Source organism: Triticum aestivum, chromosome 1D (genome assembly GCF_018294505.1).
Source record: "Triticum aestivum cultivar Chinese Spring chromosome 1D, IWGSC CS RefSeq v2.1, whole genome shotgun sequence".
Taxonomy (NCBI): domain Eukaryota; kingdom Viridiplantae; phylum Streptophyta; class Magnoliopsida; order Poales; family Poaceae; genus Triticum; species Triticum aestivum.
Genome location: NC_057796.1, coordinates 481,463,575 through 481,535,663, shown reverse-complemented (window position 1 = coordinate 481,535,663; position 72,089 = coordinate 481,463,575). Strand labels below are relative to the sequence as shown.

General features: G+C 44.0%; 2 protein-coding genes and 1 pseudogene across 2 annotated transcripts; all 3 read left to right on the top strand.

Annotated features, from left to right (window-relative positions):
- Positions 1–7,143: 7,143 nt before the first annotated feature.
- On the top strand, positions 7,144–12,931 carry LOC123177537 (uncharacterized). The gene is made up of 13 exons (XM_044591230.1): positions 7,144–7,409; positions 7,790–7,934; positions 8,168–8,208; positions 8,318–8,371; positions 8,469–8,552; positions 8,765–8,850; positions 9,746–9,879; positions 10,396–10,437; positions 11,176–11,249; positions 11,329–11,419; positions 11,693–11,774; positions 12,429–12,572; positions 12,665–12,931. Exons 1-12 carry the CDS (start codon positions 7,237–7,239, stop codon positions 12,521–12,523), a joined length of 1,101 nt encoding a protein of 366 aa, XP_044447165.1. The 5' UTR covers positions 7,144–7,236; the 3' UTR covers positions 12,524–12,572; positions 12,665–12,931.
- A 19,180-nt stretch (positions 12,932–32,111) lies between these two features.
- On the top strand, positions 32,112–36,414 carry LOC123177525 (uncharacterized). The gene is made up of 14 exons (XM_044591224.1): positions 32,112–32,292; positions 32,421–32,565; positions 32,772–32,815; positions 32,932–32,985; positions 33,115–33,198; positions 33,410–33,495; positions 33,730–33,810; positions 34,202–34,332; positions 34,765–34,806; positions 35,000–35,070; positions 35,153–35,243; positions 35,561–35,642; positions 35,984–36,056; positions 36,165–36,414. Exons 1-13 carry the CDS (start codon positions 32,237–32,239, stop codon positions 36,046–36,048), a joined length of 1,032 nt encoding a protein of 343 aa, XP_044447159.1. The 5' UTR covers positions 32,112–32,236; the 3' UTR covers positions 36,049–36,056; positions 36,165–36,414.
- Positions 36,415–55,960: 19,546 nt separating this feature from the next.
- Positions 55,961–64,911, top strand: LOC123161196 (uncharacterized; annotated as a pseudogene).
- The last annotated feature ends 7,178 nt before the right edge of the window (positions 64,912–72,089 follow it).

Below are 72,089 nucleotides of genomic sequence, written 5' to 3'. Positions count from 1 at the left end.
GAAGAAAGCAATATCAATAAAACTTAATGATCATTATGCTAAGCTAACGGATGGGTCTTGTTCATCACATAATTCTTCTAATGATGTGACCCCGTTCATCAAATGACAACACATGTCTATGGTCAGGAAACTTAACCATCTTTGATTAACGAGCTAGTCTAGTAGAGGCATACTAGGGACACTGTGTTTAATGTTCACAAATTTCAGTAAGTATCATGAAATAAAATTTGAGAAAATAAAATAAATAAATAAGAAAAGGATAAATAAACTAAACAACAAATGCCCTTACGGGCGGGGCCCCCAACGACCCCACAACCCCCGAAGCACCAGGACGCTTCAGGTCAAGGGAGCTTAGTATCTCTATAGATAGATATACATGGACCTTGGTTTGTCACCACAGGTTACACTCTGAGTGTTCTGGTATTGAAAAATAGAAAACCTATAGAGGTTAGAGTTTGTGCAATGTAAATGCTAATGATCATGTTATGTAAGAAGTTTCCGTGTCATGAATCTGTAGAGATCCCTTTTCTTCTTTAAACAAAAAAGGTAAGATAGTGTGTACAAGAACAAGAATTATGTGTGTGTCAATAGTACATTCTAAGGCAAACCAAAACCTGAGATTCTGGTTCAGTTTTAGCTTTTGTCTCCCAACCAATTGAGCCTGGCATTCTTAGTTAGCAGTTGCATGATCAAAGTACTGAATTCGTAGATCGTTTATTCCTAGCAAGATCTCTGTCAGGAGCAAGTGCCATGGCATCCTTAGTTAGTAGCTACTAATAAACCATCTACTAATTAACTAATTAACTAGAAGCATCTCCAATAGAAGATGCAAATTTGGAGATGTAAAACAGGAGATGTAAAATTTACATGTCCAAAAACTGCTTTTTGCATCTCCAAAAAAGGGCCAACTCCAACAAACGGTGCAGAGCAAAGATGTAAAAACAACTACTCCAATAGAAGATGCAAATGGAGATGTAAAAACTATATTTCAACTAGTACTTCATTTGAGAGGGCGGCGAGATCGGGCGGCGGCGACGGGGCGGACGACGCGTGGGCGGCGAGGTCGGAGTGGCGGCGTGTGGAGGTGGGTGGCGAAAAGGTGCCGACAAGGCGGATGATGCGGAGGCAATGAGGTCGAGCGTTGGTGACGGGGCGGATGACGCGGCGGCAACGAGGTCGGGCGGCGGCGACGGGGCGGACGGCGCAGGGGTGGCGAGGTCGGGCAGCGGCGACAGGGCGGACGGCGCGGGGGCGGCGAGGTTCTTGGGCGAGGTTGGAGCGGCGTCGTTGGGCGGCGGGGTGGGGGCGGGCGACTCAAGTGACGGCCGAGGGAGGGCTGGCGGAGGAGCGGCAGCCGGGCCGAATCGGGCGGTGACTGGCGGAGGAAATTAGTGGCGGCCGATGGCGGAGGAACTTTGGTGCCGGCGAGGCAGGCCGCGGGAGACGCGGGGGTGGGGGTGAAGTCGCGGCGGGACTGGCGGCCGTCGGTCGGGCGGCGGCGGCGATTTGGTGCGATTCGGACAGCGGCGGAGTGAGGCGGGCGGTGGCTGGTCGCACGGAAGAGAATGGAACGACAGTTGGGCAGTTGGCGGGCGGTCGCGTTTTTACATCTTTTGTAGGCGGAGATGCAAATTTGCACCGCTAGGTGTTGTAGTTTACATCTTTGGAAGGCAGAGATGTAATTTTTTTTTGCATCTACACCATCTGTTGGAAAGGTGTTTTTGGCCCTCGAAAATACAAAAGTTAGTTTTAGAGTGAAGTGCATCCTAGGTCCTCAAACTATTTCGATGGTGTCACATAAGTCGTCAAACTATGAAAAGTGTCATCTAGTCCTCGAAAATCCTTTTAAGTGCAATAAGTGTGTATATGTGACACCTCTGAAATAGTTCAAGACCTACGTGACACCTTTGAAATAGTTTGAGGACTAGGATAACACACATATTGCACTTTGAGGACCTTGATGATGATTTTCATAGTTCGAGGACCTACGTGACACCTCTGAAATAATTCGAAGACTTATGATGCACTTCACTCTTATTTTTACATATACATCTTCTATTGAAGATGCTCTAAGGATGCCTTAGTTAGCAGTGCTGGCAAATTAGAGAAGGGGAGCAAACCAACTAACCGAGAAGCAAATTAGAGAAGGGGAGCAAACCAACTAACCGAGAAGACAGTGATGGCTTCTTCTTCGGCTTTAGCTATTAAGCTCCTACAGGAGCGAGTGTACCAACAATGACATGGCGGCCACAACCTTTAATTTGAGCCTGGAAGAGGAGCTGCGGCGACAACTAAAGGCAGCGCCGGCAACAAATCCGGTCACTGTATCAAGACCGCATCATATGTGTGTGTATGGTCCATCGGTTTCATAGCTTATTTGGTTCTCTTTGAAGATCTCCCAAAAAACAGTAGACATGCCTTGTCTAGCAGATTGCAAGGAAGGACTGTACACGTGCACGCGTGCTTAATGTCTGTTTCTTGAGTGTTTCCGCCTTGTTTCTGGATTCACGCGGAGCGATTAGGAGAACAATTTAGTTGTGAGTGCACTGGATGCAAACTGCATCGGAAATACTTCACAGACGATAAAGCGCTGAACGACTCTCGGACGATGGCTAATCCAGCCGTTAGCTGCTGCTTCAGCTTTGCCCATGGATGGCGTGATATGCATGTCGTGCATGTATTGTCTGGAAATGTCGTTCATGTAGCAGTGCTCAAACTGTATTCCTATGGCTGTAGGAGTGATGGATGTTGCATTGTTGTATATTGACTGAATTGTAGGTGCTGGCGTAGTTTTTTTGTTGTATGGAATTGGCACTAGTAGCGGGATTGGATGGAGTGCACGACCACTTGTGCATTAATAAAAGCATGCCACTGTGAGAGTGATGTTTTGGCACATGGGAGCGCGCTCCTGGTTTTTAAAATGTGTTTTACACATATTATGAAATATCAATAAATTTCAAACAAAAATTTGACACGTACATCTCGATATTGTACATACTTATAAAGTCGTTTCACGAATAACCGACAACTTATTTGTCGCGTGTGAAAAAGACAAAATTCGGTATTAAAAATGCTTTTCACAAGACATCCTTTCGTCTTTTTTACACAAGCCACAAAAAATATCGATTTTCTTCGAAACTTGACGTATTAATTTTTTACACAAAACACAAAAAATATCGGTTTTTAAAATTCGGTATTAATTTTTGTTTGGAATTTTTTCACACTTTGAAATATATTTTTCGCGGGCAGGAGCGCGCTCTCCCGGAAGCACCAACAGATTTCCGTGTCACTCGTATTCTAAGTTACTGTGGTGGGCGCGTATAAAAGCCTGCCACCGGCAACCAATTATTAGCGGCAGTCGTCTGGCCCGCCACCATTAACTTGTTACCAGTGGGCTGGCTCAACTTGGCCCAAAGCCCGGCCCTGATAGCCATTTTGCGCTTGCCACCGGTAGCGTTGTCTGCAGTACTATGCTCGGATGGGGAGGAGAACTACGTGACCCAGTCTCTTCTGTGGCAGAAGTCTTCGTGGCTGGTATGCCGCCTCTGGTGGTGTCAAGCCATCGTGGAGGCGCGATAGTCGATCCATCTGCTGTAGCATCCCACAATGCTGCAGAGGGTGGAGGATATCATGGCGAGGCACAACTCACTCGGGAGCTACTGCATACCACTAAGGGTCTACTCAACACTCCCATTACGGGTGATACACCGTCCGATCTCGCCCTGGAGACTACGCGCCAGACCACCCTAGCTGCGTGTACCCGACCGGCGCAAGTCGAGCGTGATATGTCGGCGCAAGAGCAAGCGCTAGCAGAAACCAATTGGTCACGTCACCAGCCGGCTGGCTCCATCTATGGTTCGACGTGGTCCTCATATTAACAACACCTTCGCAGTGTAGAGGCCTAGGTGATGTTTGCATTCTTTGAACACCAATTGACAATGTCAAAGCTGTTACTACTAGATTGGCTAACGCAATCCAGCGCCCCGAGGGCGGGCCTGTTGCACATGGCATTCGTCAATTGTCTTTTTTCGCGAATACGCAAAGCTTGCGTATCATTTCATTGATAGAAGGATTAGAATGAGTACACAGGGATACAACACATGACACGAACGCAGGCAGGCGTGTACATGATGCCCAGAGTAGGGGGACAAGGGATGCTCAGCCCGTACAGAGGATACAACACAGCTAAACCTACTAGACCCGAGCCAAGGGCGGCAATGCCAAGCCAACGAGAACTCCAACATCATGTGAGCCAAAACCGGGAACACCGCGAGCGATCAAGATAGTGCCTTCGAGAAGGAATATGACGCCGAGACACCGTCACTATCCGGTCCGAGGGACGCGGGCCTAGGGTTTCCCCTGAGCTCGAAGAGGGGCGCAGCTGACGGCCTTGGCAGCGCCTCCAAGGGGGAAAACGACACCCGCGGGCGCCGTCGCTGCCAGCACCGGCAAGCCGAGCAGGGATCTCTCCCTGGCCTGAAGCTGAGCGATCCCATAGCCGCCGAGTCCGGAATCGAAGATGGGGAGGCCAACGCTGGTCTGAACCACCATGTCAGGAAGGGGTTGGCGGGGCTGCACCTGCCGTCGGAGGGTGGCAACGCCTCCAAACCCGCGAGCATAGGATCTGGCAAAAGGGGGAGACTTTGAGGCGTACAGGATAGGGCGGGCGACAAGGCGAACCAAGCGGGGATCTTGGGACGACGGCGTCCAGCAACGCCGGCAAGCAAGGATTGGAGGGACGCAGATCCGAGCTACCGTGGCATTAGCCGTCGGGGCATCGGCGAGCAAGGTAAGCTGGAAGGAACGCAGCTACCTAGTCGCTGAGGCCGAAGCTGCCCGGATGGGGACGCCGACAGCGAGGGACACCGGAGAGACGTGGGCCCGAGGCTGCCGGGACCGAAACAGCCCCGGCCCGAGACCACCATGGGAAGCCCTATGCCAGCCACAACCACATAAGCATCGCCGTCTCGAAGCAAGAGCAATCACCATGGCTCGGGGGGGGGGGGGCGGTGGAGGGCCGCCGGAGACCATAGCAGCGGCCAGGATTGTCGGATCCGCCGCCGGCCGGCAGGCTCAAGCAGCAGCTGGTGGGAGAGCGCCCGAGGATCGCCGGGGAGGGTCCCGGGCCTGCTGGCCGAGGGGGCGGAGGCGTGTGAGGAGAGGGGCGCCCGCGGCGGCAGAGGATGGCGGGGGAGGAGCGGCTCGCCGGAGGTGGGGGCCAGGCCGACGAGGGGACTGGATCCGCCGCCGTCGGACCAGCGGCAGGGGGTGGGGCGCGGGGGTGGTCGGGGAGGGGGATTGGGGCGCGAGGGACGCAGATCCGCCCCGCCGCCACCTTCCTCGGGACCGGCGCGGCTTCGCCGGCCGGCCCTCCGGCGGCGGGGGTTGTGCTGGTGGCGGCTAGGGTTCCCCGGCCGTGTCGCCAGAGGAGGGTGACGCGGGGGGCAGAGCTCAGACCTTAATACAAATGTTTTCAGATAATGCCGCATTCGTCAATTGTCAACACTCTTGAAGGCCACAGTCACGCAAAACGAGATGATCTCTCAATCTCGTGACCAACTAGCACCCAAGAGCCGGCCCACTGTCGCGTAGTCACATCTCGGGCAAATGGCTGATCGACAGGCTGATAGTCGGGCGGGAGCTGGACAAATTCCTTCGCCGAGTCGCCGAGAGATTCTCCTCGGTGGCACGATGATCCTTCACCATGCCGCCAAGTGGATCCCCCTCGGCAGTTTGATGACATCTCTCCGCGGCGACGCGGGGATCCTCTCATCTCTCAAGCTCTATCAACTGTCTTGTACTATCTCTCTAATGGGTTCTCTCAAGAACACACACACACATCGGAGAAACTCAAACACACAGACGTATACACATGTACCAAGGAGGAGCACAAAGCTTTGCCGAGAGTCTCTTGTCCTTGGTGGACGCAAAGACTGCATGTTTTCTTCCAGCCCTCACATCCTCTTTTTCTCATTCATTTGCTGAATTACATATACATAGGGAGCTGATCATCAGGCACCACTCGACAGTCACATCCGGCCACTAACACCAAGTCTCTAGGCACTACTCACGCCCACTCTCTCCATGCACCAGCACATCCTGAGATCTCTCCATGATGCAGCTCACTCGACCAACCAGCCACTACTCAAACAAACTCAGCTAGCATGCATACTAGTCATCTTTCCGTGGCTGAATCTCTCAGTGCACGCCATCAACAAACATCCTTTTAGCTAGGCCACTAACTAATCTCTCCATGCATCTAACTAACAACTGAATGCATGCACTAACGACATGTACTACTTGTCATTGACCGGCTAGTACTTACACATTGTGCACACAAGCATGCTTCACAAGTCACATGTCAAGATTATTTCCAACACTCGCCACGCAGTCGTGTTGTCCCCGACTGCGTGATGGTATGTCGTGCAGACGGGGGGCGTCTTCCTGTAGGCGGGATGATTCTCTTTGACGTCGGGATGATCTACACTATGACGCACGCGGTATCTTGACGCGGAGCCGAGTGGACCACGCACGCACAGCTCGCCGGGACCGAGAGCGCGAAAGGCCGTGTCGCTCAGGATCTTCGGAGCCGATGTCCTTCAGTCGGCATATCGGTACGGCTCATTTCCCTGACCGATGTGCTTCAATCGGGATATCCCTACTACTCTTTTCCGTAGCCGAGTGGACCGCACACGCACAGCTCGCCGGACCGAGAGCGCGACAAGCCGTCGCTTGGAATGCTTGGAAACAAGCCACTGTGTCACGCTCAAGCACTGAGTCTGAGTATAAGGCGTTGGCTAATGCTACCGCTGAAATCATATGGCTGCAATCTCTTCTTTTGAAACTTGTAGCCACTTCGAGTAGTCCACCTATGTTACGGTGCAATAAAATCGGCGTAACATATATACCTCCTATCAAATCCGGTATCCATGCTCGCGACAAGCATATTTTTGAGTTGACGTGTATGGTATTTAAACCATTTATTGTAGCAATATGAGTCCGGCTAAGTAAAGTCTATTGTATTTTTTTTTATAGTTGACATGTATTGTATTTAAACCGTACAGGGCAGCTGTTAGGTTTGATCTGTTGTGGTTGCAATAACGTAAAAGCCATGTACTCTTTCCTATATAAATATACAACTCACCCAAGCCTTAAGGCTGTGCGATCTCTCCTCCAAAATCATCTCTGGTCATACGTTTACAGGAGGAGACCGGCGATCGGCGGCGCAGCATAGGGATGGGGAGTTCCCGGAGCAAGCCGGTGCGGGAGCAGCAGCCGTCGGCACCGCCAAAGCCGAAGCAGATGCCGGAGCCGGAGCCGAAGCCGACGCCGACGCCGAAGAAGAAGCATGACCCGAAGGTGGAGGTGCCGCCTCTCATCGACCCCCCGCCCAACGCCGCCTGCACCAGGTGCGCCCCCCCTCGCCCACATAGCTTGTCTCCCATGAAAAAGCTCGCTGTTGGTTAGCTAGTTAATTTGCTCGTGACAGGATTTACCAGCATCGAATCGATCGGGTTTAGAATTTCAATTTCAGATTCATGCTTTGACTAGGTCCTAGGTGTATCTATGTGCCGATGCTCCGTTGATTTGAACCGGAAAGATTGCTTCTGCAGATAAAACAATAGTTCTCTGAATTGCAGTGCCGTGTTAACGGTGGCTAATTAGTCTACGGATTAAGTTTACAAAAAGTTGATCTACGAATTAGGTTTAAAAAAGGAATTAGTCTATGAATTGCATGAACTTGTATATAAGCGCGCTGAAGTGACTGATGGTGGTCTTGAGCATGCAGGATGCTCGTGCCAGGGTACGAGCTGTGGTTCGGGAAGCCCTCGCTGCGCACCCTGTTCGACGACTACTTCAATCAAGCTGGGAGCGTAAACGCAGGGGTCATGCTCAAGATGGTGGAGGATCCTCATGTCAATCTGACCGCAGCTGTATCCAGCAACAGTCGTTCATGATATCGTATTTTTTTTTTCTTCCAGTTTTGGTTGTGATCATACATGTGTGGTTTTTTGGGTATATATTACTTGGTAGGAGATCGATCGACGAAGATCAATGGTTTTGTGTATGCATTGCTAGCCGTTCTATTTTCAGGATTTAATTTGCCCCTTGGTTATATTATATATTGCAACAAAAAATCGGTTTTTCCGTAACTATATTTCACTAGGCGTCACCAGCTGGCGGGGAGGCTCAGCTTCGATGGCAGAGGTAGTCATTGCATAGTTTACCAAATGTCATATTTCTTATGTACTTATTATTTATGATATCCCTGTTAACTATACTCTAAATACAATGTGACTTGACTGTGTTTTTGTAGTGATTTGGATAATCCAGATACCTTTGTGCACTTTCTTGTGTCAACGCCGAAATCGTAAGATATTTATTGTTCAATAGTAAAAACTTTTAATGATTCCACATTGATGGCCTATGTGCATGAGGATAGTGTTTCTTATATTTTTAATATACAGCACTTTGAAGCTCAGATCGAGTGCACATTCTCCTAAATATGGTATTGGTGCCTTTTATGCAATGCCTTTGCATTTTGGAAACAGGTAGGCTGTAATATTTTATTTTATTTTTTGCATCATTTTGGTGCATATACCGTGCAGTGCATGTAGCTGTTACATATATTTTCACTAACTTGTTACCTGATGGTGGTGTTAAAAAGACCCTGCACTATATGCATTAGAATATTTTTCCTGCTATTTATATCAAAATATGAATAAAACCATAAGTGACAAACATGAATTTTTCTGTTTTGCAGCACTTGTTCAGAAGACAGTGGTGTCATGGGTTTGAGATATGATTCGAAGAATCTATCATTGGGGGCATCTTTTGTGCCATCTCTCTGTATGGATATATCCACGTCTAACTTTACTTGAATGAATTTTACTTAGTTATGTATTTCATGTATCCAATCAGATTATATTATGTTCATATTACCTTTCTTTGCAGTATCTGGTGGGGTACCCTCTGTCTCTGTGGTACCCTATGGTGCATGGTTGGTTGGAAGAATAGGTGGATTAAGTGCAGGGGCTCAATAATACAAGCCCCTAAGTGCGTACATTTTAGAATCCACTTCTTTGAAGTGTAGTTTTTACTGAACCTACTGTCTTTTTATATGTGTATATTTTAGAATCCACTTCTTTATTCAACATCGCTCTATATTTCAGAGACTGCGTTTACACTGTTTTATTCACAATGGAAAAGACCATACACATGCACTTGGAGAAAGGTGTAACACTATAGACACTTTTATCTTTTTATGGAAATATAAGCAGAAGACCATACCCACATTTTCTGGAAATAATATAGTTTGTGACCCTGGATTACTCAAAATTTGCAAGCACGTAGTCTAGTACATGTATCAACTGGTTATTGGGCTTACAATAGGAAAAACTGTGAAGTTGTAGGCTGAAGCATAATACATACTAAAGTATTCTATATTGCACAAAACTTTGGGTTACCAAAATTGCCAATCCTGTTGTTTCTTTAGCATGCATGGATTGTTTTTGTTATGGCTTTGGAGTTTGTTCTTAGCATTCATATGATGGCTTCCTAACAAAGCTGAGATTTGCATTTATCCACATATTTCGAAAGGCTTTGCCCCGAAGAAAAAAACATTTGGAAAAATGTAAATTTCAGATTTATTTGCACTTTTACAAGTATTTTGTTTTCTTATCATGTATGAATTTGGGCCTTTATTTACACTTTCATTTGCCCTTTTTTGATGCATCATTTTTAGGTACTGCTGGAAACAAGTCTTTTCCTTTTGAGGATTTGAAGAACTGGGATTGCGGAATCAGTTATGGTGTGGGTTCAGATAGTCCACTCAGCCCTTCACTCAATTTTTCTCTAGAGCTTCTCAGAAGCACACAGGTTCGCTACAGTTTTTCCTCATTTGCTTATTAAGAAAAGCTTTGCACTTTTTGTAACTTACAAAAATCTTTTGATAAGATTACATACACATAGTGCTGGTGCTTCTGGATACATGAGTACCATCATTGTGAAATATGCCAGAAATTGTGTTGCTTTTCTATGAACTTCTTCGTAAAATTCTTGGATTTTCAGTGAGAAATAGAAATTTTCCCAATCACAGTTAAAGATGCATTTTATGTTTGTTTCTTGCAACGGTCAACTCATTTTTTGTAACAAGATCAGTGGTTTCCAAAAATTGTTACCAAGTACTCCCTCTGTCCCAAAATTCTTGTCTTAGATTTGTCTAGATACGGATGTATCTAATACTAAAATGTGACTTGATACATCCGTATTTAGACAAATCTAAGACAAGAATTTTGGGACGGAGGGAGTAAAACATAAAACTAATTTATTGCCTTGATTGAATCATTACACCATTACCGTTGTTGAATCTCATACAATTTCCTTGATGTGCAGCTGGTCGCGTCATTCTATCAGCACCAGGTTGTCCAAAGGCAGGTGAGGAGATATGTTCTATATTATCTTTTGACATGATTCAGTTTTGTATGTTGTTCTGTTTTTATACAGGGAATGGCATGCAGTTCTATTTTATTCGTGATCCCTAAGACTGATCTGCCTCCCATTTTCTTAGCCTGCTATATGTATTTTTTAGACTAAATGGATGTCAGGTCTATTCTCCTCGTTAGTTTACTATATATCAGTTCAACTAAAAAAATAGTATATCAGTTTTTCAAGGATTAGCTTAGTTAGTTGTCTTGTTAGAATATATATCATTTACTAGTTGTATGCATGTTTATTATTGTGTACGTACCTTCCGGGTAATTCCCGTTCTTTTTGCTTTTAGCATATTTAAGTGTTAGGAAGTGCGCTGACATTACATGGTAGCCGTTGAATGCATCATCTGTACACTTGAATACACGTATCCTGAATATTTACTGAGGATTATCACAGTTTATATTCTTTCAATTGAACTGATATAGTAAACACATGCGCTAAATTTGATTATAGATATGTATCTTATCATATGCTATGTGAATGTTAGTGGATAATTGACATAAATGGCGGAATTAAAGGATGCACAATCAACTGTGAATAAGAGTTGCAGTTAGTAGAAATAGTTTAGTCTCGTGCAATTTCTTGAGTGCAAATATGAAACTTTATTATTTAGATATCTCATTGCAAATCACAATTTTTTTGAGATTTGATCAAATCTATGTATTTGTGCGTGTCCATTAGGTATACTCTGTGATTCCTACGGAAGCAACCAAAATTACAAACTACATTGATTTTGGGCTTGAGCTAACCACAAGGTAAGCGTATAATGAACTCATGGTTTTCAGTTTTTCATCAACTCAATTGAATTCAATTTTACATGACCTTTTTTTCTAGGGTGGGTAAGGACGAACCAACAGATGATGCCGACAATTCCTCGTTTCAGATAGCTGCAAACTGGCAGGCTAATAAGAACTTGCTAGTAAAGGTCTGTTACACATCTTTATTAATATGCCTCCAATTGCTAATAACAAAGAGAGGTTATAGTGCTACAAACACTATGTATGGGTGATATCACGTTACAAATGCAGTAGCACCCCTAAATTGTTTTGCATAACTCCCAAAATAATGCGTGTGAAAATATGTAGAGAAAATTTTTAACAAAAAAATTTATTTACACATGGAGAAAAAAAACTGAAGTATGAAGTGTTGTATTTGTTTATTCCTTTATCTCTGATATTCAATGTTCCTTTCCTAATAGGGAAAGTTAGGTCCCTCCAAATCTTCTGTAGCTTTGGCATTCAAGTCTTGGTGGAAACCCTCGTTTACATTCAGCTTCACAGGTTTGGACACTAACAAAATCCTAGATATTATATTTTTTGCAATAAAACACTTCATTACTGATGATCAAATGGAAAAACAGAAAGGCTTTCCCACTCTCTGTAGTGCTTGTAACATGACACTCCTTTTATTTTAATCTACTGCCAGATATAGTGATATGTATGTAAGGTAGGGGAACCTCCTTGTTGTTTTCCCTCCAAAAAAAGGGTTAAAAATGAATGCTCTCGTATCCAAAAATAAATGGTTAATATTTGCTTTGTTCTTCTGTGAGAATTATTTATTATTTGTTTTATCTAGGTATGATGCTTTGTTAAGACAGCTTTCTGCGTACCTCTTAGCACTCTAAGCAGCCTAATTTAAATTGCCCTAAATCGATAATGTCATCTTGTTCTTTATATATACTTCCATATATAGTGTACTTATGGGATGCTTTCTTGTGCGCCGTTTTGCCAAGTGATAATGCATATTTCTGCATTATATATGGTGAATTAGACCAAAAGCAACAGATGGTAATATTAGCAGCAGTAGTAATGCTCAGTAATGTATAGTATCATTCCACAAGAGAAGATATCTTTTGTTTTAGCTGAAATGTTATTGTTTGAAGTACTAACGAAACACCCACTGATGGCTGCTGCAACAATGTTTCCTATTTGCAGCTGCAAATGATCATTCGAAAGGTACTACCGCGTACGGATTCGGAATCCATGTCGACGATCTAAGAGACCAAGTTTCCGAAACCCAGCTCCAGTAGAAGGATTATACCATTGTTTGTGTCACGGGGCGACACGACGAACTACAACGTAAATCCTTTTGTCCTTGAGGCACATCTGAGTTAGTATTTAGTGTTGCGTACTAATGACACTTTGTTTGCACGAATCTTAATTGAATGCAGTTACATGTGCGGCTGTGACACAAATCAAGGAGGACCGAACTGAAGACTAATAGTTTGCGGAAGCACGTGAAGAAGCTTTAGAACAGACATTACATTGATTCAGGGAACTGTAACCACTCAGGAAGACCGTTAGAGCTGCCTTTTGACAGAAAACATTGTGTTTAATTAGCTTGTAGTAGCGTGGAATCTAGTCTTCATCTCTACGTAGCACTGTATTTCCTAAGTCTTTGCTGTGTATTTGAAACATTTGATATTCTAGATTTTCAAGGGCGAGGTAGTTTCGTTAGTAGAGCTCTGCACGCGTCAAAGAGTAATTTATATTTTGTGCTAAATCTATAACTAGTTACTAATGACATCTTCAACACCGACCCTCAAACCACCCGCAACCATCCGGACCGCGCGGTCTGGAGGTATTTTGCCATCCAACGCGGACTAGTTCGGACTTACTTTTTCCTACAAACCGGGGAGCGGGGCGGCTTTGCGGGCGTCCGTATCGCTACCACGCCCGCGTCTGACTAACATGGTCCATCTAAAACCCTTCCCGCACAAGCGCGCTTTCTCGCCCTACGCTGGTCAGCGCTGCTTCAGAGCGTCAGCGCCGCATTCATGCCGGCCCATAGCGAACGCGACCGCTCACTCGAGCCGGCATTGAAGTGGCGTGCCAGCCACCACTTCCCAGTGCACACAACGTCTATCCGCATTCAAACGGTGCAGTCTATCCGTCTCCCTCCATTAAACATACATGGTTGTTGAGGAAGCTACTCTGGGCCACCCGGCCTCGCTGCTTGGCTTGCCCTCCGCCCGCTATTTACACACCGGGCCGGCAACACGGACGCATCAATCCACCCTCCTCCGCTCTCTAGCTCCTCTCCTCACCACACCCGCCATGGCCTCCTCGAGCTCCAAAGCTTTGTGGGAAGGTCTCTCATCCGAACAGAAGGAGGAGATCGCCGCTATTGCGGCCGGCTGGTAGGGCGCCAGACGGACGAGCTTACCGGAGGCTGGTGTTGTGGATGCGCGTATGGCAGAGGTGGCCGAGACGGCGCCACCATCCGTGCTGACAAACATCACCATGGGCGAGGCCCGTGCTCACTACATGGACATGGTGCTGGAGGAGCGAAACGGCGCATCCCGACAGGGGCTGGCCGACTAGGACTACATCCTCTGCCTCGTCGACAAACACCAACGCGAGGAGGAGCTTCTCGCTGCCTGCACATCATAATGTCGGACGTGGATGTGCCCGAGCAGGAGGCGCTTCTCGAGTCCTATCGCTTCGCCCTCGAGATCCACCACGACTGATGGCGTTACCGCCATCTTCAGGCGGAGTTAGGAGCCGCCTACGGAGTTCAACGATGCGGCGTATGAGGTGTTCAGTAGGAGCGAGGACGAAGACGAGGTCGCCAGCTCGGCCGCGCCCCGCTGCCACGTCCATGAAGCTGGCACGTCCATGATTGCCGCCGGCAGCGATGAAGAGTAGTGCATGGGATGAGGTCGCCGATGCTTGTATCCCATGAAGGCCAAGCTTGGTGGGGTCAACATTGTCAACCGATTAGCCGTTGGCCAATGACGTGGAGGCGGATAGCTACACTTCCCCACACTCATGGCTGCCGAGGCTCATGGCCGGCCGAAGATGGGTATACGGGCCACGGTCGTCATTTTAGGCTAGGTTTAGAGTTCGGTGTAGTTGAAATATGTATAATGTAACGAATTTGCTCCCGTTTAGATGAAAAGTACCCAGTTTTATGTAAAAAAATGTCCAAGTATGAACGAATATTTTCTAGTGCATTCGAATATGCATAATCGGACATATGCAAACAGCTTTGGATGACCGGCTCCTGCATTCGTGTCCAGGGACTAGCCCCCTCCCCCCCCCCCCAGTCCACGGACAGTGTTCGGATTGGGGGTTGGCGTTGGAGATGCCCTAATAAAGGGAGGAAAGCTTCTGCCCCTGTCACACATTTTTACAGAAGCCCTCCGGCCTTTTTGATAATTGACCCATTGACACAAAAAGGGTTCGGTTTTTGCGGTTTTACAGAAACCCCTGCCTTTAAGTGACAAGAATTAAAGAGAACCACCACCCCCTCCCGTCTATTTGGGTTAATTACCCCTGGCACACTTTTTTACAGAAACCCTCCGGCCTTTTTTGATAATTGACCCATTGACACAAAAAGGGTTCGTTTTTTTGCGGTTTTACAGAAACCCCTGCCTTTAAGTGACAAGAATTAAAGAGACCCACCACTCCCTCCTGTCTATTTGGGTTAATTAACCCGCAGTCCATCTAGAACAAATGCTTTTCAAATACACCTGTAACTTTTAAATCATGACTCCAATGTTAACAAATCGTATATGAAATTTGATTAGAAAAAATTACAGAATCTGAATATGATGTTATTTTATCAGTTAAACATTTTTAAAATGCTATTTAGGGTGTCAGCTTAATCAATAGCGCACGATCCATATCTTATATATGGAATTTCATTTAAAAATGTGTATACTCTGAATATGATGTTAATTTACCTGCTAAACGGTTTTAAAATGATATTTAAGGTGCAAACCTTAATCAGTAGTGCATGATCCATCTTTCTTTTGTAGTGGCGGCGATCTAGATTGCAAATGAACACCTCAACAAAACCAAATTGGAGATGAAAGAAATCATCGATGACCATGCATGCACGCCCGGCAAAACCTTGCAGGGAAGAAAAGCAAAGTTCTCATCTTATGCAGAGAGAGAGAGAGAGAGAGAGAGAGAGAGAGAGAGAGAGAGAGACCTTAGGATTGGCACACTCAAATGCATTATGGTTGAGTGAGCACTGAGACCACCACCGGCGAGAGTAGGAAGAAGCATCAGTGGCAACACAGATATGATGCCATGTTCAAATAAAGGATGTGGACCTATTGGGGTCTTGAGCCATGGTTATTCGGTTAGGGGTGTGTGATATATATTTTTTCTTCCATTTCAACGCATGGGCTCTTTTGCTAGTGAAACCATATTAGTTCTGTAAGACCTTAATGAAATATGTTTGTGTGTTGACGCCGCCAAAAGAAAAGAATAAAATTTGTACTCTTTTAGTAAACGACTTGACTTTATTTATTTATTGACCAAAGTACCTGAGATCGCACAAACTGAAATAAAAATTAAATCAAGCCTCTTCAATGTCATTAACCTCTGAGATTTTTGAAGAGCATCATGAATCGCCCACCATTTGCTGCTCCACCCGCAGAGCTTCTTGCCTCATTTATGGGGGGCTAGCGCCTGCCCAGTGCTGGAAATGTCAAGGAAATTGGTTGCCATTGTAGCAAGTGTGTGGCCCAGCTCATAAGGGCTATGCGGATTTGACATACGTCATCCTCACCTTCCTCCAATATCTCACTAGCAGTCCCTCGTGAGCCCAGTTATCAGACATTGCAGGCTTAGCATCTATTTTTTGTATAGGTGGGAACCTTTTTTTACGAATACTATAGGTGGGAACCCACAGTATGGGTGAACTCATTGTGGCCCGAAAGACACCTCCCGCAAGGCAAGGTAACAACTAATTCATCATCAACCTGTTGGTGAAGACCGGGAACACAAAAAATCGAAGTAGGAGAACCTCTAACCAAAACTCATGTGACACTATTGCCGCCATGGCCATGACTATCAAAAGCAGCGGACGATGATCCGCAAGATCAGAGACCATTGATCTGCGGGACTCAAATACCTTAGGCTCTATGGAGCCATGGGAATTATTTCTTTGTACGATGTCGTCTTCACAATTATGATGTCGGAACCAAGGAAATACGAACATAGCATAGTACAAAAAAATTGAAACTGCTCTCCAACGTTAATCTGTGGTTTCCCTTGTCTCTGGTAGCAGTTCCCCTATTCTCGTGATGCCTGGAAGGATGCCGGAGACTAGGGAAACTGGCGGACAAAGGAGAGCTCTTATCCTTTGGCAGCAATAGAATTTGTACAGGTAGAGAACATAAACTTCTCCTTTGGTGGCATCGAGATCTATCCCCGGCCCTCCATCTCCCGGTCTCGGGTGAAACCCAAAATCCCTCGGATTGGGTGGCGACAATGTTGTGGCGTTGTTTAGAATCTTGAAGGAGCCTCCTGGGATGGTGGAGTGGTGGTTGAGGCTTGGTGTCGTGGAATTGTCACGACAGATGTCCTAGTGTAAGGACTTAGTCGTGAGGCTAACGCATCTATGTAGTAGCTTGAGAGGGGTCGATCGGAATCGAGAGACGCAACACAAGACAAGGGTTTAGACAGCTTCGGGCCCCGGGAAACATCATCCGGTAATAACCCTACATGATGTTTGTGGCTAGGTCTCATTATGATCATGAAGGAGTCGCCGGTAAGCCGGCTCTTTGTGTCTAGACCTAGAGATTGTTTCTTCTTGCTTGTCCTTCTTTGGGGAGCCCTGCCCTTCCTTATATAAGTTGAAGGGGCGGGTTACATGACTAGTCCTAGTAGGATTAGGATTACTCTATTACAAGTGGAGTCCTAGTCTTGCTTCCTTTGTAGGAGAATATTCCTTATGTCTTCCTCTTAAGCCGGCCCACCATAACATGAGCCGGCCTTCTGGGCCTTGGGCCTTGTCATCCATCTGAAACACCCGCCGGGTCACCAATGAATCTTCAGGCTCGTGAGTCGTCACACCAGTGAACCGCCAGACACATGAGTCGCCAATCTTCTCGCGGGTTGCCAATGAAACGCAAGTCCGGCCGGGTCATACCACGGGGTATATCCCCGACATTAGCCCCCAGTTTAATTTAGATTTATCCATGTTAAACTAATCTGCAATATAAAAACAAGAACAAATTTGACAGGTTGTGCTTCGGGTTAAATATTCTTGTAAGCCGGCACCTGATCATCCTTAAGTCCTTGTCATTTTCTCCTGGAAAATCCGGGTCAATAAGCCAGCTTCATAATCCATTTGCTAACATTGGCTCTTGTAAAGAAATATTATAAGAAATAACCCATTTGAGTCGGCCTTCAATGCTCTGATTTGAAAAAATATTGGTCTTGAAATATTCAACTGATATTCAGCCAGCTTAAAGATGTAGATCTTGCCGATTTATGATTGCCAAAATTGTCGGGTTATAAACAAATGATGTCGGGTCATGTAATTGTTGCTGATGCCGGGTTAATCTTATGATGACGCCGGGTCATAAACTTTGCATATTTCTCTGGTAATAATATAATATCCGATTTGCTCAAAACTGAGAATTTGAAGTTATTCCTCCCTTATATGCATATCACCTGTAGCCCCCAAGTACCGGGTTGTCATGCTTGCAGCAACCTGGGACTTGTAATTGCCTTATGCTCATAAAATTTCAACCAGTGTAGCCCCCAAGGGCCGGGTCATTATGCAATAATGAGCAGGGACTTTGTAAATATGATCATGTAAACTTGAGCAGCAACGTGTAGCCCCCAAGGGCTGGCTCAGTAAGATATTACTGAGCTGGGACTTTGTATATGATTCATTAATAATAACATCATATGATGTAATCTCCACCATGGGGCTTGAACGCACGTCCACAAGGTTAAGAGCTTTCTACTCTACCAACTGAGTAGTGGATCTTTCAATATAATGGATTAAAGCTTGTGTACCTTGAATTTTCGACAGGAGCAATTGGTAGCCCCCAAGGGCCGGCTCATTTAGAATGTGATTAGCCGGGTCTTCAATAAGTTGAGCAAAAAATGACTTTGCATTAGCCCCCAAGTGCCATGGTGCATGCTGGCAATGACATGGGACTTGCATATTCGATGTAATCTCAATTTGAATAATGTAGCCCCCAAGTGCCGGGTCGTAAGCCTGCAGCGACTCGGGACTATTTCTTTCATTGTAGAATAAATCATATCCATTGATAAAATAATAGCCATTGCGCTGAAGCGACTTTGAAAACCTCAATCATAATATTAGTTACTGATAACCATAATAATAAAAATCCAGCCATGTTGGCTATTAAAGATTTGAATAACCCGGTTTGAAAACCTCAATCATTCAATATCATAATAAAAATCCAGCCAAGTTTGGCTATTTAAAGATTCAAATACCTTATCTGTTGACAAGTAAATCCGGAGTTTTAAATACCCGCCAGCTCTTGGCCGATGGCGACTTAATATGCCTCCATTGTAATCCGGAATTGTTATAACCCGGCTATTTATAACCTTTGAGAAAATCCAGAACGCATAATCATTTTGAGACACCAATTTCAATGTTTGATGATGGGCTTGAACTTAATCATTTATGTAAGTCATAGCTCTGTAAATCCTGCACAGAGTTTAAACAACATATGCCCTGGCGACTTAACGTCAAAAGCCAGGGCGGTAACCACCCAAATGTAGTCTTATCCTGCACACAAGTAGATCACAAGATCCCTTCGCGGTTTACCGCAGGGCGGGTCATAATATCTCACATATAACCACTGTGATATTGAATTTGTACTGCCGGTTTACATGACCTGTGCAGTAAGGGTGATAACCCAATCCTTAGAAGCCAATGCTTCCACATAGATGATGATTGTCATAAGCTGGCGATTTATCATCAACAATCAAGCCGGGTTAAATAGAAACCACTCATATACACTTTAGATATGATCAAAAAAGCTTCATGTAAAATCCAAAAAATTGTTTGCAAAAAGTGACTTCAAAAAATTTTGAGGCTTCTGATTCGAATACGATCAGAAAACCGTTCCAAAGGGGTTAAGCTAAGATTCGAATATGATCATATAGCCCCCAGTGGCTTTGGCGTTGCCGATCAAGAGGGTACCGACAACTATGTTCTTTTTGGTTCGAATACGACCTATGTTTGAACACGAAGCCCCCAAATGACCTTGAGAGTTGTTTAACGACGCTGATTCGAATACGATCCACGTCGGACCCAAAGGGGTTGAGCTATGATTCAGATACGATCAAGAAGCCCCCAAGTGGGTTTGGCAGTGTGCCAATCAAAAGGGTACCAACAGCTATGTTCTCTTTGGTTCGAATATGACCTATGTTTGAACAGGAAGCCCCCAAGTGACTATATAAATTTTGGCATCGCGCTGATCAAGAGGGTACCGACAGCTATGCTCGATGAGCAGGAAGCCCCTAAGTGACCATAATAAGATAATGAAGGAAATATGCCATAGAGGCAATAATAAACTTAGTATTTATTCCCTTATTTCATGATAAATGTTTATTATTCATGCTAGAATTGTATTAACCGGAAACATAATACATGTGTGAGTACATAGACAAACAGAGTGTCACTGGTATGCCTCTACTTAACTAGCTCGTTGATCAAAGATGGTTATGTTTCCTAGCCATAGACATGAGTTGTCATTTGATTAACGGGGTCACATCATTAGGAGAATGATTTGATTGACTTGACCCATTCCGTTAGCTTAGCACTTGATCGTTTAGTATGTTGCTATTGCTTTCTTCATGACTTATACATGTTCCTATGACTATGAGATTATGCAACTCCCGTTTACCGGAGGAACACTTTGTGTGCTACCAAACGTCACAACGTAACTGGGTGATTTTAAAGGTGCTCTACAGGTGTCTCCGAAGGTACTTGTTGGGTTGGCGTATTTCGAGATTAGGATTTGTCACTCCGATTGTCGGAGAGGTATCTCTGGGCCCTCTCGGTAATGCACATCACTATAAGCCTTGCAAGCATTGTGACTAATGAGTTAGTTGCGAGATGATGTATTACGGAACGAGTAAAGAGACTTGCCGGTAACGAGATTGAACTAGGTATTGAGATACCGACGATCAAATCTCGGGCAAGTAACATACCGATGACAAAGGGAACAACGTATGTTGTTATGCCGTTTGACCGATAAAGATCTTCATAGAATATGTAGGAGCCAATATGAGCATCCAGGTTCTGCTATTGGTTATTGACCGGATACGTGTCTCGGTCATGTCTACATAGTTCTCGAACCCGTAGGGTCCGCACGCTTAAAGTTTTGTGACGATTTGTATTATGAGTTTATGTGTTTTGATGTACCGAAGGTAGTTCGGAGTCCCGGATGAGATCGGGGACATGACGAGGAGTCTCAAAATGGTCGAGAGGTAAAGATCGATACATTGGACAACTATATTCGGACATCGGAAAGGTTCCGAGTGATTCGGGTATTTTCGGAGTATCGGGGAGTTACGGGAATTCACCAGGAGAAGTATTGGGCCTTATTGGGCCATACGAGAATAGAGGAGAGAAGCCAAAAGGAAGGAGGCGCCCGCCTGGTCCGAATTGGACAAGGGGTGTAGCCCCCTTTTTCCTTCTCCCTCTCCCCCTCTTTCCTTCTCTCCTACTCCAGAAAGGAAAGGGGAATCCTACTAGGACTTGGGAGTCCTAGTAGGACTCCCCACACTTGGCGCGCCCCCTCTAGGGCTGGCCTCTCCCTCCCTCCTTTATATACGGGGGCAAGGGGCACCTCTAGAAAAACAAGTTGATCTGTTGATCTATTCCAGCCGTGTGTGGTGCGCCACTCCACCATATTCCACCTCGGTCATATCGTAGCGGTGCTTAGGCGAAGCCCTGCGTCGGTAGCAACATCATCACCGTCATCACGCCGTCATGCTGACGGAACTCTCCCGTGAAGCTCTGCTGGATCGGAGTTCGCGGGACGTCATCGAGCTGAACGTGTGCTGAACTCGGAGGTGACGTACGTTCGGTACTTGGATCGGTCGGATCATGAAGACGTACGACTACATCAACCGCGTTGTGCTAACGCTTCCGCTTTCGGTCTACGAGGGTACGTGGACAACACTCTCCCCTCTCGTTGCTATGCATCACCATGATCCTATGTGTGCGTAGGATTTTTTTTGAAATTACTACATTCCCCAACAGTGGCATCTGAGCCAGGTTTTATGTGTAGATGTTATATGCATGAGTAGAACACAAGTGAGTTGTGGGCGATACAAGTCATACTGCTTACCAGCATGTCATACTTTGGTTCGGCGGTATTGTTGGATGAAGCAGCCCGGACCGACATTACGCGTACGCTTACGCGAGACTGGTTCTACCGACGTGCTTTGCACACAGGTGGCTGGCGGGTGTCAGTTTCTCCAACTTTAGTTGAACCCAGTGTGGCTACGCCCGGTCCTTGAGAAGGTTAAAACAACACTAACTTGATGAACTATCGTTGTGGTTTTGATCCGTAGGTAAGAACGGTTCTTGCTCAGCTCATAGCAGCCACGTAAAACTTGCAACAACAAAGTAGAGGATGTCTAACTTGTTTTTGCAGGGCATGTTGTGATGTGATATGGTCAAGATGTGATGAGATATAAATTGTTGTATAAGATGATCATGTTTTGTTAAAGTTATAGGCAATTGGCAGGAGCCTCATGGTTGTCTCTTTATTGCATAAGATGCAAGTGCCATGTAATTGCTTTACTTTATCGCTATGCGATAGCAATAGTTGCAAAAGCAATAGCTGGTGAGATAACCATGTGACGACGCGTTGATAGAGATCAAGATGATGAAGATCATGGTGTCATGCCGGTGACGATAGAGATCATGACGGTACTTTGGAGATGGAGATCAAAGGCGCAAGATGATCATGGCCATATCATGTCACATATTATGATTGCATGTGATGTTTATCTTTTATACATCTTATTTTTCTTAGTTCGACGGTAGCATAATAAGATGATCTCTCACTAAAATTTCAAGGTATAAGTGTTCTCCCTGAGTATGCACCGTTGCGAAAGTTTTTCGTGCTGAGACACCACGTGATGATCGGGTGTGATAGGCTATACGTTCAAATACAACGGGTGCAAAACAGTTGCACGCGCGGAATACTCAGGTTAAACTTGACGAGCCTAGCATATGCAGATATGGCCTCGGAACACTGAGACCGAAAGGTCGAGCGTGAATCATATAGTAGATATGATCAACATAGTGATGTTCACCATTGAAAACTACTCCATCTCATGTGATGATCGGACATGGTTTAGTTGATTTGGATCACGTGATCACTTAGATGATTAGAGAGATGTCTATCTAAGTGGGAGTTCTTAAGTAATATGATTAATTGAACTTTAATTTATCATGAACTTAGTCCTGGCATATCTATGTTGTAGATCAATAGCTCGCGTTTAGCTCCCCTGTTTTATTTTTGATATGTTCCTAGAGAAAACTAAGTTGAAAGATGTTAGTAGCAATGACGATCCGTTATCTGAGGATTATCCTCATTGCTGCACAGAAGAATTATGTCCTTGATGCACCACTAGGTGACAGACCGATTGCAGGAGCAGATGCAGACGTTATGAACGTTTGACAAGCTCGATATGATGACTACTTGATAGTTTAGTACACCATGCTTTACGGCTTAGAATCGGGGCTTCAAAGACGTTTTTGAAACACCACGGAGCATATGAGATGTTCCAAGAGTTGAAATTAGTATTTCAGACTCATGCCCATGTCGAAAGGTATGAGACCTTTGATAAGTACTTTGCCTACAAGATGGAAGAGAATTGCGCAGCTAGTGAGCATGTGCTCAGAATGTCTGAGTACTACAATCACTTGAATCAAGTGGGAGTTAATCTTCCAGATAAGATAGTGATTGACAGAGTTCTCTAGTCACTATCACCAAGTTACTAGAACTTCGTGATGAACTATAATATGCAAGGGATAATGGAAACGATTCCCAAGCTCTTCGTGATGTTGAAATCGACGAAGGTAGAAATCAAGAAAAGCATCAAGTGTTGATGGTTGACAAGACCAGTAGTTTCAAGAAAAGGGCAAAGGGAAAGAAGGGGACCTTCAAAGAAGAACGGCAAGCAAGTTGTTGCTCAAGTGAAGAAACCCAAGTCTAGACCTAAGCCTGAGACTAAGTGTTTCTACTGCAAAGGGACTGGTCACTGGAAGCGGAACTGCCCCAAGTATTTGGCGGATAAGAAGGATGGCAAAATGAACAAAGGTATATTTGATATACATGTTATTGATGTGTACTTTACTAGTGTTTATAGCAACCCCTCAGTATTTGATACTAGTTCAGTTGCTAAGATTAGTAACTCGAAACGGGAGTTGCAGAATGAACAGAGACTAGTTAAGGGTGAAGTGACGATGTGTGTTGGAAGTGGTTCCAAGATTGATATGATCATCATCGCACACTCCCTATACTTTCGGGATTAGTGTTGAACCTAAATAAGTGTTATTTGGTGTTTGCGTTGAGCATGGATATGATTTGATCATGTTTATTGCAATACGGTTATTCATTTAAGTTAGAGAACAATTGTTGTTCTGTTTACATGAATAAAACCTTCTATGGTCATACACACCAATGAAAATGGTTTGTTGGATCTCGATCGTAGTGATACACATATTCATAATATTGAAGCCAAAAGATGCAAAGTTAATAATGATAGTGCAACTTATTTGTGGCACTGCCGTTTAGGTCATATTGGTGTAAAGCGCATGAAGGAACTCCATACTGATGGACTTTTGGAATCGCTTGATTATGAATCACTTGGTACTTGCGAACCATGCCTCATGGGCAAGATGACTAAAACGCCGTTCTCCGGAACAATGGAGCGAGCAACAGATTTGTTGGAGATCATACATACTGATGTATGTGGTCCGATGAATACTGAGGCTCGCGGCGGGTATCGTTATTTTCTCGCCTTCACAAATGATTTGAGCAGATATGGGTATATATCTACTTAATGAAACATAAGTCTGAAATATTTGAAAAGTTCAAAGAATTTCAGAGTGAAGTGGAAAATCATCGTAACAAGAAAATAAAGTTTCTACGATCTGATCGTGGAGGAGAATATTTGAGTTACGAGTTTGGTCTTCATTTGAAACAATGCGGAATAGTTTCGCAACTCACGCCACCTGGAACACCACGGCATAATGGTGTCTCCGAACATCGTAACCGTACTTTATTAGATATGGTACAATCTATGATGTCTCTTACCGATTTACCACTATCGTTTTGGGGTTATGCATTAGAGCCAGCTACATTCACGTTAAATAGGGCACCATCTAAATCCGTTGAGACGACACTATATGAACCGTGGTTTGGCAAGAACCAAAGTTGTTGTTTCTTAAAGTTTGGGGTTGCGATGCTTATGTGAAAAAGTTTCATCCTGATAAGCTCAAACCCAAATCGGAGAAATGTGTCTTCATAGGATACCCAAAGGGGACAGTTGGGTACACTTTCTATCACAGATCCGAAGACAAGACATTCGTTGCTAAGAATGGATCCTTTCTAGAGAAGGAGTTTCTCTCGAAAGAAGTGAGTGGGAGGAAAGTAGAACTTGATCAGGTAACTGTACCTGCTCCCTTATTGGAAAGTAGTTCATCACAGAAATTTGTTCCTATGACTCCTACACCAATTAGTGAGCAAGCTAATGATGATGATCATGTAACTTCAGATCAAGTTACTACCGAACCTTGTAGGTAAACCAGAGTGAAATCCACACCAGAGTGGTACGGTAATCCTATTCTGGAGGTCATGTTACTTGACCATAACGAACCTACGAACTATGAGGAAGCGATGATGAGCCCAGATTCCGCAAAATGGCTTGAGGCCATGAAATCTGAGATGTGATCCATGTATGAGAACAAAGTATGGACTTTGGTTGACTTGCCCGATGATCGGCAAGCCATAGAAATAAATGGATCTTCAAGAGGAAGACGGACGTTGATAGTAGTGTTACTATCTACAAAGCTAGACTTGTCAAAAAAGGTTTTGACAAAGTTCAAGGTGTTGACTACGATGAGATTTTCTCACTCGTAGCGATGCTTAAGTCTGTCCGAATCATGTTAGCAAATTGCCACATTTTATGAAATCTGGCAAATGGATGTCGAAACTACATTCCTTAATGGATTTCTTAAAGAAGAGTTGTATATGATGCAACCAGAAGGTTTTGTCGATCCTAAAGGTGCTAACAAAGTGTGCAAGCTCCAGCAATCCATCTATGGACTGGTGCAAGCATCTCGGAATTGGAATATATGCTTTGATGAGTTGATCAAAGCATATAGTTTTATACAGACTTGCGGTGAAGCCTATGTTTACAAGAAAGTGAGTGGGAGCACTACAGCATTTCTGATAAGTATATGTGAATGACATATTGTTGATCGGAAATAATGTAGAATTTTCTGGAAAGCATAGAGGAGTATTTGAAAGGAGTTTACAAAGAAAGACCTCGGTGAACTTGCTTACATATTGAGCATCAAGATCTTTAGAGATAGATCAAGACGCTTGATAAGTTTTTTCAATGAGCACTTACCTTGACAAGATAGAAAGAGAATGCAAGTCATTCCCTATGCCTCAGCCATAGGTTCTATAAAGTATGCCATGCTGTGTACCAGATCTATTGTATACCCTACACTGAGTTTGGCAAGGGAGTACAATAGTGATCTAGGAGTAGATCACAGGACAGCGGTCAAAATTATCCTTAGGGGAATAAGGATATATTTCTCGATTATGGAGGTGAAAAAAGGTTCATCGTAAAGAGTTACGTCGATGCAAGCTTTGACACCGATCTGGATGACTCTAAGTCTCGATCTAGATACATATTGAAAGTGGGAGCAATTAGCTAGAGTAGCTCCGTGCAAAGCATTGTTGACATAGAAATTTGCAAAATACATACGGATCTGAATATGACAGACCCGTTGACTAAACTTCTCTCACAAGAAAAACATGATCACACCTTAGTACTCTTTGGGTGCTAATCACATAGCGATGTGAACTAGATTATTGACTCTAGTAAACCCTTTGGGTGTTGGTCACATGACGATGTGAACTATGGGTGTTAATCACATGTTGATGTGAACTATTGATGTTAAATCACATGGCGATGTGATCTAGATTATTGACTCTAATGTAAGTGGGAGACTAAAGGACATATGCCCTAGAGGCAATAATAAAGTTATTATTTATTTCCTTATTTCATGATAAATGTTTATTATTCATGCTAGAATTGTATTAACTGGAAACATAATACATGTGTGAGTACATAGACAAACAGAGTGTCACTAGTATGCCTCTACTTGACTAGCTCGTTGATCAAAGATGGTTATGTTTCCTAGCCATAGACATGAGTTGTCATTTGATTAACGGGGTCACATCATTAGGAGAATGATCTGATTGACTTGACCCATTCTGTTAGCTTAGCACTTGATCGTTTAGTATGTTGCTATTGCTTTCTTCATGACTTATACATGTTCCTATGACTATGAGATTATGCAACTCCCGTTTACCGGAGGAACACTTTGTGTGCTACCAAACATCCCAACGTAACTGGGTGATTATAAAGGTGCTCTACAGGTGTCTCTGAAGGTACTTGTTGGGTTGGCGTATTTCGAGATTAGGATTTGTCACTCCGATTGTCGGAGAGGTATCTCTGGGCTCTCTCTGTAATGCACATCACTATAAGCCTTGCAAGCATTGTGACTAATGAGTTAGTTGCAAGATGATGTATTACGGAACGAGTAAAGAGACTTGCCGGTAACGAGATTGAACTAGGTATTGAGATACCGATGATCAAATCTCGGACAAGTAACATACCGATGACAAAGGGAACAACGTATGTTGTTATGCGGTTTGACCGATAAAGATCTTCGTAGAATATGTAGGAGCCAATATGAGCATCCAGGTTCCGCTATTGGTTATTGACCGGATACGTGTCTCGGTCATGTCTACATAGTTCTCGAACCCATAGGGTCCGCACGATTAAAGTTATGTGACGATTTGTATTATGATTTTATGCGTTTTGATGTACCGAAGGTAGTTCGGAGTCCCGGATGAGATCGGGGACATGACGAGGAGTCTCAAAATGGTCGAGACGTAAAGATCGATACATTGGATGACTATATTTGGACATCGAAAAGGTTCCGAGTAATTCGGGTATTTTCAGAGTACCGGGGAGTTACGGGAATGCACCGGGAGAAGTATTGGGCCTTATTGGGCCATACGAGAATAGAGGAGAGAGGCCAAAAGGAAGGAGGCGCGCGCCCCCCCTCTGGTCCGAATTGGACAAGGGGTGTAGCCCCCTTTTTCCTTCTCCCTCTCCCCCTCTTTCCTTCTCTCCTACTCCAGAAAGGAAAGGGGAATCCTACTAGGACTTGGGAGTCCTAGTAGGACTCCCCACACTTGGCGCGCCCCCTCTAGGGCCGGCCTCTCCCTCCCTCCTTTATATACGGGGGCAAGGGGGCACCTCTAGAAAAACAAGTTGATCTGTTTATCTATTCCAGCCGTGTGCGGTGCCCCTCTCCACCATATTCCACCTCGGTCATATCGTAGCGGTGCTTAGGCAAAGCCCTGCGTCGGTAGCAACATCATCATCGTGATCACGCCGTCGTGCTGACGGAACTCTCCCGTGAAGCTCTGCTGGATCGGAGTTCGCGGGACGTCATCGAGCTGAACGTGTGCTAAACTCGGAGGTGCCGTACGTTCGGTACTTGGATCGGTCGGATCGTGAAGACGTACGACTACATCAACCGCTTTGTTCTAACGCTTCCGCTTTCGGTCTACGAGGGTACGTGGACAACACTCTCCGCTCTCGTTGCTATGCATCACCATGATCCTGTGTGTGCGTAGGATTTTTTTTTTAAATTACTACGTTCCCCAACAGATAAGCCGTAAGGCAGGATACCCATGTTTGAACCGCGCATCATGGCATCAAGTTCTCTTTGGAAACCTTTAATTTTTCTGAGAACTCGAATCTTGCTAGAGATTAATTCTTTTTGAACCGGAACTTTGAACCGGATTTGAGAGCTTAAAAGCTTTGTAAAAGACAAATTTACCTTGAGCCGGATGTTTGAACCGGATTTGAGAGCTTCAAAGCTTTGCGGGGGAGAGATGTCTCTTGAACCGGATTTTAAACCGGAATCTTTATTTTGAACCGACAATTTTCTGACGGCCTTTAAATTTTCATCAATATGGCGGTGTCCTCCGGAACCGGGTTATCATTCCCTCCAATGACCCGGAGTTCCCGAGTCATGTCATTGTAGCCCCGAGTCTTAAGACGACTCGAGGAGTTGTCTTGAGATTCTCCACATTTAACTGTGATATAAACCGGTACGAGTCATTCAACGTCTCAGTGATATAACTTGTCCTGCACTGGAGAACTTGCAAGCCAGAGTAATTGCTCTTTTAAAGAATGCAATATATAATATAAAATATACTGGGTCAATTTCACCTGATGCGTCAGGTCAGTAATTATCACCGCGGAGTTAATGATCCCCATGGTGAAGCTGAAATCAATCACGGCTGAGCCAGCCACGGGAGCCGATAGATGAGTCGGCCGCGGTGTTGTAAGCTGGTGTGGACGAGCAAGTTGTCCTCCTCGTTGTAAGCCGGCGCGGACGCGTGAACCGGCCGCGAGAGCGGACGGGCGAGTCGTCCGTGGCGTTGTAAGGTGGTGCGGACGGGCAAGTCGGCCGACGTGTTGATGCAAAATGGACCGCAACACACATGTCCGTGAAGCTGTGCGGCACAGCCGAACATGCATCCGCGGTATAATGGCATAAACAATTGTCCTGTGTAAAAATGTTACAGGGCAGAGTAATTGTTCTTTTGACAAAAAACAATAAGTGTTTAATAAGATAAGTTCAGATAGATATCACCTGATGTTTGTGAATGATAGATGATCTGTATGCCGCGTCAGAGGCGGCTCCATATAATCTCGGCGGCTCAGGCAGATCGGTGACTCCCGGCGGCTCAACACAGCAGAGGCAGCTCAACGCGGCCTCAGCGGCTTAATAACGCTGAGTGGTCTTTCAGATGATTTTGTCCAGGTACAGTCTGACATGGACGCACGTACTTGAACTCTGTGCATTGCAATTAATAGTACTTTGATACACTTGCTTCATAACAGCTTCACTCGAAAGCTAGCTAGTAGCACGTCAGTCAACTTGATTGACCGATCCAGCAAACCGCACGATTCCTTGACAACACTATAGCCCGATTTTTAGAACTCAAAAGACGTCTCGGAACGGGTGGCTCAAGCGGTAGCTATGCTCGATGAGACGGGTCTGTGGCCGGCTCAGAGAGCCCGCGGCGGCTCATCGTAGAGGCAGCGGCAACGGCCGACCGCAGCAGGTTACAATCGAGGTGGCGCGACTCGGCGCTTTGGCGGCTCAAGCAGAGGTGGCCAAGTGCGGCTGAACCGGTGGCGGGCTTGGCAAGCGCCGGTGCAGCGGGGGCCGCGGCCGAGCGACAGTCAGAGACCCGTCCGGTGACAGCGGCTCAGAGACGAAAAAACTGTACCCGTATTGACCAAAGTTTGTAAGACGTGCGGTAACAGCTTGCCTCTGATTGATCTCTTCTTCCTGGGTATTCATGTGTTAAACTCACGCAATAGCTTTTCCTTCCTTGTAGATTCCTTGTAGGCATGTAGTATAAAGCACCACAGGGCATTACGATTGAACAAGAAAAAGTAGCTCTGTAGTCTTCACGTGATGACAAGAAGTACTAGTGGAAAGTAATCTTTGATGATTGGGTTTGCTTCGGTTTTCATGCAGACTGAGATGGCCAAGGAGGCGGCTCGTGGCCGGAGCGAGGCACGGCGACGGCAGCGGTCGGTTCAGACGGCGCAACAGACACGGGCGGCTCAGCTTGGAGCAAGCGACCGCGACTCAACGTACAACAAGAGTCGTCCGAGTCCGTGCTCACGCCTGGTCCCTTCTCCAAGTCGCAGCCGGTTTGACCAATCTATCCCAGTCGTGGTTGATCTCCGATTTTGTGTTTGACTGTACACATATGGATTCGATTGGCAGCGTGTCTTCTTGATGAATAGTAGCACTTAAGTAGTACTGCTTGATTAATCTTGACGGGAGTAGTTGGAATAAACAATAGATATGATTGACGGCCCCTGGATTGCAGTGTCGTAGTCAAAAATTCCTTATCCATCAACCTGTATCATGATGAATCGCCCAAGGCTAACTCAGACTCGGCGGAATCTCCACGGCGCGTGAGGCGGCCGCACGATCTGTAACCCCTAAACAATCTCAACCTTATATCCGCTGCCGCAAAAACACTTCATCAATCTTGACTGATGACCTCATTGTTGATGTGAATTTTTCCACACCGGTTTTTTCCACACCTTTAAGAACTCAACATCACCGTGCGCGAGCCCCACGGTGGGCGTCAACTGTCGTGGAATTGTCACAGCAGATGTCCTAGTGTAAGGACTTAGTCGTGAGGCCAACGCATCTATGTAGTAGCTTGAGAGGGGTTGATCGGAATCGAGAGACACAACACAAGACAAGGGTTTAGACAGCTTCGGGCCCCGGGAAACATCATCCGGTAATAACCCTACATGTTGTTTGTGGCTAGGTCTCATTATGATCATGAGGGAGTCGCCGGTAAGCCGGCTCTTTGTGTCTAGCCCTAGAGATTGTTTCTTCTTGCTTGTCCTTCTTTGGGGAGCCCTGCCCCTCCTTATATAAGTTGAAGGGGCGGGTTACATGACTAGTCCTAGTAGGATTAGGATTACTCTATTACAAGTGGAGTCCTAGTCTTGCTTCCTTTGTAGGAGAATATTCCTTATGTCTTCCTCTTAAGCCGGCCCACCATAACATGAGCCGGCCTTCTGGGCCTTGGGCCTTTGTCATCCATCTGAAACACCCGCCGGGTCACCAATGAGTCTTCAGGCTCGTGAGTCGTCACACCAGTGAACCGCCAGACACATGAGTCGCCAATCTTCTGGTGGGTTGCCAATGAAACGCAAGTCCGGCCGGGTCATATATCCGGCCGGGTCATACCGCGGGGTATATCCCCGACACTTGGCGTGGGTGGTGGTCTGCCGGTTATGCATCAGTGGTTTTCCTCCTCGGGAACTTGCGGTGGGCTTCATGGTGCTTGTCAAAGGTGGTGACGGTGTATGGGGTGTGGTCTCCATGCTTGTCATCCCCTCCTGGCAATAGGTCGGTCCTGTCCCTGCACGCTCTTGGGTGAGTTTTTCTCCTACTGACGGCATGGTGTCCTAGGATCCAGGACGAGAGGGCCGAGGGGCTTCTTTGGAGGAAGAGATAGATGGCGGGTCTTCCTCGGCGGCGGGCTGCTCCCTTGTTGTGGTCGCATCAATGGCATGATGTGGAGTTGCCATAGGATTCAATGGTCTAGCTTGTTATGGGTCCATTTTGAGCCTGTTAGTGAGCTGTTCATTAGCATCTTGTATCATTGTCACTTTCTTTTTTCTTCTTCTTTTTCTGTTGTTTCCATGGATGTAAAGCAAGATGAAAGCCTTGTTCGATAACTCTATCACTATGCATGATGAATTTACTTTTGCCTGCTTTATTTATTGAGAACGGGGCAGTAGCCCAATGGCTGGGGTGGAGCGAATATATTTGGGATTCTCAATAAGGAGTCGTGGAATAAGCCAGCTATTTCCGTATGGTGCCGGGGTCAAAAAATATTTTTGCCTGTTTATTTATTAAGCAAGTAAGAAATTTTGAGCATGTGGGCCAAGCGCGCAGAGATATACTCGTACGTAGGAGTACTATTCCGTAAAAATAGTCGACTAAATAGGTTTCATACTTCTTCCATTAGTCGCGATCTCCGTCGATAAGCACCTACCGATCGACATATCTCTATTGCGTTGCGTTGGCAAGCGAACCACCGGCGCCGCCGCCGCCGATGGATCTGGTCCCGCCCGTCTCCGACTACCCCAGTCCCACCGCCGCCCGCGCCAGGTCCGTTCACCCGGCTTCTCTTCTCAACCCTTCTTCCTCACCGGCCCGAAAACTAGACCGAGGAGGCTAGCTAGCTTCTACAGTACTATATGTACGTGTGCACTAGAATCTGCGTTGTATGGTCGCAGGATGTCGGTACCGGGGTACGACGTCATGTTCGGGAAGCTCTCCCGCCGCGGCCTCTTCGATGACTACTTCATGCAGCGCGGGGGCATCGACACACGCTTCGTGCTCAAGGCCAAGGAAGATCCTCGCCTTCAGCTGGCCGCCACCGTATCCATCATCCATGCTATTTTTGCTAGTACAAAACACAAACAGAAGTTTATTTTAGTTCGACCAATCTAGCTAGCCTTTTCTATTCTATCAGTACTATGTAAATCTAGCTAGATATAAATTAATTAGCTGCTCGGTACATAATTTATTTGCAAGAAAGACATAAGTGGTATCTATTTGTTCCCTAACTTGAATTAATTCACTAGATTTCTACAAGTGGCGACATGGAGGCCCAGTTTCGGTGGCACAGGTAGTAACCAAACATGTCCACCAAAGTTGTATCTCTAATTTACTTAAATTATGTCATGTGCTCCAGCTCGCTTGCTGTAATCTAAACATAAAATGTTTTTTGTTTACCATTTTTAGGGATCTGGATATTCCCCACACATTCGTGGACCTGACTGCGTCAGCTTCAGAACCGTAAGCGACTTCTTGCTCGACAGCACACATCTAGGAGATACCTGCTTGCGTCCTTGTGAAACTCTAGTTAATTTCTTGTGAGACATACATGCGTACATATGCTAATTTGGCTTTCAATTGTATATCCAGCATGTTGCGGCTAAGATCATGCGCTTACTATCCAAAGTATGGTATTGGCGCCTTTGGAACATTCCCTTTCCTTATGACAAACAGGTAAACTTGTAAGACTCTTGTTTGATCGCACAGCATGAATAATGCACACAGTTGTTACATAGCTAGCTTTCTAGCAAAATATACCTGCATGTGTTGAGAAGCTTGCATTAAAATCCATACTTCTATAGAAGTTATAGCCTCACTATTAATTCTGAATATAACTGCTACTTAACCATATTGATGACTAAATTCAGTTTTCTCTGTTTGACAGGGTGCGTTCGGAAGACTACGGTGTCATGGGTTTAAGATACGGTTCAAAGAATCTGTCGATTGGAGCGTCTTTTCTACCATTTGCTTGTATGTTAATATTTATATATTTTTACTTGACCAGATTATTATTTATAAAATCTAACAGAGCTTTGTGAAATGAGTAAGAGTTTTTCTAATCCAAGTTGATGTCCATCTTAGTTTGAATCAATTTTGGCCCCCTCAAACAATCAAGTTTTGTATCTGGTCACCCCTGGATATGCTTGGCTAGCTCCGCCAGTGCATGCTACTACTATGTGCTAATTACCTTTTTTTTGTACGCAGTATCTGGTGAGGTACCCTATAGTGCATGGTTGGTCGGGAGAAGAGGAAGTTTAAGTGCAGGGGTCCAATATAAGCCACTTAGTGAGTGTTACCAAACTTACACTATCACCGGAGAGTAGTTTCTTTACTCCACTGTTCTCCCCTTTTATGTAGATTTAGTAGTGCTATTATTTAGCCACATGATGCTTTACAATTTTGAGGGTTTTTCCTTTACAATGTTTCATTCCACATGGAACTTAAGGACCACCATAACTATTCACATGGAAAATTCTTCCAGACAAAGGTCTAGATGGCTTATTTTATTTCTTCTTGCCAAGTAAGTGCAAAACAAAAATGTCTTTTATGTTTCAGTATAAATCAGTAGTGAAGCTAAGTCCAATATAAAAGATTGAGCATCACATATCTTCTAGGTTCGCTAGTTTGGCATCAAGAACTTATTTCCCCTTTGTGTTTTATATACATTTTTTAATAGGTGGAAGCAAGCATCCTGTGCCGTTTACAGACCCAATGAACTGGAATTGTGCAATCAGTTATGGCATGGGATCAGATAGCCCACTCAGCCCTTCACTCAATTTTGCCCTAGAGCTTGTCAGAAATACACAGGTTTGATACAGTTGTTGCTTATTACCTAATACAATACAGGTTTCACATTGTCCGTTAGCTTTCAACACAGAGAATAATTTATTAGAAATATTGCTACTTGTATAATATCTATACATACATGTGTGTGTGTGTGTGTGCACGCGCGCATAAATTTATCTTATTTAAAGAACTCAATTATCGATCACAGTGAAACATGATTCATATATATGTTTCTTTCTCTCTTTTCGTCCTTTTCGATGTTGGATATAATTCATACATATGTTTCTCTCGCTTTTCTTTCTCATCATTTGTTTTGTATGGAACTTTATTGTCTACTAAAAGAAAACGTTGTTGCATATCTTAAGCTACTTTTTCCTTTATTGGAACTCTCATACGATGCAAGTTTACGTTTATTGATTCTGATGCAATGAAATTTCTGTTCCTCGTATGCAGCTGGTTGCATCATTTTATCGGAACCATGTTGTGGGCTGCACGGTAAGGGTAGTTATATTTCATTTATTACCATAGATGTTTAACTTCTACTTTACCAAATTACCTATGCAATTCTTCTAACATCCGTTGAAAGTTCGTTTAGAGACTCAATAAAATAATTATGGATCTTGAATTGTCATATGCAATTATTCTGTTTAAACGTCTGGATTTACATTGTGTGTGTCCCTACCTGCAGGAAGGAAATACTGAATACGACTTCATTAGTCTGACAAACTCCATTGATCTTGGGCTTGAGCTGGCCAAAAGGTAAACCATAAAGAAAAAAAGAAAAATATTTTCATTTTTGCAACAATGCCCCTGACTACATTTCTTTATGTCTGATCTTTAGGTTGGATAGAGACAAACCACCAGAAAATGCAAACGATTTGTCGTTTCAGATAGCTGCATGTTGGAAGCCTAACGAACATGTGTTAGTAAAGGTCAGCTGCGCTTCTTTATGAGATGTTCCTTGGGGGAGGGGGGGGGGGGGTGCACTGTATCTCTGCTAATTACTATGAGGCTGTTTACCAAAATAGTTGTGCACTTATATATGTATATGATTCCCTTCTAGCATTTGAATCTGTGTCCTAGTTTGCACTTTGGGCCATCGACGGGTCATTTTAGCAAGAAAGAAACTACAACGTGTCATGGGTTATTTTTTCCCATGAAATGTTGGTTTGCAGTAGGGCTTTAAATTTAATTATTGTCTATGTATGTGCACATTTAATCATGGAAATAATTACTGCTTTCTTAACAGGGGAAGGCAGGTCTCTCCAAATCGTCCTTTGCTATGGTGTTAAACCATCCGATCATGACCTTCTTAACATTTAACGTCGCAGGTTTGCCTCCTTCAGATCCTTAGGAAAAGACTTATTCGAAGAAAAATCTTACTCCCTCTGATCCATATTAGTTGTTACTGAAACGGATGTATCTAGATGTATTTCAGTGCTAGATACATCCGTTTGAGCGACAAGTAATATGAATGGGAGGAAGTATTATACTTTTGGGGAAAAAGATAGTAACCTTGTCATCACAGGCTTTTAACTTTAGAACTACATACTATATTTGTATAGTTTACTTCTTAGTATAGCAAATATCACCATGGATTGTCGGTAGCACAAATGATGGCATCATTTGAAGTACCTATCGAAGGTCTCAACAATGAATTCCTGTTTTGCAGTTGAACGTGACCACAAGCAGGGTACAGGATCGTATGGATTTGGGTTTTGTTTTAAGGATATATGAGAACCCAGGTCCGTTACTGATCTTACTATGTTGCGCTGTAAAACAATAATGACTTTTTGTTCAAGAGATCTTCTAGATGTTGTGCTACTAAGACTATGTCTATCATATTATTGCAGTTAGCAAAAGCTCGTTAAACCATGCGGTCTTGACAGAAAACAAGGATGGATCATGTTTTGAGCAGGGAGCCTGGAAAGAAGCGCGATATATGTTCATTACCACTTACCAACAAGTCTCGAAGCCTAAACATATAGACAAAAAAATTACTTACAAGAATTATGTTTCTTTTGTGATAGCTCCTGTGTGTGTCACATAGAAAAACAGCTCGTTAATTAACTCTATATATAGAATACCATAAATGTCTTGTTTTGTTATCTGCATTTTAAGATTGGTACATGCATCATGTAGTATCGCACAGATTGCAAGTATTAGCAGGTTGCTGATTGATAGTTAAATTAGCAAGAGGTTGAACTAAAATGAACAACCCTTATAAACTGAAATTTATTGTTCCATTGAAGCAGTCAATTCTATTTTTTGAACTTCATGCTACCAATCGCTTGATTCAACAAAATCCAAGAGAGAAGACGAATAACGAGGTGGTCTGGGTCACCGTTCTCACATGCCCACACATCACATCATCACAGTTCTCACATGCCCACCGAGGTGTGTGCAACGTCTGCTTCATGGTTGCAAGTGCTCGCTTCCAAGCCACGTATGGATTTTTCTCAACATTTTTGTTGTGACAAAATGAGATTTTTTTTCTAAAATAAGCACCCGGTTGTTCCACATCGAGCGTCGTTGTTGCAAACCAAACACAATATCAGTGATGTTGGGGCCGACGAGCAGAGCACCGCAAGCACGGTTGCAACATCGCCAATGTTGCCGACGTGCCCGATCGCAACATGGCTAATGTTGTGATTATCCCTGCATCATCGTCAGTGTTGCAGACATCGCTGTGAGTCCATGGCCACCGCCCTGCAGCATGACATCACAGCAAACCAAGGCGTCGTCCTCGCAACATTAGTGTGGCTGCCTCAAGCACCAAACGTCGCCAACCTGCAAATGGCGTATGACATTGCAAGTCAGACCGCAAATGCTGTAAAGGCACGGCATGGTACATGTTACAATGGGTGACTGTAACTTGGTCCATGTTGCAATGGGTGATCGTACCTTGGTCCATGTTGCAATGGGTGACCACAGGCCCGCATCATGGAGGCTCTGGAGATGACCATAACATGGTCCATGTTGCAATGGGTGGCCGCAAAATGATTCATGTTGCAATATTTTTACAATGTGTGACCGAAATGGACTACAACACGTCATGTGTTACAAAGCCCTGAACAAAGCACGCTCCATGTTGCAAACGACCGCGGTTGACGCAAGCGGAGATCAGACAGCTATCTCATGCACCGTCCAACAACTGTCGAGGCAGCCAACCTGATATAAACATCACCCAGCCGATGACGTAGCGCCCATCAAGGATTTTTGCAAATATACATCCACAAAAATTACGTACGATGATGTTGTATACGAAAGAAAATGTTGCAAAAGTTTTCCTAGTCGGCGGTCCTATCACCATGCAACCTACGAGAACTAGTACAATCACTTTTTAAGAGCATGGTTAATAGTATAGCCAACAACAGGCTATACGGAGTTGCCATGTCACTAGTCAACATGTATAATAGCTAGTTGCTAAGTAGTACTACTTTATTAATGCATGACCCACCTTACACTCTCACATTGTTTCTTGGAATCCGTGATGTAGCCGGTTGTTAATCTACAGCCCGCTTTTCTTCTCTCTCCTCTTCTCTCTCATCCAACTCAGCACAAATATAATAGTTTAATCCGTACAGCCTGCTGACTGTACCTTGTTGTACTTGCTCTAACTAGTCACATGGGCCGAGTTGGTCCCGCACGAGAGAGTGCATGACATTCCACTTGTTGGGAAAACATGATGAAAATAATGATACAGTATAATGGTATTGGTGGGATACACCCACATGGAAGTAGTCCTTTCTCCAACGCAGTTTGTGGGATGACACGGGCCGAGTTGGTCCCACACGAGAGAGTGCATGACATTCCACTTGTTGGGAAAACATGATGAAAATAATGATACAGTATAATGGTATTGGTGGGATACACCCACATGGAAGGAGTCCTTTCTCCAACGCGGTTTGTGGGATGACACGTGCGTCATTCAACGGCAGTGACCTGACTTGGACTCTGTCGATCGTACGGCTGATCAGGCGATTGATCTTTCTCGGTTTTCAAATGACGGGCGCGTAGCGCTGGCCCATAAGCAATCGGCCCACTAGCGGAATCAACATCAACAAACATATAGGTGAGCGGTGCAGGGAAGCCACACATTCTCCGTTTCGCATCATCATCCTTGTTGGCCCAACGCTACCCTGGGAGGCCGTGATCACCGTGACAAAGCTCACTAAGCCTGATGCTCCATAAGTGATGGACTCAATGTGCCACAGGTACATCCATAGCACTCACGAGAATCTCTTCCAGCACAAGGAAATCATCCTAGAACCAATGTGTTTTATTCAATCCATATGAGAGGACTGTTGTAGTAGTCTGGCGGTGACGGGGTCAGGCCGTCGCGCTGGCCACTGTGAGTTTAGCACGTATGCAATGGCGACAACTAACACCTTATGTTCTGTGATTCGGGGTTGTGTGTATGTTCTCCTGCGAACCTTTAATTTCTCTCCGACAGGAATGACTGGCTATTGTCATCAAGGGCCCTTAGTGACGGGTGATTCTTTGACAGACTTGTTGCTCATGCTCATCAGAGCCTGGATTTCATCTTTTATCCGCCTCGTTTGGTTTGGTAATTGCGTTTCCCTCTTGAAGATTTCTTGGCCGGATCATCCTATGATGAAAGGTCCCACTTAATGGCTTCATGTAAGCCTATCTCTGCACACGCAGAGCTTCTTTACATATCTATAATTTTGCACAAATTGAACTGTCCAAAGAGTTGTATTAAGCAATAAGGAATATGATGATGGATAGTGATACTTGGTTCGATCGCTATCCCATTTTCCGATTTCTATTTCCACATGACCCGGCTTTATGTCTCCTCATTTTTTCAGTTGCGATTATTCTCGGTATGGCAGAAAAAGAAATGAAGTGCTTAAAGAGGGATTTGAACCTAGGTCAATTGAGTAATTATTAAGCCCAAGAACCAACTCAAACACCTTTACTTGTTGTCATTGTACATAAACAAGGTATTTAAACCCTTCTTTCTTTCTACCATATTAGCCAATAATAATAATTTTAGGCTTGGTAACTTTGGCATAAGTAGCGTGATAACTATGACATTACCATCTTGGTAACTTCAATATTAGCGCCCTGGTAATAAATAACATGATAAAGGTTGATAACTATATTGCTACAAGGCTGATAACTAGAACGTGAGAAGCATGGTAATTTTAGCATGATAAGGTCGATAACTTCAACATTAGCACCCTCGTAACAAATATTATGGTAAGGTTGATACTATATCGTTAGAAGGCTGATAACTAGAGCGTGAGAAGCATGGTAACTTTACAAATACATTATCGGGATATACTTCAACAACTCTCCACTCCCCCCGGGTTAAAGGTTACCATGGTGTTTGGACGTAAGTTATAAGCTATGCGGTACGTAAAAATACCCATTTAAAGCATAAGTTGTCGGGATAAGTTTTTCAGCAACTCATAATGTTTGTACCCATTTTTTGCAAGGACATTTCCTATGTACTCTCTCCATCCCATAATGTAGGACTTTTTTGACACTACACACTAATGTTAAAAAATTCTTACATTATGGGACGGAGGGAGTACATTCTAGCTTCTCAGACTTGCCCATAGTACATGGCACATTTGACTCCCATCAACTACACACACATTTGAGCCTTTTTTGGATTTCTGGAAGGACGCGACTCGCTGGCACCCGTTGGCCAGATAGCTTATCGCGGCACACACCCTTAAAAAGGAAACCCCCCTGCCAGCTGTCGTACGTAAAAAGGAACCCACCCGCCACCCGCGCCCATCCCACAACAGAAAAAAGATTCGCTCCCCCAAAAAATCAAGGACCGGCAGCTGGACGCTGCTGCCCAAACCAGCGTCCATCCTACGCTGACCCCAGGTAGCATCATACCTACCCCCCCCCCATGCATCTGGACCCTCTCCCCCCTCCTTCTCCTTCTTCCTAACCATCGTTTGCCCTCAAGGGCGCCATTGTTGCTGGATCCAGAGCTCCATGGCTACAGCTGAAGTTTGACCCAGCCCCAAAAATCCAACAACACCTACCAGGGAACTCTTGCCCCCACACCTCCTCCCCTGTTAGCCCTGCCCTCTCCTACATCTGCTGGTACGTCCATGTTCATCCTTTCCCCCATGGCCTCCCTCATTGCTGCAGCAAAAAAAGGATTTGCAAGTCAAAAAAAGCATAAGACTTAGGAGGGACGAAAAAACAGTCAAAAAAGCATAGGAATTTTAGACAAATTAGCATCCACATGGTTAGCAAAGACTCATATCTGAAAAAGTCAGGTGTTGTTCCAAAAAAACATGCTTGTAGGCAAGTTGCGTCCATAGGGTTGGCAAGTTGAGTTATATCTGCAAGCAAGTTTTGTTTCCCACCCTAACAGCACAATATTGTTGGGATGTATGCATTTACACTAGTTTCAAGTCAAGTAAATTTTGATGTTTTTGCAATCCAGGCAAAAACAATGTTAGTTTTGAGCAGATAATGTGTTTTTGGTAACAAGACTTTGACATTATCAAGTCATGAAAATAGAATTGTAAGTAGGTTTTGTTTTTGTGTGCAAAATTAACGCATGGTTGTAGGCAAGTTGCATCCACATGGTTGGCAAGTTAGATTATATCTGCAAGCAAGTTTTGTTTCCCACCTAAACAGCACAAAAATTTGTTGGGATCTACGCATTTACACTAGTTTTCTAATCAAGCAAATTCATGTTTGCAAAAAAAATCAAGGCAAGAAACAGTGTTAGCTTTGAGCAGACATTATCTAGTCTTTGGCCAAGTTTCATACATAGGGGTGGCAACTCATGCATAGAATTGTTATGCAGGCAAAAATTAACATACCCACCCCCCCCCCCTTCTATCGACCATGTTAATTTTTCATGGATAAAAAAAGGAAAAATGTGATGTACAAATGAGAGAACATGTTCACTACTACGAAAAAATAAAGATATAGGGCGGAAAGATAGTAGAGAAAATACCTAGAAAGTTGCTTTTCTCTTGGAATTCGTCTTTCTTGCCATACCTGCTGTTTTTGTAACATTTGACAACAAAACTATGATTTCCAGAAAAAGGCATATAGTGTAACAACCATTATAGAAGTGTGATAGAAAGTTTTAAGAAGTGACAAATAAGCACTTGAAAAAGGAGAACCCCCTAATCAGGTTTAGAACACGCGAAAACAAAGTCTAGAAAGAAGAAAATGCAACTCCTATGTAAAACTGAGATGTAATTCTGCTACAGTTTTTAGTCTTTCATGTTCTGCGCAATTCTGCTACAACTTCTACAGTTCTGCCACGTCTTTAGTCTTCATGTTCCTGCAAAACACAAAAACGCGAGAGAAAAATGTAGTTCAGATTCAAAAAAATTGATATGGTCCCACTCTTGTATCCTGGAAAAAAGTCAATCATTTGGACATGTATTGTTATTACACTTTTGCAAGCTAGACTTGCGTTGAAAATTACTATTACTTGCCTTTAAAACGCTATCTGAAACTTGCAAAAATTATTGTTCTTGCTTTTTTCAGGTTTGAAAATGATTGACCTGAATGAGTTGCCCGATTATACAAAATGTGGAGTTCCTATGACAGATGTCATGGGAGTTCAAGACCCCGTGTACTGCACGCAACCTGGTGCCCCACAAAACGGTGGAGAATATAATGAAGTAGCTCAATCTCCTAATCCCACAATTGGCCAACATGTTGCTGCCCAGCCCGAAGCCATCCATGCAGATAGTGACACTTTTAATGACACGACTACAGTTGGTGAAACAGGGGAAACTATTCCACAAGAAGGTTTGGGAATAGATGATGATGATGAAGCTTGGTCCCAGCCAAAAGAACCCACCATAGGCATGAGGTTCGATACTCTGGAGTGTGCCCAAGCACACTACAATGCATATGCTCTCCGTCTTGGTTTTTCAATCAAAATGAACACCTCGAGGAAATCTAATCTTACTGGCCAGCTGAAAAAGCAACAGTTTGTTTGCAACAAGTTTAGGAAACCAAAAGTGGATGATGGTGGTGCAGAAGTTGCCCCTACCCTAGATGAGATTCCAGATTTTTGTGAACATGCAGATGACGATGATGCACATGATGATATAGTCTTCATTGATGATTAGTGTGCAAAAAAGAAGAGAAGAAAGAAACGAAAACGAGATACAATAGTGCAGACAGGGTGCAGGGCAAGGATGGTTGTAAAGCTAAAGGACGGTCGGTGGGAAGTCATTTTCTTCATTGCTCAACACAATCATGCACTAATTGACAAGCCATCACTCACAAAGTACCTTCGATCGCACCAAGGGATCCCTCTAGAAGAGAAGCTATTCCTAACAAATCTTCATAATTGCAATTTGACTACAAGTGTGTGTCACATTTTTACTGCTTTATATGCTAACTTTTCAAGGAGTAGCAAACAAAATCCTGCACTTACTGTTGTACAACAATATTTTTACTAGGGAGATATGTGTGGCATAAAAAACTTGTTTGGCAATTTGGAAAAAAAACTTTATGATTTGCTGGGCAACATTTGTGTGCTTTTGGGAATGCAAGTTGCCTCACTGCTGGACTATGTGTGGGGGAGCCAACTTCTGGTGTGGATAGGGAACATAAGTTGCCTCTCCAGCTGACTTTTTGTTGGGTGGGGGAACATAAGTTGCCTCCCCCGACCACCCCCCCCCCCCCTCTAACTTGACTAGTCGAAAAAATGCATATGAAAAGGATGAGGCAAAACTTCTGTGTGCTTGGGGATCGTAATTCGCCTACAACCCTGTTTCTTTGTCAAAATTTAAAAGCTTAAAACTTTTGGGCAACTTATGTGTGCCAGGGGAACATAACTTGCCTGCATCTATGGGAACTATATGAGTTAGAAAAGAAAAGGATGGGCAACTTCTGTGTTCTTGATGCACATAAGTTGCCCCCCACACAAAAAGTGGAGTTTTTTCTGGAAAAAAACAAATTGATTCATTGTGTGCCAGGGGGGGGCATAACTTGCCTGCATCTATGGAAACTATATGAGTTAGAAAAGAAAAGGATGGGCGACTTCTGTGTCCTTGATGCACATAAGTTGCCCCACCACGCAAAAAAAGTTGAGCTTTTCTGGGAAAACAAATTGATTCATTGTGTGCCAGGGGGACATAACTTGCCTGCATCGATGGAAACTATATGAGTTAGAAAGAAAAGGATGGGCAACTTATGTGTCCTTGATGCACATAAGTTGCCCCACCACGCAAATATAGTTGAGCTTCTCTGGAAAAAAGCAAATTGATTCATTGGTTTGTGTTGCTTTGATGTTGTTCTGTTTTCCAGTAACTTCGTTGCTTGTTTCTTTCATATCCTAACTTTCTTTCTGCATGCGATTTGTGCAGGTCGTATGATGCAAATTATGTCTGAATTTTATGGGACGGAACTAATTGTTCCTTATACAACTAAAGCAATATCAAATCTTAAATCGAGCTTGAACAAAGCAGCTACTAGCGAAGGAGATATGATAGAGACAGTAGCCTACTTCGAGGAGCAAGAGAAAACAGATCCTAATTTTTTTCTACAAGGTCAAGTATGATGAGGAGGACAGGGTTATGAACATTTTTTGGGTTGATGGACCAACACGCAAGGCGTACGCTGAGGCTTATCATGATTGCATTTCCTTCGACACGACATACATGACAAACATGTACAACATGCCTTTTGCACCATTCATTAGTATCAACCGGCACGGGCAGTCATTCATGTTGGGGTGTGGATTTGTCAGGCAAGAATTGGAGACGAGCTTTGATTGGTTGTTTGCGAGTTTCCTTGAAGCAATGCATGGACTGGCCCCTAACAACATCATAACTGACCAAGACATTGCGATGGCTGAATCTATTAAGAACATCTTCCCTACAAGTGTGCATCAGCGTTGTCGTTGGCACATCATGAAGAAAGCTCAAGAGAAACTTGGGGCACTGTTGGGTAGGAACCCTGGTTTGTCAAAGGATTTCAACGAGTGTATTGACTTCAGCTTCACACCCGAAGAATTTGAGGCAAAATGGGCTGCTCTAATGGCGAAATATCAGGCTGCTATTGGTACACTTTGACAAACTCTATAAGTACCGGACAACATGGGTGTCGTGCTACTTCAAGCACAGATTCTTCCCTTTCCTGCAGTCAACACAGCGAAGCGAGGGCTTCAATGCTGTCCTCAAGCGGTATGTGAACCCGCATGGCTCTATGCTAAACTTTGTGAAACAGTATCAGAAGATTCAAACTCATGTGTTTGCTAGGGAAGGTGCACAAGATTATAGGACGGGCCACTTAGAGACTGAAACGTGGTCACATTTCCCCATTGAAAAGCAAGCATATGAAGCCTACACTAGAGACTTGTACCGTAAGTTCCGTGAGGAGTTCGAGATGATTGGGAGGTACAATGTACGCCCCTGTGGTGCACATTTGTATGAGCTTGAACCTAATAGGGAATGGGTTGCTAAATATGGGTCCAGACACTATTATGTAACAGAAGAAGTTGATGCAGGCAATTACACATGTGAATGCTGCAAGATGGACAGAGATGGTATCCTTTGCTGCCATATCTTGAAGGTTTTCACCCACCTCGGGGTTGATGAGATACCAGCACAATACATCATTCGCAGGTGCCTAATGCACCCCCTGTTTTGGAAGCAGCAGAAGCAGAAATGCTGCCAGCATCGAAGAGGCAAGTTCGGCACACCAACTTGCAGATGGATTTTTCAAGCTTGGCCAAAGTTGCCTGTGCATCCGATGCTGCTGCGGAAATTCTAAAGAGGCATATGCGTGCAGCTCGGGCGGAGATTGGACACCTAAATTTATCTAAGAAGAAAAAAGCAGCAGTCCCTACACATGCACATTGCAACAATTCTCGGCCGTCTACTAGTGGTCCACCAACATTCGGGGGGCGTGCGCAGCCTCCTGGTAGGCATCCAGAAGCAGCTGTGCCGCCAGCAGGGGTTGCTGTGCCGCCAGCAGGGGTGCTGTGCACTCAACTTCAACTGCTGCACCGAGTCCTGGATCTGCTCGTACTTCAACGCACTCAATTCATCAGCCCGTGCACAAAACTCCTGAACATGCTCAACCCATCCCTAGAGACCCCCCAAAATCTACGACGAATGGAAGAGCAAAGTCTAAACAACTTCAATCAGCACTTGAGCTACACCCGAAGCGAAAAAACAAATGCAGCTTTTGTGGATCTGTTGAACACACTGCAGGACAATGTGAGGCAAGGTTGGTTTGATAGGCACAATGCAGGCAGGTTTGGGAAACAAAGAAATGAAGTTGAGAAAGGTCACAGAAGTTGCATGTTGAAAACAAGAACAAAAAGGGGGAGCTATGAGCAAAATATGAGCTGTTTTTGTAATTCTGGTTCATGATATGAATATCATGAGTTGACCTTGTATCATAGTTTTTTTGCGAAACTCTATGTCATTTCTCCTGAGCTTGAAAACTTTGAGTAATTCGTACGCATTGTTGTTTGCTTTCACATATGTTAATTGGCTGGTTCCCAGGTGTTAGTTGCCTAGTTTTAAATCTTTTTCCGTAGTTGCGTGCTACCAGAATTTGTTAGTTCGTTGGTTTGCAGGTGCTAGTCGCCTTATTGTTTCCTATTCAAATGTTGTTTCGCAAAAAAAAGAAAAAGGAAAAATTAATTACCAAACTTGTGAATAGAAAGAAAAACTTACCTATGGCAACTTCGGAATATCCTTCCACGGAGCTTTGTTGTGGACACTTGAAACCCATGTGTTGGTGAGTTGCTTCCTAATGTTCGGTATGTCATCTGGTTCATACTTGGGTACAGCCCTTGCATCCCATTTACTTGTATTGGTCAGCCCGTAGATCCCACAATCAACGCTTTTGTACCCAAAAAAAGAAGCAAAAACAACATGTGTGGGGGTAAGCATATCTTCGTGCATGAGACTGAATTTACAAAGTATGAAAACCAGAAAGGACTTTAGGCAACTTGTGTGTGTTCTGGGCACACAAGTTGCCTCACACGTAGGCGACTAGATATGTGCGGTCTGGGCACAGAAGTTGCCTCCCCCCACCCACCCCTTTCTGCTTTGAGGACAACATGTTAGAGGGGGAGGGGGTACAAGAAGGAGAAGGGAGTTGGGGCAATTTATGTGTGCTCTGGGCACACAAGTTGCCTCCCACCCACCCGCCCAATCAGGTAAGTTTTGGGGTGTTAGGAAACTTGTGTGTGTTCTGGGCATACAAGTTGCCTAAACATATATGCAACTTAAATGTGATATGGACACACAAGTTGCCTCCCCCACCCACCCTTTTTGCTTGCTTACTCGTCGAGGAACATTAAACGAAGGGGGAAAAAGCAACAAAAAATACACACACAAAAGAAGAAAATAGGACTTGCTTACTCATTATTTTGTTTTGGAACGTCGATGTTTACAAGACTAAAGTCATCCAGCACAATGTGAGACTTGTGGTAGTGGTGGTCCCACATGCTACGGATAGTTGCTGCTATTTTACTTGCATTAGTGTCCAAATCTACATCATCGAGCGTCCTCCAGGAGTCAAGCACCTCAAATCTTCGGTCTCTTATATTCAGATTAAAGACCCAATAATGGTTCGATGTTTTCTTCTTTGCTGGATTAAGGTTCTCCAATATAGGAAACATAATCTGTTTTGTTGCACAAAAAAAACAGGTTACCAAAAAAACCAAACGAATGCCTTATCAAAATGTCCAAAAAAAATGGACTCCCTTCATTTGCAGGCAACTTGTGTCTCCAAAAGAAAGTGAACACATATATAACTTGGGATATATTTTGTGTAGACATCAAGAAAATGACTCACCATGTCTTTTCGGTCCAAATGATTAGACTTGTTGAATCTGCCATTCATTTCTTGTGTGTTCCATTCCATCTGTTGTAGCCTGATCTGAAAAAGAAAAAGGAAAACCATCAACACATGATGACCTATATTGTGCAGAAGAAAGAAGAAAAAATGCAAAAAAAATACATATAAATAGAAAAGCTTGAAGGCAAAACTTTTACCAAGAATCGAAGAGGCATGACGACCTTCTTTAAGTCCGCAGGCAAATTCAGCATTATAGACTCGATGCCAACTTCGAACACGTGCGAAAGAACGACACCCTCAACCTTCATTGAGTCTGCAAGTTCCCTCAGGGTGACATCATATCCATTGTAATCAATGATTTTTGGGCTGGAAACAGAAAAAAGCAAGGCGATTAAAAATGAACAAGCAAAAAAGTAACCCAAACGCATTAAGATGCCTTGAGCAAACATTGGTCACTGTTGTGATTAGACAAGTTTGGTACCTGATGTCTGTATCTTTTGATTCATCTGCACTGATCCTTGCATGCAAAATCATTGAAGCATATAAACGGTTTGCTTCAGGTTTGCACTGGAACTCTTTCTTGTTCCCAGGAATCATGAATGGTGATCTCAGGCATGGAGGCAGCTTGATGAGCCTCCTCTCATGTTGAAATGTGACTGGCTCGCCTGAACTACTACTACTATAATGCTTGCTGCCCCAACATGCTTCTGTTTCAGTCATACCTTGGGTATCTTTAATAGGTGTGTGCAAGTTATTTGGTGACAAGCTACCGACGTCTTGCCCACCAATTGGTTCTTTTTGCCTTCGCTCTGCTGCTGCACATGCTTCTTCTATAGCATCCCAATCATCATCTTCTATATTAATAACTTCATTTACATCATCTTCATCAAGAAATGGTTGTTTCGAACTCGCATTCACATCATCTTCATTGCGGATTGGTTGTTCCGAACTCATTGTCCATGCAGATTGACTGCTGGTATTGGTTGATTCTTTATGACTTGGAATAAAATCGTCTAAGATAATCCCAAAGTTGGGTGCTGGACAGTATTCGTCCCATATCCCTTTCAACTTTTGCTTGGGGGGGGGGGTCATCAACTGGCTCTTCACATGTGTTTGCTGCTGGAAGGTTGATTTCTTTATTGGTTGGAACAACACATCTTGCTAATATCTCATCTATGTTTAGTGTGTCATTGGAGTGCTCCTGGTGTGTCTCCGGTGGACAGTTCTCCTTGTTTGCATCCTTTGTAGCAGGTCTGCTGAATTTGGAGCTCCTCGCAGGCAACTTGGTATCAACCTTGGGCGACTCTGGTACTGGAGCTGGTTGTTTCATGTCGGTGTTTGGATTCCCAACAACTTGATGGCTCCCTGTAGGCAGCATGAGATTAGTCTTGAGCAAATTTGCGACTGACTTGGATGGTTTGAGATGAGTTGTAGGCTGTCTATCAAGTTGGGGGCTTGTTACATGTAACTTGGCATCCTTGGTGATCATCTCAGGGCAGCTCCCTTGACTAATTGTAGTGAATGGTTGTCTGACAAAAGGTAGTACTGGTACAGGTAGCTTGGCATCAGTCTGTGGCAACTTTTCAAGTGGACTTGCCTGCCTCACTGCATTATTTGCCTGACTCATGAAATTTGGCAATGTTGCAGCCAGCTTGCTGTCATTGTGCCTTAGCTTGCCAGGGGGCTTGGGATCATTCTGTACAAAGATTGCATGTGAGCTTGCTTCTCTGAAATCAGTAAATGGGAGGCAGGTGTTTTTTGGACAGGCTGCAGGCAAATTGAGATCAACTGTGGGCAACTTTGCACAAAAACTTGCTTGCTTGTTAACTCCCATACAAGTTGCCCCAACTTTCTGCTCACTTGCTCCATCTTTCAGCTCACTTGCTCTCTTGGTTTTATCATTCAGTTCCTTCGTAAGCGGTTCATAAGTTGATCCTTGCTTACATGTGGTGCCTAAGGGCTGCACTGTTCCCTTTTCTCTAAAAATTGAAGTGTCAGCAATTGGTGCTTCAGTTGTTCTTCGTACTGCCTGAGCTCCCATACAAGTTGCCCCAACTTTCAGCTCACTTGCTCCATCTTTCAGCTCGACTCGGTGGTGAACTTTTTCAGTTTGTTGTTTATGCTTGAGTGATGAAATAAGCTGCCTAGTTTCATGTCTTGGCTCGAATGCTCCAGCTTCAGTTGGTGCCAAGTTGAACGATACCCTCTTTTGCTGCCTTGGTGGTAGTGGGGGCATATCCTGTTTAGTTCTTCTTTTATTTTTGCTATCGGGGCGTAGAATCCACAAATTTCTTGCATAAGCTCCTCATGTGTGTGTAGTGGGCATAACTCTTCCATGTTGAAAGTGCATGCCATTTGCATGTTCTCGTCCTCCAGAATGCTTTGGAATATGATGTTGCTATATGAAGCAGGTGTTCGCCCGTCATAAACTTTCGGCAGATCAAGCTTCTCGCCTTCTAGCGGTTTCCACTGCTTGTTGAACTCCATCATAACAATGTCTATAAGAGATATACTTTTTGGGTCATCTGCCCCCTTTGCTTTGCCGCCATGCTCTTGAATGAAGAAGTCTGTAGAGCAATCGCCTTCGTTGGTGCTACCTGAACTTGCTGCCGGCTCATCTTCTGCAGAATTACCGCCCGAGGTACCTGCTCCGGTGTTGTGACCTCCACCCCGGTCCTCATCATCTTCGTCATTCCCTTTCCTATTACCCCCTCTCTTTTCGCTTGTTTGGCCATCGTCCTCGTCCCGATCATCATCTTCATTCGGTTGTTCTTGATCATCCTTCTCCGTTCCAGCCTTTTCAGATCCCTCCTCACTATGCACCTCTTCAGTGGGATGGCTTACATTACCTCCATCTGAGCTGGTCTCACCGTCCCCCTTCCCCTGATCCTCATCAACATGTTTTTTCTCACCCGCTCCCTGGTCCTCCTCTAGATCATCATCTTCTTCAGCTGTATTGGTGTTAGTATTGCCTGTTTGTGGGTCCTCATCATCATCGTCCAGATCGTCATCTTCGCTGCCACCTGGGTCATCATTGTCCGATTCGGTTTCGCTGTCTTCAGCCGGTTCGTCCTCATCACTCTCGCTATCAGACTGGTATGACTCTTCATCCTCGGTAGAGCTATGCTCAATCACTTCTGGGGTGGATTTCCCCTTCTTACTGCCCCTTTGAGACGTTGCCCCCATTGTACAGTGTGCATCTGTGCTTGTCGTTGCTTCGCCGTCATCAAGCTTGCCTACTCCAACTACCAGCTTCCCAACAGCATGTGACATTTCAGTGCACATCTCATGAACCATCTCTGTCAGCCTCTTTTGTTTCTGCACAAGGCACGAAAACACAAGTAGGCCATTGGAAAAACAAAGATGTCACAAAATTTGAAATGAAAAAAAAAGACTTTCCTGACAAGATATATAGTTTGCATACTTACAGTTTGGTTGTAGCTTTGAGGGAGCCTGGCTGCAACAAATTTTATGATGTGATCCATGCTGCCAAACAAGCTGTCTTTTGCGCACCGGGAAAATTCTGTCTTGAGCTGCAATAGAAGCATGTTTTGTAAAAAAAACAGAAAGTGTCCGCGACTATACGGGGGAGGGGGTGAAAGCAACACCTAAAAAAGTTAATTCGGCTAGTTTTCGAATAAATGTAGTTGGCTTGTTAGAAAACTAACAACACAGAGACAGTTGCCGATGATTCTAGCATCATCTGCCTGATTTTTGAATCACAAAGCTAACTTCACACCCCATATCTGGATATGACTAGGGAGAAGGATGAAGAACAATAAGTTTCCCTTTGGTGCTATAAAAAATAGAAAGACAAATTGGGGCAACTTATGTGTATGTGGGGCACATAACTTGCCTGCCTGGCAACCTCTTTTTGCCTGCTAGAAAAAACACTAAAACAACAGAAACAAGTGGGAGTTGCTGGTGTTTGTACCATCAATTGCCAGAACTCAAGTTATGGGAGTTGTCATGAAAACATGGAAATTCTAGTGGTTGTAGGTTGTGAGTACAAAATAAAACAAAAAGTGTTTGCGACTGTACGGGGGAAGGGGTAAAAACAACACCTAAAAAAAGGTTGATTCGGCTAGTTTTCGAATAAATGTAGTTGGTTTGTTAGAAAACTAACAACACAGAGACAGTGGCCGGTGTTTCTAGCATCATTTGCCTGATTTTTGAATCACAAGCTAACATCACACCCATGTGTGGATATGACTAGGAAGAGGGATGAAGAACAGTAAGTTTCCCTTGGTTCTATAAAAATAGAAACACAACTTGGGGCAACTTATGTGTATGTGGGGCACATAACTTGCCTGTCTGGCAACCTCTTTTTGCCTGCTGGAAAACCCTAAACAACAGAAAACAAGTGGGAGTTGCTGGTGTTTGTACCATCAATTGCCAGAACATAACGTAAATTTGCAAACACTCATAAAAGGAGACAAAAAATAGACACCCCTCCTCTCCTTATCCAATTAACGGCAACTTCATTAGTGTCTATTTGAAAAGGTTGTTTGTCATGCTATCATGCTATTTATGTTTAGCAGAGGGGAGAACTTACACGCAACTTTCCATACACGCCTGGCCCTTTCTTGTCTTTCTTCATGACTTTGGTTATGAGATCATCATTCCAAATGGCCGCCCTGGGCAGCGTGCTAGGAATTGGCCCATCTACCTCCAATGAATCAAGGTATAGTATCTGCATTGTTTGGATTAAAGAAGCATCAAACTTCATTCCCATAGTATATTTGAATTAGGAAAAAAAGAATGAACAAACAAAAAATTGTTAATCTTGTATTTGTACTTACTACTAGGTGGAAGACACAGCAGCAAACCGCTTTCTTCTTCTCCCCAAACCCCATGAATGCTAGCCTTAGTTGATCAACAACAAAGTCGCATATCTTCGAGTCTTTGATGACATTTCTGTTCAAGATAGCGGGGAAGCACCTTGGAGAAATGCTCAAGCTTGTTGTTGGAGCGAGGAAACAAGAAAAGGCAACTGCCAGCCAAGCACGGAGAAAATTGTCATCAGCAGCCCCGTTCATATTTTCAATCATTTTGCACCACGATGTCAGTGTAGGGGAGTTTTTGCCCTCAATCTTGTAGATGCTGTTGAATTCCCTTATGACATCGGGATTCATTTCGAAGCAGACTTTCCTCCCTTTGTTTGGCAAGCCCCATAACCTGTGAACACTTTCTGCATCAACCGGGATCTTGCCCCTGTCAGGTATAACTATTTGAGACATCTCTGGGTCATAGTGTTTCATGATCCACTGACTGAGATCCCCTGGCATGCTAGTGGCTTTTATATCCAACAAGCCACCAAACTCTATGTCTCTGATAACAATATTTTGGTCATCGACAAGGTCCTTGTTTAACTTGAAAAGCCTTGCAGGTGATGACCTGTTCCTGGGACCCTAAGAAAGGTTGTATAGATATGAAATTACCTTGAATAGTCAATATGAAAACGGCATAAAAATGCAACAAAAAAACCAACTTGTGTGGGTGAGGCACATGAGTTGCCCCCCCCCCCTCACCTCTGGGTGTGTGTTATGCTAGGAAAAACATGATCCAGGGACAGGTGGGGGGGCAACTTATGTGTGGGTTGGGCACATGAGTTGCCTCACCCCCCCCCCTCCTTTTTTTGCCTATTAAAACATGATTATAATCCATTTTTGTGTGGGTTGGCACATAAGCAACCATTATATAGCAAACAGAAAAAAAAACATCGCATCTGCTTTGGGACATAAAAAGTTTCTGATTAAGGGATTTGAAGTGTAGTTTACAAGGATTCTATAATACCTCAGTGTCAGCAACTTTACGGCGGTTCTTCTTTGGTTGTTGCTCTCGAGAAACATCCCCCTCATTCACACCTTCGACTGGAGCATCCTCATTACTGCTGGTGCTAGGAGGCCGCTTCCCTCGGTTTACTACACGCTTTTGCCGCTTCCACTCGTAAACAATTGTTTGGTTAATAGCTTGCTCTTCTGATACAGGTGCCTGCCAAAAAGCAAGAAAGATAAACACTAAGATGCGCTTATGAAAAAAAGGGGTAGAGCGAGGTATGGGGGGTGGGGTGGGGGCCGGTTAAACCTCCACTCGGACTTCAGATGCAGGAGATGGGACCCTATCGTGCTGCGACGATGTTGACTCCAGTTGATCATGCTTTTTGCTTGACAGACCAGCCATGTTTGCCTGAAAAAAATAACAGAAAATTAGCAAAGGATTAAACTCTTCACATGTTGCAATGCTCATTTCAGCATCGTATTGTTGTCTGTAAAACCTACATGAAAATTGAACGCGAATAAGAGACAAAAAATACTACTAACAATTAGCATAAGCACGTCTAACAGCCTACCTGATAGCGAACATTTTTTGGTAGCAGGCAAGTTTGGGTAGCAGGCAAGTTCGTTATTAAATTAGCATAAGCATGTCATTAAATTTAGGTAATGAACTTGCCTGCTACAAAAATTAACTTGCCTAACACCAAAAACTTGCCCAACCCCAAACCTGCCCAAGACTTGCCTGCTACACAAAGGACTAGTGGATAATAAACTTGCCTGACGTTTTTACCTAACTTTCCTCATAGCGAACATGAACTTGCGTGGTACCTAATAAAAACACGGACTCCAACCCGAACCAAAAAAACAGGGCCAAACTTGCCTGACGTTTGGCATAAACTTGCCTGCTGGAAAAAAAAAGTCGAGGAAAATTCCTCCGCAATCTGCAGCGGGGGCACGCACACCTCCAAGCCTATTTTCGACCACGAAAATCACACGAACCAGACGCGGGGGCGAACATACATCCATGGATATCTAGAACCCATTCATACCAAGTACCTAACCTAACCACCCCCAAGGCTACCCAAAACAGTAGCAGGGAACTAGCGCAAGTGAAAACGCTGACCAGGTCGACAAACGAGCACTGCTGCGAGCCCTAACCAGCGCATGACGAACCTAGTAAAACTCCGCGCCACCAGCAATGGAGAGATCCAGAGCGGGATTTACCTTCACGCCGATGAACCGCCTCCTTCCTTCGCCACCGCCCGCACAGAACGACTCCCGTCTCGCTTCGTCTCCTTCGCCGTAACTGCCGCTCTGCACGGCCCGCCGATCTCGCTTGCGAGAGCAGCTCTCCCATGGCCGACGAGCCGCGCGGGAGAGCAACTCGAAGCGCCGACCACCCCGCGACGCCGAACCACTCCCGAGAGCACCGATTTGGACTGCGGCGAGGCGGATTTAGACAGGCGCGTCGTCGATTTGCGTCGATTTGGGCGAGGAGGAAGGAGGAAGGAGAAACCGCCCGCACCACCGAATGAGGGGAGAGTGCCGTTGCGAGAGGTGGAGAAGACACGGATAATGGCGGGCCCCACCACGCGCTAGACGTTTCCCCCGACCAGATATACGCGCGACGTTTCGTACCGACCAGGTTCCACCTGGTCGCGATCGCATGCGATCGCGATGCATCCGACGGCTCTCGCAGGGTGTGCTCGGGAATGTTAAAAAGTGCAGCTGCACTTATTAGAATTTGGGTTTCTGGAAACATAGCGGGAAAAAAATCACACTATTGAGTTTTCATTTTATTTTTATTTTTTGAAATGCACGCTTGTAGAGAAAGGATAGGAACGTGTCCTTGTATGTTTTGGTTTAAAAAGGATACGACTATCCAAAGCAAATGCTAGTAGTAGTACAAGATTAGCCTTGCACACATCAATCTCTCTGTGTCTGAAAAAAAAAACCTTGTCCGGCAAGAAAGAAAGAAGATGTATAAATAGCGAAAGAAGTCCACTTAACCCCCTAGGATTTCACAAACCGTCCAGTTTACCCCCTAAGGTCTAAAACCGGGTATTTAACCCCCTGTTCTTTCCTATACCAGGTGAATCACCCCCTAGCACCGATCAGAGTGGTTTTTCAGGCGGTTTTGAAGGTTGCGACAACTACTGCTGCTCATTTGCGTTGCGGCCATGAATTACAGGCTCAGGTCATCCCACCCAAACCACATGCATCGTTGAGGTACTAGTCGGCAGCAGCACCAGCCAGCAGCCAGCCACGAGGAAGCTCAGCGCCTCAGCCCGGCGTGGTTCAGGAAGCGCCTTTCGTAGAGCTCTGCATGCGTCTGCCTCTGGCAAAAAAACATGGCGTGTCAATGGGATGGCAAATTGGCAAGGCTCCCGGTTCCTTGGGAAGCACCAGCTCCTCGTTCGGCATCGGGCTCTAGAAAGCATGCACATGCGACTATGGTTTGGCTCGCATGCAATCTCGGCTTGACACCGAGCCTCTCGTGCGCGGTCGTCGCCGTAGTCGCCTCGGCAGCGCTCTCGCCGGCCACGTCCGCTTCGTCCTCCGTGGACAACATATGCGCCGCGTACCAAGCTGGCGCCCGTGCCGCCAGCGGCTGCCGCTGGCAGCTGTCGAGATCCACTGTTAGTTACTAAACACGATTAGGTTAGTCATGTCCATCTCAGACATGGTGGCACGTACTTCTTGTGTGTATGTGCGTGCTTGTCCAGGAGACTTGAGGGTGACGTCGAGATGCACACAATTAGAATAGAGGGATTAGGCGAGCGCCAGCGATTGAAACGCCGCTCGTGCTCGGAGGAGGATGTACGAGGCTGGGTGCAGAACTGCAGATCAGGAACGAGCTGCATCTTGCTATGTCCAACAAAACCGCCTGAAAAACTACTCTAATCGGTGTTAGGGGATGATTAACCTGGTTTAGGAAAGATCAGGGGGTTAAACAGCTGGTTTTAGACCTTGGGGGTAAACTGGCCAGTCTGTGAAACCCCAGGGGGTTATGTGGACTTCTTTCATAGATAGCAGGCACGAACGAAGACGAAGGCATACACAAACCCCATCTCTCACGTCGGCTTAGCTTGTCCATCGGCACGATCGAGCAGGAAGGAAGCAAATAAGGATCGATGGCGCCAAGGAAGATGGACTCTGTGGTGCCGCCGCTCTCCGAGTTCCCCAGCCCCACCGCCGCCCGCACCAGGTCCGGCCGTCATATGTCTCCATGCATCTCCGTCGTAGCTTCCATGTGAATCAGTCATGCATTATACTACCTTGCACAGGATGCAAGCACTGCAATTTATTTTGAATCTTACTCCATGCAGGATGGCGGTGCCGGCGTACGAGATCATGTTCGGCAAGCTCCAGCTTCGCAGCCTGTTCGACGACTACTTCCATCAGCCAAGCAGCCTCGACGCCGGCATCATCTTGAAGACGCCGGAGGATCCTACCATTCAACTCAGCGCCGCTGTATCCTTCCATGCAAGAAAAAAAAAATCATGCTTGTTTGTTCAACCTGATATGTGTTCTTGGAAGATTTTTTTTTTAAGAAACTAGCAGGAGCGCTGCTTTTCAATTAGAAGAAGAGAGGGTAAAAAGTTAATAGTTCCTGAGTTAGCGAAAGATCAAAGAAGTGCCATTTAACTTTCCCTAACTTAAAACTCACTTAGATGTCTCCAGCTGGTGGGGAGGCCATGTTTCGGTGGCAGAGGTGCATGATTATCTTCATATGTTTACCAAGCCTATTATATTCTGTGACATGTAACCTAAACACAAAATGGATTTTACTGTTTTCTTTGCAGGGATTTGGATAATCCCAACACATATGTGGACCTGCTCACGTCAACCGCAAAACCGTAAGCGCATGGCTAGCAACATTTACTAGTAGTGTTGTTGCGAGATGTGACTTGTGTTAATTTGGGTTCTTATGACTTGTATATCCAGTATGTTGCAGGTGAAATCATGTGATTACTATCCGAAGTATGTGATTACTATCCGAATTAAACGAGATCCAGATACACTGTTCATGCTCAAAACTGGCACTAAATAACAATTATTGAGGTTTAAAACTAATCCCGTAGGTAGATGCAGAGGTAGCGTGCCGACGGCGATCACATCGACCTTGGAACCATTCCCGACGCGCATCGTCACCTCGTCCTTCGCCAGTCTCCGTTTATTCCGTAGTTCCTGTTTTGAGTTACAAATATGAGCAACCGCACCGGTATCAAATACCCAGGAGCTACTACGAGTACTGGTAAGGTACACATCAATTACATGTATATCACATATACCTTTGGTGTTGCCGGCCTTCTTGTCCCCTAAGTATTTGGGGCAGTTCCGCTTCCAGTGACCACTTCCCTTGCAATAAAAGCACTCAGTTTCAGGCTTGGGTCCATTCTTCGACTTCTTCCCAGTAACTGGCTTACCGGGCGCGGCAACTCCCTTGCCGTCCTTCTTGAAGTTCTTCTTACCCTTGCCCTTCTTGAACTTAGTGGTTTTATTCACCATCAACACTTGATGTTCTTTTCTGATTTCCACCTCCGCTGATTTCAGCAACGAATATACCTCAGGAATGGTCTTTTCCATCCCCTGCATATTGAAGTTCATCACAAAGCTCTTGTAGCTTGGTGGAAGCGACTGGAGGATTCTGTCAATGGCCGCGTCATCCGGGAGATTAACTCCCAGCTGAGTCAAGCGGTTGTGCAACCCAGACATTCTGAGTATGTGCTCACTAACAGAACTATTCTCCTCCATTTTACAGCTGAAGAACTTGTCGGAGACATCATATCTCTCGACCCGGGCATGAGCTTGGAAAACCATTTTCAGCTCCTCGAACATCTCATATGTTCCATGTTTCTCAAAACGCTTTTGGAGACCCGGTTCTAAGCTGTAAAGCACGCCGCACTGAACGAGGGAGTAATCATCAGCACGTGTTTGCCAAGCGTTCATAACATCTTGGTTCTCTGGGATTGGTGCTTCACCTAGCGGTGCTTCTAAGACATAATCGTTCTTGGCTACTATGAGGATGAGCCTCAGGTTCCGGACCCAGTCCGTATAGTTGCTGCCATCATCTTTCAGCTTGGTTTTCTCTAGGAACGCGTTGAAATTGAGGACAACGTTGGCCATTTGATCTACAAGACATAGTGTAAAGATTTTAGACTAAGTTCATGATAATTAAGTTCATCTAATCAAATTAGTTAATGAACTCCCACTCAGATAGACATCCCTCTAGTCATCTAAGTGAAAAACATGATCCGAGTTTAACTAGGCCGTGTCCGATCATCACGTGAGACGGACTAGTCAAGATCGGTGAACATCTCCATGTTGATCGTATCTTCTATACGACTCATGCTCGACCTTTCGGTCCTCCGTGTTCCGAGGCCATGTCTGTACATGCTAGACTCGTCAAGTCAACCTAAGTGTATTGCGTGTGTTCTGAGGCCATGTCTGTACATGCTAGGCTCGTCAACACCCGTTGTATGCGAACGTTAGAATCTATCACACCCGATCATCACGTGGTGCTTCGAAACAATGAACCTTCGCAACGGTGCACAGTTAGGGTGAACACTTTCTTGAAATTATTATAAGGGATCATCTTACTTACTACCGTCGTTTTAAGCAAATAAGATGCAAAAACATGATAAACATCACATGCAATCAAATAGTGACATGATATGGCCAATATCATTTTGCTCCTTTGATCTCCATCTTCGGGGCACCATGATCATCTTCGTCACCGGCATGACACCATGATCTCCATCATCATGATCTCCATCATCGTGTCTTCATGAAGTCGTCACGCCAACGATTACTTCTACTTCTATGGCTAACTCGTTTAGCAACAAAGTAAAGTAATTTACATGGCGTTTATTCAATGACACGCAGGTCATGCAAAATAATAAAGACAACTCCTATGGCTCCTGCCGGTTGTCATACTCATCGACATGCAAGTCGTGATTCCTATTACAAGAATATGATCAATCTCATACATCACATATATCATTCATCACATCTTCTGGCCATATCACATCACATAGCACTTGCTGCAAAAACAAGTTAGACGTCCTCTAATTGTTGTTGCAAGTTTTTACGTGGTTTGTAGGTTTCTATCAAGAACGTTTCTTACCTACGTATGACCACAACGTGATTTGCCAATTTCTATTTACCCTTCATAAGGACCCTTTTCATCGAGTCCGTTCCGACTAAAGTAGGAGAGACAGACACCCGCTAGCCACCTTATGCAACTAGTGCATGTTAGTCGGTGGAACCTGTCTCACGTAAGCGTACGTGTAAGGTCGGTCCGGGCCGCTTCATCCTACAATGCCGCCGAAACAAGACAAGACTAGTAGCGGCAAGAAGAATTGGCAAACTCAACGCCCACAACTGCTTTGTGTTCTACTCGTGCATAGTAACTACGCATAGCCTGGCTCATGATGCCACTGTTGGGAATCGTAGCATAATTTTAAAATTTTCCTACGCTCACCAAGATGCATCTATGGAGTATACTAGCAACGAGGGGAGAGGGGTGCATCTACATACCCTTGTAGATCGCGAGCGGAAGCGTTCCAATGAACGTGGATGACGGAGTCATACTCGCCGTGATTCAAATCACCGATGACCGAGTGCCGAACGGACGGCACCTCCGTGTTCAACACACGTACGGTGCAGCGACGTCTCCTCCTTCTTGATCCAGCAAGGGGGAAGGAGAGGTTGATGGAGATCCAGCAGCACGACGGCGTGGTGGTGGATGTAGCGAGATGCCGGCAGGGCTTCGCCGAGCTTCTACGAGAGAGAGAGAGAGAGAGAGAGGTGTAGCAGGGGAGGAGGGAGGCGCCCAAGGCTGTAGTTTGCTGCCCTCCCTCCCCCCCCCCTCTTTATATAGGCTCCCTAGGAGGGGGGCGCCGGCCAAAACCCCATCTAGGGTGGGGGGCGGCGGCCAAGGGGGTGGAGTACCCCCCAAGGCAAGTGGGGCGCCCCCTTGCCCTAGGGTTTCCAACCCTAGGCGCAGGGGAAAGGCCCATGGGGGGGCGCCCAGCCCACTAGGGGCTGGTTCCCTTCCCACTTCAGCCCACGGGGCCCTCCGGGATAGGTGGCCCCACCCGGTGGACCCCCGGGACCCTTCCGGTGGTCCCGGTACAATACCGGTAACCCCCGAAACTTTCCCGGTGGCCGAAACTTGACTTCCTATATATAATTCTTTACCTCCGGACCATTTCGGAACTCCTCATGACGTCCGGGATCTCATCCGGGACTCCGAACAACTTTCGGGTTTCCGCATACATATATCTCTACAACCCTAGCGTCACCGAACCTTAAGTGTGTAGACCCTACGGGTTCGGGAGACATGCAGACATGACCGAGACGCCTCTCCGGTCAATAACCAACAGCGGGATCTGGATACCCATGTTCGCTCCCACATGTTCCACGATGATCTCATCGGATGAACCACGATGTCGAGGATTCAATCAATCCCGTATGCAATTCCCTTTGTCAATCGGTAAGTTACTTGCCCGAGATTCGATCGTCGGTATCCCAATACCTTGTTCAATCTCGTTACCGGCAAGTCTCTTTACTCGTACCGCAATGCATGATCCCATGACTAACGCCTTAGTCACATTGAGCTCATTATGATGATGCATTACCGAGTGGGCCCAGAGATACCTCTCCGTCACACGGAGTGACAAATCCCAGTCTCGATCCGTGCCAACCCAACAGACACTTTCGGAGATACCCGTAGTGCACCTTTATGGTCACCCAGTTACGTTGTGACGTTTGGCACACCCAAAGCACTCCTACGGTATCCGGGAGTTGCACGCTCATGGTCTAAGGAAAAGATACTTGACATTGGAAAAGCTCTAGCAAACGAAACTACACGATCTTTATGCTATGCTTAGGATTGGGTCTTGTCCATCACATCATTCACCTAATGATGTGATCCCGTTATCAACGACATCCAATGTCCATAGTCAGGAAACCATGACTATCTATTGATCAACGAGCTAGTCAACTAGAGGCTTACTAGGGACAAGTTGTGGTCTATGTATTCACACATGTATTACGATTTCCGGACAATACAATTATAGCATGAACAATAGACAATTACCATGAACAAAGAAATATAATAATAACCATTTATTATTGCCTCTAGGGCATATTTCCAACAACTAGCAGGAGCGCTGCTTTTCAATTAGAAGAAGAGAGGGTGTTACAAATGATTTTTGACCCCCTTTTTAGTTAATAGTTCCTGAGTTAGCGAAAGATCAAAGAAGTGCCATTTAACTTTCCCTAACTTAAAACTCACTTAGATGTCTCCAGCTGGTGGGGAGGCCATGTTTCGGTGGCAGAGGTGCATGATTATCTTCATATGTTTACCAAGCCTATTATATTCTGTGACATGTACCCTAAACACAAAATGGATTTTACTGTTTTCTTTGCAGGGATTTGGATAATCCCAACACATATGTGGACCTGCTCGCGTCAACCGCAAAACCGTAAGCGCGTGGCTAGCAACATTTACTAGTAGTGTTGTTGCGAGATGTGACTTGTGTTAATTTGGGTTCTTATGACTTGTATATCCAGTATGTTGCAGGTGAAATCATGTGATTACTATCCGAAGTATGGCGTTGGCGCTTTCGGAACATTCCCTTTGCTTATGGCAAACAGGTAGGCTAACTGTATGTGTTTCTTGGTTGCACACCATGCCTAGAGTTGCTGCGTATAGCTTAATTCCGTTAATTCATGTTATGATAAGTGTGTATTTTTATGATTCACTAAAAGATTTTTCTCGTTGTTGATTGATTCTGAATATGATTGCACGCCGTAAGAATGACTAATGAAGTCGAATTTTCCTGGCCCACAGGGGGCAGGGTAAAGAAGATTACGGTGTCATGGGTGTAAGATATGGTTCAAAGAATCTGTCAGTTGGAGCGTCCTTCCTGCCATTTGCTGGTATGCTATTATTTATATCTCTAGTTGGAACTTCGAAGTATGGTATAGTGAAAAAATCTATGCCCAAGTAGATGGTCATCTTAGCTTTGAAACAATTTAATTGTTCTAATTACATGCCATGATATGCTGATATTATTACTTGTCTTTGCATAGTATCTGGTGCGGTACCCTAAGGTGCATGGCTGGTTACGAGGAAAGGAAGATTAACTGCAGGCGTACAGTACAAGCCACTTGGTGAGTGTTATAACTTATTAAACCTTCAATCGTCATTAGGACCTTTGTTTTACTCCACATGAATATTAATGACCATCAAAGTTCATTGCCATTCACATGTATAGCTAGAAACTCTGCCTTATATACAAAGGTCTATGTACATTGTATATTTCCCATATGTTACTAGTCTCAATCAGTAGCCAAGCCAAGTGCAAAAGATAAGCAAGAAAGCCTCGGTCAGATACATATCTTCTAGTTTATCTCTAGTTTGGGCATCAAGAATTTAATTCTACTTTTGTGTCTATAATACTTCAGCAGGTCCAGCAGGTGAAAGCGAGAACACTGCACCTTTCAATGACTTGAAAAACTGGAATTGCGCAATCAGTTATGGCACGGGGTCAACTAGCCTACTCAGCCCTTCATACATTTTTGCTCTAGAGCTTCTTCGAAGTACACAGGTTTGTTGTAGTTTCCTTCTTACCTGATAAGAGGCTCGCATCTTTTTGTTAGCTTACAACACTTAAGGTCTTTTGACAATATTGTAAACAGAGTATGCTGATGGACACTTGCAAAATGCTATTCCTTTCAACTCTGGTGAATATGAACTCATGTTTCTGAACAATGGATTAATCAACTTTCACTTCTACACATAAGAGTTATATTTTTAGAAGTTAAAACTAGTATGTGCTTCATTGTAAAATATCTGGTTTTTGACTTAACAGAGTATTCGGTAAATGATCCATCAGAGTGAAATATGGTGCATATGCACGTTTCATTCTCTCTTTGTTTGTTTTAGGCTATTTTTTTTTAAAAAAAGAAGAGAACAATTTTATTGCTAAAACAAAACCATAGTATGTATTAGGCTACTTTCACCTTTATTGGAACTCACAATGAAATTTTCTTTTCTTTGACGTGCAGCTGGTTGCATCATTCTATAGGCGCCATGTTATCGACACAAAGGTAAGTGTAGTTATATTTCAATTCATGGTCGATAGATTACTTCCTCTCGTTTGCCAACTTATTTAACTCTATAACTCTGCTACTAGGGGAGCCATTCCCCCAGTGAAAGTTTAAAAAATCAAAAAACTCTGACACTCATACTTCAATTTGACTTCTGTTTTGCGAAGGTTCAGTTGAGTTTTTCAGTTCCATTGAAATACCATGTCAATTTGTTAAAGATAGGCTAATTTGCCGTGTCTGAATCGTAGTATTTTAGCCTCTAGTTGTAGCAAAGAAATATCAGAATTTTATTGGATACCTTTTGTCCCTATCTGTAGGAAATAAATAAAGGTGTTCCCTTTTTTGGAACCAAAGGCTACGTTGATTTCGGGCTTGAGTTGAACAGAAGGTAAATCTCAAATGAGGAGATATTTCTCGGTTTTGCATTGATCCACCTAAGCACCTGACAACTTTCAGTTCTGTATGATTTTTTAGCTTGGAGAAAGACAAACCAGCAGAAAATAAGGCGGACGATTCCTTGTTTCAGGTAGCTGCCAGTTGGCAGCCTAATTCAAGTTTATTAGTAAAGGTTAGTTGCACCCCTCTTTATTAATTATATAGGCCTTCATTGTGAAATGTTTTATGTATCCCTGTATTACTATGTGCATATAGAAAAGAAAGAAAAAAATCAGCGCGTCTGCATATGTATATACTTCCCTTCTACTCGAATTTGTGTTTCAGTCTGGCCTTTGATAACATGGCAAGCCAAAGTAAGACATGGCATCTACTAAGATGTTCCCACTAAAATGTGTTATTGCAATGAGTAGACCTTTGTATATAGTTATCTATATCTATTTATGTCTATTTATATCTGAAAATCAGTATTGTTTTCTAAACAGGGGAAGGTGGGTTCCTCCAAGTCGTCTGCTGCTTTGGTGTGCAATTCTTGGTGGAAACCCTTCTTAACATTTAGTGCCACAGGTTCGCATCCTTCAACTTCTTAAGAAAGAATCATTTGCGAATATAACTTTTTTATTCTTTTGGCAAAAGGCTACTACCAAACTCGTTTTGCTTCTATTTTTTCGTGTTCCTGCATAGGTCATTAATTATAATTTTTTGTTCACCGTGAATTGGGATAGGCTAAAAATGTTTACCCTAAGCACTCTGAGTGGCACAACTAAATTAATTATAATTTCTTGCTTGCAGTCGAAAATGATCACCAGCAAGGCACTAGATCATACGGAGTTGGATTCCGTGTCGAGGATATATGATCAGAAGCCAGGTCCGCAGTTACCAAGTAGCTGATTCGGTTTAAACGAGGACTTTGCACCAGATCTTGTGAGAGAGAATGGGAAGAACAGCATATGTGCATTGTCACATTTACCCGCAGGGCTCAGATCCTACACATAGGATGTTGTCTTGTTACAAGAACAATTATGTTTATTTTGTGGTACCTTGGATTTCGTAAAAGTTACTTGTCAATAGAAATTTTTATTAATTATTATGCTTCATGTATTATTTTGCATTTAGTTAACTTCGGGAGATGATAATATTAGAGGCATACATCATGCAGTGTTGCAAAAATCAGCAAGTATAATAACATGTTGCTAATGTTTCTGATTGATAGTTCATCGACGATTTCTACATGGACCAACATCTATTATTACAATCGCTTTGTTCCCGCATGTTGAATTTGACTCGTGTAAATTTTAAAGCCATTTATAACTCTGAGAACTTTGTATGAGCCAACATAGTTTCTCTAACATATAAACGTTTCTTACTATAAAAATAACACCGAAATTGCAATTTACATGTTCAAAATATATGTTATTTGAATGATGTTTCTAATATTATACTGATTCTGAAGCATCTTTTATGCTGTCAAATTGCAGATTCTCATGATTGTTGTGCTTCATGAATGTTAGGCTTTGCAAGGTGCAATCATTTCAGGGCTTGCCACTTTTTTTGCTCAGGTCGTATGTACTCAGCACAGGATTTTAGTTGCGTCTTACAATTTCTAGTTGTTTCTCCTTGGCATGGTACATGATAAAAAAAACTGGTGCTTAAATTGGAGAGGTATGGAGATGTAAGATGATGGAGTTGTCTTCCGATATACAATATTGAACTTGCCTTACGAAGGTGATTGTGGCCAACACTGCTGGTAGATTGACAAAATACTTGAACATATGACTGGAGCCTCCAAGCAGAGACCTGGTTCTGAAAATGTTGGCCCCTTTGTTGTTAAACATCTTATTCTGTTTATTTTCTATAATGTGACAAAATGTTGGCAAAGACATTCTAAACCCCCTCCAAGTTTATGTGGTTCTCCAAGTTTATGCATGGCTAATCAGGCCGATCCTCATGCTACTTGGAGATTCGCGCTGGCTGGCAGGTGGGCCTTCGTGCTGGAACAGTGTGCACCCTACCTATGACGTGGGCCTACTGGATGAGCCGTGGGGCAACCGATGCGGGTGTCGCTAGGGAGTCGATATTTGCGATTCCTATTTGACGTTGAAGGCGGAACACTCGGCCCATTTTCATTTTTTATTCTTTACCTAGAAAAATATGTGTAGGGGAGGATTCGAACTCCAACCCTCCTCGTTTAGTCCGACAGCTTCTTCTCTTGTGCAAAATTATTTCTTTTTTTCTCTTCTTCAATCGTAGAGCTTAAAAAAACTGGCGTCTTTATATGTTTTTTCTTTCTAATTTTTTGTTCTATTTGGCCGTCTTTTCTATGATTTTTCTGTGTATCCTTTTTTCCTTTCTTTTTTCTTTTACTTAATTAGCAAACTTTCTTCAAAAGATTTGTCAACTTTTCCTGAAAATCTATGAACTTTTTTTCAATTTCGTAAACTCATTTTAATAATTGACAAACTTTTTCCAAATTTGTGAACTCTATCAAAAAATGATGAACCTTTTTCCAATTCGTGAACTTTTTTCAAATCAATGAACTTTTCAAGATTAATGAACTTTTTTCAAGTTTGATGAACTTTTTTTTCAAATCCGTGAACTTTTTTCAAACACATGATCATTTTTCATTGTTGTGAACTATTTTCATAAATTAGTGCATTTTTTTCGTTTTCATCAACTTTTTTTCAATTTGTCAACTATTTGAATACATTAAATTTTTTGCATTAGCCAATTTTTGTATGCATGTTCGTCAACTTTCCAAATTTACTTATCCAAAAATTCATGTTTTTCAATAATGTTTTCACATTATTAAAAAATCTCAGTGAGGTATGCTGGTTCTTAAAACAATTGGCGCTGCAGGGAGCCACTAGCATCTACTCCCTCCGTTCCTAAATATAAGTCTTTTTAGGATTTATATACAAACTATATACGGATATATATATAGACATATTTTAGAGTGTAGATTCACTCTTTTTGCAGCGTATGTAGTCCGTAGTGAAATCTCTAAAAAGACTTATATTTAGGAATGGAGGGAGTAGTTGGTTTGGAGGTTAGGCATGTTGGAAATATGCCCTAGAGGCAATAATAAAATGGTTATTATTGTATTTCCTTGTTCATGATAATTGTCTATTGTCCATGCTATAATTGTATTAACTGGAAACCGTAATACATGTGTGAATACATAGACCACAACATGTCCCTAGTAAGCCTCTAGTTGACTAGCTCGTTGATCAATAGATGGTTATGGTTTCCTAACCATGGACATTGGATGTCATTGATAACGGGATCACATCATTAGGAGAATGATGTGATGGACAAGACCCAATCCTAAGCATAGCACAAGATCATGTAGTTCGTTTGCTAAGAGCTTTTCTAATGTCAAGTATCGTTTCCCTAGACCATGAGATTGTGCAACTCCCGGATACCGTAGGAATGCTTTGGGTGTACCAAACGTCACAACGTAATTGGGTGGCTATAAAGGTGCACTACAAGTATCTCCGAAAGTGTCTGTTGGGTTGGCACGAATCGAGACTAGGATTTGTCACTCCGTATGACGGAGAGGTATCTCTGGCCCACTCGGTAATGCATCATCATAATGATCTCAATGTGACTTAAGGAGTTAGCCACGGGATCATGCGTTACGAAACGAGTAAAGAGACTTGCCGGTAACAAGATTGAACGAGGTATTGGGATACCGACGATCGAATCTGTTGGGGAACGTAGCAGAAATTCAAAATTTTCCTACGTGTCACCAAGATCAATCTAGGAGATGCTAGCAACGAGAGGGGAGGAGTGCATCTACATACCCTTGTAGATCGCGAGCGGAAGCGTTCAAGAGAACGGGGTTGATGGAGTCGTACTCGTCGTGATCCAAATCACCGATAATCCTAGCGCCGAACGGACGGCACCTCCGCGTTCAACACACGTACGGAGCGGGGACGTCTCCTCCTTCTTGATCCAGCAAGGGGGGGAGAAGTTGATGGAGATCCAGCAGCACGACGGCGTGGTGGTGGAAGTAGCGGGATCCCGGCAGGGCTTCGCCAAGCGCAAGCGGGGAGGAAGAGGTGTCACGGGAGGGAGGGAGGCGCCAGGGCTTGGGGTGCTGCTCCCATGCGCCTCCCCACTATATATAGGGGTGGAGGGGGCTGGTTTCTTGCCCTCCAAGTTCATTGGGGCGTTGGCAAAGGTGGGGGAAAGAAATCCCATCATTTCCCTTCCCCACCGATTGTTATCCCCCTTTTTTAGGGATCTTGATCTTATCCCTTCGGGATATGATCTTATTCCTTCTAAGGTGGGATCTTGGTGCACCTTGACCAGGGGTGTGGGGCCTTGCCCCCACTACCCACGTTCATGTGGTTCCCCCATGCAGGTGGGCCCCACTTCGGAACCTTCTAGAACCTTCCCGGTACAATACCGAAAAATCCCGAACATTTTCCGGTGGCCAAAATAGGACTTCCCATATATAAATCTTTACCTCTGGACCATTCCGGAACTCCTCATGATGTCCGGGATCTCATCTGGGACTCCGAACGACTTTCGGATTTCCGCATACTAATATCTCTACAACCCTAGCGTCACCGAATCTTAAGTGTGTAGACCCTACGGGTTCGGGAGACATGCAGACATGACCGAGACGACTCTCCGGTCAATAACCAACAGCGGGATCTGGATACCCATGCTGGCTCCCACATGTTCCACGATGATCTCATCGGATGAACCATGATGTCGAGGATTCAATCAATCCCGTATACAATTCCCTTTGTCAATCGGTATGTTACTTGCCCGAGATTCGATCGTCGGTATCCCAATACCTTGTTCAATCTCGTTACCGGCAAGTCACTTTACTCGTACCGTAATGCATGATCCCGTGACCAAACACTTGGTCACATTGAGCTCATTATGATGATGCATTACCGAGTGGGCCCAGAGATACCTCTCCGTCATACGGAGTGACAAATCCCAGTCTCGATTCGTGCCAACCCAACAGACACTTTCGGAGATACCTGTAGTGCACCTTTATAGCCACCCAGTTACGTTGTGACGTTTGGTACACCCAAAGCATTCCTACGGTATCCGGGAGTTGCACAATCTCATGGTCTAAGGAAATGATAGTTGACATTAGAAAAGCTCTAGCAAACGAACTACACGATCTTGTGCTATGCTTAGGATTGGGTCTTGTCCATCACATCATTCTCCTAATGATGTGATCCCGTTATCAATGACATCCAATGTCCATGGTCAGGAAACCATAACCATCTATTGATCAACGAGCTAGTCAACTAGAGGCTTACTAGGGACATGTTGTGGTCTATGTATTCACACATGTATTACGGTTTCCAGTTAATACAATTATAGCATGAACAACAGACAATTATCATGAATAAGGAAATACAATAATAACCATTTTATTATTGCCTCTAGGGCATATTTCCAACAGTCTCCCACTTGCACTAGAGTCAATAATCTAGTTCACATCACCATGTGATTAACACTCAAAGTTCACTAGAGTCAATAATCTAGTCCACATCACCATGTGATTAACACTCAATGAGTTCTAGGGTTTGATCATGTTATGCTTACGAGAGAGGTTTTAGTCAACGGGTCTGCAACATTCAGATCCGTGTGTGCTTTACAAATCTCTATGTCATCTTGTAGATGTAGCTACCACGCGCTACTTGGAGCTATTCCAAATAACTTCTCTACTATACGAATCCGGTTTACTACTCAGAGTCATCCGGATTAGTGTCAAAGTTTGCATCGACGTAACCCTTTACGACGAACTGTTTTACCACCTCCATAATCGAGAAAATTCCTTAGTCCACTAGATACTAAGGATAAGTTCGACCGTTGTCATGTGATCCATTCCCGGATCACTATTGTACCCCTTGACTAACTCATGGCAAGGCACACTTCAGGTGCGGTACACAGCATAGCATACTGTAGAGCCTACGTCTAAAGCATAGGGGACGACCTTCGTCCTTTCTCTCTCTTTTGCTGTGGTCAGGTCTTGAGTCTTACTCAATACTCACACCTTGTAACACAGCCAAGAACTCCTTCTTTGCTGATCTATTTTGAACTCCTTCAAAATCTTGTCACGGTATGTATTCATTTGAAAGTACTATTAAGCGTTTTTGATCTATCCTTATAGATCTTGATGCTCAATGTTCAAGTAGCTTAATCCAGGTTTTCCATTGAAAAACACTTTTCAAATAACCCTGGATGCTTTCCAGAAATTCTACATCATTTCTGATCAACAATATGTTAACAACATATACTCATCAAAAATTCTATAGTGCTCCCACTCACTTCTTTGGAAATACAAGTTTCTCTTAAACTTTGTATAAACCCAAAATCTTTGATCATCTCATCAAAGCGTACATTCCAACTCCGAGATGCTTACTCCAGTCCTTAGAAGGATTGCTGGAGCTTTGCATACTTGTTAGCATCTTTCAGGATTGACAAAATCTTCTGGTTGTATCACATACAACCTTTCCTCAAGAAAATCGTCGAGGAAACAATGTTTTGACATCCTATCTGCAAGATTTCATAAATATGCAGTAACTGCTAATATAATTCCAATAGACTCTTAGCATCGCTACGAGTGAGGAAATCTCATCATAGTCAACTCCTTGAAGTTGTCGGAAAACATCTTAACGACAAGTCGAGCTTTCTTAATGGTGATAGTTACCATCATTATCTGTCTTCCCTTTTAAAATCCATCTGTACCCAACAGCCTTACGACCATCAAGTAGTTCTTTCAAAGTCTATACTTTGTTTTCATACATGGATCCTCTCGGATTTTATGGCCTCAAGCCATTCGTCGGAATCCGGGCCCACCATCGCTTCTCCATAGCTCGTAGGTTCATTGTTGTCTAGCAACATGACTTCCAAGACAGGATTACGTACCACTCTGAAGTAGTACGCATCCTTGTCGTCCTATGAGGTTTGGTAGTGACTTGATCTGAAGTTTCATGATCACTATCATAAGCTTCCACTTCAATTGGTGTAGGTGCCACAGGAACAACTTCCTGTGCCCTGCTACACATTAGTTGAAGTGACGGTTCAATGACCTCATCAAGTCTCCACCATCCTCCCACTCAATTCTTTCGAGAGAAACTTTTCCTCGAGAAAGGACCCGTTTCTAGAAACAATCACTTTTGCTTCCAGATCTGAAATAGGAGGTATACCCAACTGTTTTGGGTATTCTATGAAGATGCATTTATCCGCTTTGGGTTCGAGCTTATCAGCCTAAAACTTTTTCACATAAGCGTCGCAGCCCCAAACTTTTAAGAAACGACAGCTTAGGTTTCTCTAAACCATAGTTCATACGGTGTCGTCTCAACGGAATTGCGTGGTGCCCTATTTAAAGTGAATGCGGTTGTCTCTAATGCCTAACCCATAAACGATAGTTGTAATTCGATAAGAGACATCATGGTATGCACCATAAACAATAGGGTGCAGTTATGATGTTCGGACACACCATCACAATATGGTGTTCCAGGCGGTATTAGTCGTGAAACAATTTCCACAATTTCTTAATTGTGTGCCAAACTCGTAACTCAGATATTCATCTCTATGATCATATCACAGACATTTTATCCTCTTGTCACGACGATCTTCAACTTCACTCTGAAATTACTTGAACCTTTCAATAATTCAGACTTGTGTTTCATCAAGTAAATATTCTCAGCATCTACTCAAATCATCTGTGAAGTAAGAACATAACGATATCCACTGCGTGTGTCAGCACTCATTGGACTGCACACATCAAATGTATTACTTCCAACAAGTTGCTCTCTTGTTCCATCTTACTGAAAACGAGGCCTTTCAGTCATCTTGCCCATGTGGTATGATTTGCATGTCTCAAGTGATTCAAAATCAAGTGAGTCCAAATGATCCATCTGTATGGACTTTCTTCATGCATATATACTAATAGACATGGTTCGCATGTCTCAATCTTTTCAAAAACGAGTGAGTCCAAAGATCCATCAACATGGAGCTTCTTCATGCGTTTTATACCAATATGACTCAAGTGGCAGTGCCACAAGTATGTGGTACTATCATTACTATCTTATATCTTTTGGCATGAACATGTGTATCACTACGATCGAGATTCAATAAACCATTCATTTTAGGTGCAAGACCATTGAAGGTATTATTCAAATAGACAGAGTAACCATTATTCTCCTTTAATGAATAACCGTATTGCGATAAACATAATCCAATCATGTCTATGTTCAACGCAAACACCAAATAAAAATTATTCAGGTTTAACCCCAATCTCAATGGTAGAGGGAGCATGCGATGCTTGATCACATCAACCTTGGAAACACTTCCAACACATATCGTCATCTCACCTTTAGCTAGTCTCCGTTTATTCCGCAGCTTTTATTTCGAGTTACTAACACTTAGCAACCGAACCAGTATCTAATACCCTGGTGCTACTAGGAGTACTAGTAAAGTACACATTAATATAATGTATATCCAATATACTTATGTCGACCTTGCAAGCCTTCTCATCTACGAAGTATCTAGGGTAGTTCCGCTTCAGTGACCGTTCCCCTCATTTCAGAAGCACTTAGTCTTGGGTTTGGGTTCAACCTTGGGTTTCTTCACTAGAGCAGCAACTGATTTGCCGTTTCATGAAGTATCCCTTCTTGCCCTTGCCCTTCTAGAAACTAGTGG

Excerpts from the sequence above, each read along its gene's own strand:
- LOC123177537 (XM_044591230.1), top strand. The coding sequence starts at position 7,237 with ATGGGGAGTTCCCGGAGCAAGCCGGTGCGGGAGCAGCAGCCGTCGGCA. Across the intron at positions 8,372-8,468 it reads CTTGTGTCAACGCCGAAATC|CACTTTGAAGCTCAGATCGA; the intron begins GTAAGATATTTA and ends TTTAATATACAG. Across the intron at positions 9,880-10,395 it reads AGCTTCTCAGAAGCACACAG|CTGGTCGCGTCATTCTATCA; the intron begins GTTCGCTACAGT and ends CTTGATGTGCAG.
- LOC123177525 (XM_044591224.1), top strand. The coding sequence starts at position 32,237 with ATGGATCTGGTCCCGCCCGTCTCCGACTACCCCAGTCCCACCGCCGCC. Across the intron at positions 32,816-32,931 it reads GCCCAGTTTCGGTGGCACAG|GGATCTGGATATTCCCCACA; the intron begins GTAGTAACCAAA and ends TACCATTTTTAG. Across the intron at positions 32,986-33,114 it reads ACTGCGTCAGCTTCAGAACC|CATGTTGCGGCTAAGATCAT; the intron begins GTAAGCGACTTC and ends TTGTATATCCAG.